This window comes from Amblyomma americanum, chromosome 1 (assembly GCF_052857255.1).
Source record: "Amblyomma americanum isolate KBUSLIRL-KWMA chromosome 1, ASM5285725v1, whole genome shotgun sequence".
Taxonomy (NCBI): domain Eukaryota; kingdom Metazoa; phylum Arthropoda; class Arachnida; order Ixodida; family Ixodidae; genus Amblyomma; species Amblyomma americanum.
Window position 1 is genome coordinate 532,738,568 of NC_135497.1, and position 70,132 is coordinate 532,808,699.

Genomic DNA, 70,132 nt, shown 5'->3' on the forward strand with positions numbered 1-70,132 from the left:
AAATGAGGGGCCCGTTTGACAAACCTATGAAGGGAGCCAACAGTCACCGAAACCAAGGTGCATAGGGGAATGTTTTTTTTTATGTGTTGTGCTTATCAGTGGGATATTGTAGTACTTAGATTAATAAATCGTTTAAAGAATATACTTTTAAAGCAGCAGAAAAAATAACCAAGCCGCCGGTGGGATCCTTACCAACGACCTCCAAATATCACGTTCGGTGCTCTTACCAACTGAGCTACGGCGACGGCTGTCCAATCTGCTGCTCTCGTGGGTAATTATGTTCATTGGGTGTAAGCGAACCTTGAGAGTGTTCACCAGCGCCACCCTCGACCATAGCGGCGGACGTAGCACGTCCTGTAATACCGCGAGCGCGACGTGGAACGTCACCTAACGGCGAGGGCGGAAACTGTGCGAGAGCCCTCATAAGCTACTTATGGCATCAAGACTGCCAGAACCGAGACCCTCGTTAAGCTATTAGCAGGTAAGTTAAAGGAAATGAGGGGCCCGTTTGACAAACCTATGAAGGGAGCCAAGTCACCGAAACCGAGGTGCATAGGGGAATGTTTTTTATGTGTTGTGCTTATCAGTGGGATATTGTAGTACTTAGATTATTAAATAGCTTAAAGAAAATACTTATAAAGCAAAAGAAAAAAACAACCATGCCGCCGGTGGGATCCGAACCCACGACCTCCGAATATCGCGTCCGGTGCTCTTACCAACTGAGCTACAGCGACGGCTCTCCTATCTGCTGCTCAAGTGGGTATTTATGTTCATTGGTTGTAAGAGAACCTTGAGAGTGTTCACCAGCGCCAACCTCCACCATAGAGGCGAACGTAGCACGTCCTGTAATACCGCGAGCGTCACGTGGAACGTCATCTAACGGCGAGGGCGGAAACTGTGCGAGAGCCCTCTTAAGCTACCTATGGCATCAAGACTGCCAGAACCGAGACCCTCGTTAAGCTATTAGCAGGTAAGTTAAAGCAAATGAGGGGCCCGTTTGACAAACCTATGAAGGGAGCCAACAGTCACCGAAACCGAGGTGCATAGGGGAATATTTTTATGTGTTGTGCTTATCAGTGGGATATTATAGTACTTAAATTAAAAAATCGTTTAAAAATACTTATAAAGCAGCAGAAAAAACAACCATGCCGCCGGTGGGATCCGATCCCACGACCTCCCAATATCGCGTCCGGTGCTCTTACCAACTGATCTACGGCGACGGCTGTCCAATCTGCTGCTCTCGTGGGTATTTATGTTCATTGTGTGTAAGCGAACCTTGAGAGTGTTCACCAGCGCTACCCTCGACCATAGCGGCGGATGTAGCACGTCCTGTAATACCGCGAGAGTGACGTGGAACGTCATCTAACGGCGAGGGCGGAAACTGTGCGAGAGCCCTCTTAAGCTACCTATGACATGAAGACTGCCAGAACCGAGACCCTCGTTAAGCTATAAGCAGGTAAGTTAAAGGAAATGAGGGGCCCGTTTGACAAACCTATTAAGGGAGCCAACAGTCACCGAAACCAAGGTGCATAGGGGAATGTTTATTTATGTGTTTTGCTTATCAGTGGGATATTGTAGTACTTAGATTAAAAAATCGCTTAAATAAAATTACTTATAAAGCAGCAGAAAAAACAACCATGCCGCCGGTGGGATCCGAACCCACGACCGCAGAATATCGCGTCCGGTGCTCTTACCAACTGAACTACGGCAACGGCTGTTCAATCTGCTTCTCTCGTGGGCATTTATGTTCATTGGGTGTAAGCGAACCTTGAGAGTGTTCACCAGCGCCACCCTCGACCATAGCGGCGGACGTAGCACGTCCTGTAAACCGCGAGCGCGACGTGGAACGTCACCTCACGGCGAGGGCGGAAACTGTGCGAGAGCCCTCATAAGCTACCTATGGCATCAAGACTGCCAGAACCGAGACCCTCGCTAAACTATTAGCAGGTTAATTAAAGGAAATGAGGGGCCCGTTTGACAAACCTATGAAGGGAGCCAACAGTCACCGAAACCAAGGTGCATAGGGGAATGTTTTTTATGCGTTGTGCTGATCAGTGGGATATTATAGTACTTATATTAGTAAATCGCTTAAAGAAAATTACTTATAAAGCGCCTGAAAAACAACCATGCCGCCGGTGGGATCCTAACCAACGACCTCCAAATATCACGTTCGGTGCTCTTACCAACTGAGCTACGGCGACGGCTGTCGAATCTGCTGCTTTCGTGGGTATTTATGTTCATTGGGTGTAAGCGAACCTTGAGAGTGTTCACCAGCGCCACCCTCGACCATAGTGGCGGACGTAGCACGTCCTGTAATACAGCGAGCGTGACGTGGAACGTCATTTAAGGACGAGTGCGGAAAATGTGCGAGAGCCCTCTTAAGCTACCTATGGCATGAAGACTGCCAAAACCGAGACCCTCGTTAAGCTATTAGCAGGTAAGTTAAAGGAAATGAGGGGCCCGTTTGACAAACCTATGAAGGGAGCCAACAGTCACCGAAACCAAGGTGCATAGGGGAATGTTTTTTTTATGTGTTGTGCTTATCAGTGGGATATTGTAGTACTTAGATTAATAAATCGTTTAAAGAATATACTTATAAAGCAGCAGAAAAAACAACCAAGCCGCCAGTGGGATCCGAACCTACGACCGCCGAATATCGCGTCCGGTGCTCTTACCAACTGAACTACGGCAGCGGCTGTCCAATCTGCTTCTCTCGTGGGCATTTATGTTCATTGGGTGTAAGCGAACCTTGAGAGTGTTCACCAGCGCCACCCTCGACCATAGCGGCGGACGTAGCACGTCCTGTAATCCGCGAGCGTGATGTGGAACGTAATCTAACGGCGAGGGCGGAAACTGTGCGAGAGCCCTCTTAAGCTACCTATGGCATCAAGACTCCCAGAACCCAGACACTCGTTAAGCTATTAGCAGGTAAGTTAAAGGAAATGAGGGGCCCGTTTGACAAACCTAGGAAGGGAGCCAACAGTCACCGAAACCAAGGTGCATAGGGGAATGTTTTTATGTGTTGTGCTTATCAGTGGGATATTATAGTACTTAGATTAATAAATTGCTTAAAGAAAATTACTTTAAAGCAACAGAAAAAACAACCATGCCGCCGGTGGGATCCGAACCCATGACCTCCGAATATCGCGTCCGGTGCTCCTACCAACTGAGCTACGGCGACGGCTGTCCAATCTGCTGCTCTCGTGGGTATTTATGTTCATTGGGTGTAAGCGAACCTTGAGAGTGTTCATCAGCGCCACCCTCGACCATAGCGGCAGACGTAGCACGTCCTGTAATACCGAGAGCGTGACGTGGAACGTCACCTAACGGCGAGGGCGGAAACTGTGCGAGAGCCCTCATAAGCTACCTATGGCATCAAGACTGCCAGAACCGAGACCCTCGCTAAACTATTAGCAGGTTAATTAAAGGAAATGAGGGGCCCGTTTGACAAACCTATGAAGGGAGCCAACAGTCACCGAAACCAATGTGCATAGGGGAATGTTTTTTATGTGTTGTGCTTACCGGTGGGATATTATAGTACTTGGAATAATAAATCGCTTAAAGAAAATTACTTATAAAGCAACAGAAAAAACAACCATGTCGCCGGTGGGATCCGAACCCACGACCTCCGAATATCGCGTCCGGTGCTCTTACCAACTGAGCTACGGCGACGGCTGTCCAATCTGCTGCTCTGGAGGGTATTTATGTTCATTGGGTGTAAGCGAACCTTGAGATTGTTCACCAGCGCCACCCTCGACCATAGCGGCGGGCGTAGCACGTCCTGTAATACCGCGAGCGTGACGTGGAACGTCATCCAACGGCGAGGGCGGAAACAGTGCGAGAGCCCTCTTGAGCTACCTATGGCATCAAGACTGCCAGAACCGAGACCCTCGTTAAGCTATTAGCAGGTAAGTTAAACGAAATGAGGGGCCCGTTTGACAAACCTATGAAGGGAGCCAACAGTCACCGAAACCAAGGTGCATAGGGGAATGTTTTTTATGTGTTGTGCTTATCAGTGGGATATTGTAGTATTTAGATTAATAAATCGCTTAAAGAAAAATACTTATAAAGCAGCAGCAAAAACAACCATGCCGCCGGTGGGATCCGAACCCACGACCGCCGAATATCGCGTCCGGTGCTCTTACCAACTGAGCTACGGCGACGGCTGTCCAATGTGCTGCTCTCGTGGGTATTTATGTTCATTGGGTGTAAGCGAACCTTGAGAGTGTTCACCAGCGCCACCCTCGACCATAGCGGCGGACGTAGCACGTTCTGCAATACTGCGAGCGTGACGTGGAACGTCATCAAAGGAGGAGGGCGGAAACTGGGCGAGAGCCCTCTTAAGCTACCTATGCCATCAAGACTGCCAGAACCGAGACCCTCGTTAAGCTTTTAGAAGGTCAGTTAAAGGAAATGAGGGGCCCGTTTGACAAACCTATGAAGGGAGCCAACAGTCACCGAAACCAAGGTGCATAGGGGAATGTTTCTTTATGCGTTGTGCTGATCAGTGGGATATAATAGTTCTTATATTAGTAAATCGCTTAAAGAAAATTACTTATAAAGCGCCTGAAAAACAACCATGCCGCCGGTGGGATCCTTACCAACGACCTCCAAATATCACGTTCGGTGCTCTTACCAACTGAGCTACGGCGACGGCTGTCCAATCTGCTGCTTTCGTGGGTATTTATGTTCATTGGGTGTAAGCGAACCTTGAGAGTGTTCACCAGCGCCACCCTCGACCTTAGCGGCGGACGTAGCACGTCCTGTAAACCGCGAGCGTGATGTGGAACGTAATCTAACGGCGAGGGCGGAAACTGTGCGAGAGCCCTCTTAAGCTACCTATGGCATGAAGACTGCCAAAACCGAGACCCTCGTTAAGCTATTAGCAGGTAAGTTAAAGGAAATGAGGGGCCCGTTTGACAAACCTATGAAGGGAGCCAACAGTCACCGAAACCAAGGTGCATAGGGGAATTTTTTTTTTATGTGTTGTGCTTATCAGTGGGATATTGTAGTACTTTGATTAATAAATCGTTTAAAGAATATACTTATAAAGCAGCAGAAAAAACAACCAAGCCGCCAGTGGGATCCGAACCTACGACCGCCGAATATCGCGTCCGGTGCTCTTACCAACTGAGCTACGGCGACGGCTGTCCAATCTGCTGCTCTCGTGGGTATTTATGTTTATTGTGTGTAAGCGAACCTTGAGAGTGTTCACCAGCGCCACCCTCGACCATAGCGGCGAATGTAGCACGTCCTGTAATACCGCGAGAGTGACGTGGAACGTCATCTAACGGCGAGGGCGGAAACTGTGCGAGAGCCCTCTTAAGCTACCTATGACATCAAGACTGCCAGAACCGAGACCCTCGTTAAGCTATAAGCAGGTAAGTTAAAGGAAATGAGGGGCCCGTTTGACAAACCTATTAAGGGAGCCAACAGTCACCGAAACCAAGGTGCATAGGGCAATGTTTATTTATGTGTTTTGCTTATCAGTGGGATATTGTAGTACTTAGATTAAAAAATCGCTTAAAGAAAATTACTTATAAAGCAGCAGAAAAAACAACCATGCCGCCGGTGGGATCCGAACCCACGACCGCAGAATATCGCGTCCGGTGCTCTTACCAACTGAACTACGGCAACGGCTGTCCAATCTGCTGCTCTCGTGGGTATTTATGTTCATTGGGTGTAAGCGAACCTTGAGAGTGTTCACCAGCGCCACCCTCGACCATAGCGGCGGACGTAGCACGTCCTGTAAACCGCGAGCGTGATGTGGAACGTAATCTAACGGCGAGGGCGGAAACTGTGCGAGAGCCCTCTTAAGCTACCTATGGCATGAAGACTGCCAAAACCGAGACCCTCGTTAAGCTATTAGCAGGTAAGTTAAAGGAAATGAGGGGCCCGTTTGACAAACCTATGAAGGGAGCCAACAGTCACCGAAACCAAGGTGCATAGGGGAATGTTTTTTTATGTGTTGTGCTTATCAGTGGGATATTGTAGTACTTAGATTAATAAATCGTTTAAAGAATATACTTATAAAGCAGCAGAAAAACAACCAAGCCACCAGTGGGATCCGAACCTACGACCGCCGAATATCGCGTCCGGTGCTCTTACCAACTGAGCTACGGCAACGGCTCTCCAATCTGCTGCTCTCGTGGGTAATTATGTTCATTGGGTGTAAGCGAACCTTGAGAGCGTTCACCAGCGCCACCCTCGACCATAGCGGCGGACGTAGCACGTCCTGTAATACCGCGAGCGCGACGTGGAACGTCACCTCACGGCGAGGGCGGAAACTGTGCGAGAGCCCTCTTAAGCTACCTATGGCATCAAAACTGCCAGAACCGAGACCCTCGCTAAGCTATTAGCAGGTATGTTAAAGGAAATGAGGGGCCCGTTTGACAAACCTATGAAGGGAGCCAACAGTCACCGAAACCAAGGTGCATAGGAGAATGTTTTTTTATGTGTTGTGCTTACCGGTGGGATATTATAGTACTTAAATTAATAAATCGCTTAAAGAAAATTACTTTAAAGCAAAAGAAAAAACAACCATGCCGCCGGTGGGATCCGAACCCACGACCGCCGAATATCGCGTCCGGTGCTCTTACCAACTGAGCTACGGCGACGGCTGTCCAATGTTCTGCTCTCGTGGGTATTTATGTTCATTGGGTGTAAGCGAACCTTGAGAGTGTTCACCAGCGCCACCCTCGACCATAGCGGCGGACGTAGCACGTTCTGCAATACTGCGAGCGTGAAGTGGAACGTCATCAAAGGAGGAGGGCGGAAACTGTGCGAGAGCCCTCTTAAGCTACCTATGGCATCAAGACTGCCAGAACCGAGACCCTCGTTAAGCTATTAGCAGGTAAGTTAAAGGAAAGGAGGGGCCCGTTTGACAAACCTATGAAGGGAGCCAACAGTCACCGAAACCAAGGTGCACAGGGGAATGTTTTTTATGCGTTGTGCTGATCAGTGGGATATTATAGTACATATATTAGTAAATCGCTTAAAGAAAATTACTTATAAAGCGCCTGAAAAACAACCATGCCGCCGGTGGGATCCTAACCAACGACCTCCAAATATCACGTTCGGTGCTCTTACCAACTGAGCTACGGCGACGGCTGTCGAATCTCCTGCTTTCGTGGGTATTTATGTTCATTGGGTGTAAGCGAACCTTGAGAGTGTTCACCAGCGCCACCCTCGACCTTAGCGGCGGACGTAGCACGTCCTGTAATACAGCGAGCACGAGTGCGGAAAATGTGCGAGAGCCCTCTTAAGCTACCTATGGCATGAAGACTGCCAAAACCGAGACCCTCGTTAAGCTATTAGCAGGTAAGTTAAAGGAAATGAGGGGCCCGTTTGACAAACCTATGAAGGGAGCCAACAGTCACCGAAACCAAGGTGCATAGGGGAATGTTTTTTTTGTGTTGTGCTTATCAGTGGGATATTGTAGTACTTAGATTAATAAATCGTTTAAAGAATATACTTATAAAGCAGCAGAAAAAACAACCAAGCCGCCAGTGGGATCCGAACCTACGACCGCCGAATATCGCGTCCGGTGCTCTTACCAACTGAACTACGGCAACGGCTGTCCAATCTGCTTCTCTTGTGGGCATTTATGTTCATTGGGTGTAAGCGAACCTTGAGAGTGTTCACCAGCGCCACCCTCGACCATAGCGGCGGACGTAGCACGTCCTGTAAACCGCGAGCGTGATGTGGAACGTAATCTAACGGCGAGGGCGGAAACTGTGCGAGAGCCCTCTTAAGCTACCTATGGCATTAAGACTCCCAGAACCCAGACCCTCGTTAAGCTATTAGCAGGTAAGTTAAAGGAAATGAGGGGCCCGTTTGACAAACCTATGAAGGGAGCCAACAGTCACCGAAACCAAGGTGCATAGGGGAATGTTTTTATGTGTTGTGCTTATCAGTGGGATATTATAGTACTTAGATTAATAAATCGCTTAAAGAAAATTACTTTAAAGCAACAGAAAAAACAACCATGCCGCCGGTGGGATCCGAACTCACGACCTCCCAATATCGCGTCCGGTGCTCATACCAACTGAGCTACGGCGACGGCTGTCCAATCTGCTGCTCTCGTGGGTATTTATGTTCATTGGGTGTAAGAGAACTTTGAGAGTGTTCACCAGCGCCACCCTCGACCATAGCGGCGGACGTAGCACGTCCTGTAATACCGCGAGCGTGACGTGGAACGTCATCTAACGGCGAGGGCGGAAACAGTGCGAGAGCCCTCTTAAGCTACCTATGGCATCAAGACTGCCAGAACCGAGACCCTCGTTAAGCTATTAGCAGGTAAGTTAAACGAAATGAGGGGCCCGTTTGACAAACCTATGAAGGGAGCCAACAATCACCGAAACCAAGGTGCATAGGGGATTGTTTTTTATGTGTTGTGCTTATCAGTGGGATATTGTAGTACTTATATTAATAAATACCTTAACGAAAATACTTATAAAGCAGCAGCAAAAACAACCATGCCGCCGGTGGGATCCGAACCCACGACCGCCGAATATCGCGTCCGGTGCTCTTACCAACTGAGCTACGGCGACGGCTGTCCAATGTGCTGCTCTCGTGGGTATTTATGTTCATTGCGTGTAAGCGAACCTTGAGAGTGTTCACCAGCGCCACCCTCGACCATAGCGGCGGACGTAGCACGTTCTGCAATACTGCGAGCGTGACGTGGAACGTCATCAAAGGAGGAGGGCGGAAACTGTGCGAGAGCCCTCCTAAGCTACCTATGCCATCAAGACTGCCAGAACCGAGACCCTCGTTAAGGTTTTAGAAGGTCAGTTAAAGGAAATGAGGGGCCCGTTTGACAAACCTATGAAGGGAGCCAACAGTCACCGAAACCAAGGTGCATAGGGGAATGTTTCTTTATGCGTTGTGCTGATCAGTGGGATATTATAGTTCTTATATTAGTAAATCGCTTAAAGAAAATTACTTATAAAGCGCCTGAAAAACAACCATGCCGCCGGTGGGATCCGAACCCACGACCGCAGAATATCGCGTCCGGTGCTCTTACCAACTGAACTACGACAACGGCTGTCCAATCTGCTTCTCTCGTGGGCATTTATGTTCATTGGGTGTAAGCAAACCTTGAGAGTGTTCACCAGCGCCACCCTCGACCATAGCGGCGGACGTAGCACGTCCTGTAAACCGCGAGCGTGATGTGGAACGTAATCTAACGGCGAGGGCGGAAACTGTGCGAGAGCCCTCTTAAGCTACCTATGGCATCAAGACTCCCAGAACCCAGACCCTCGTTAAGCTATTAGCAGGTAAGTTAAAGGAAATGAGGGGCCCGTTTGACAAACCTATGAAGGGAGCCAACAGTCACCGAAACCAAGGTGCATAGGGGAATGTTTTTTTATGTGTTGTGCTTATCAGTGGGATATTGTAGTACTTAGATTAATAAATCGTTTAAAGAATATACTTATAAAGCAGCAGAAAAAACAACCAAGCCGCCAGTGGGATCCGAACCTACGACCGCCGAATATCGCGTCCGGTGCTCTTACCAACTGAGCTACGGCAACGGCTCTCCAATCTGCTGCTCTCGTGGGTAATTATGTTCATTGGGTGTAAGCGAACCTTGAGAGTGTTCACCAGCGCCACCCTCGACCATAGCGGCGGACGTAGCACGTCCTGTAATACCGCGAGCGCGACGTGGAACGTCACCTAACGGCGAGGGCGGAAACTGTGCGATAGCCCTCATACGCTACCTATGGCATCAAAACTGCCAGAACCGAGACCCTCGCTAAGCTATTAGCAGGTATGTAAAGGAAATGAGGGGCCCGTTTGACAAACCTATGAAGGGAGCCAACAGTCACCGAAACCAAGGTGCATAGGGGAATGTTTTTTTATGTGTTGTGCTTCCCAGTGGGATATTATAGTACTTAGATTAATAAATCGCTTAAAGAAAATTACTTTAAAGCAACAGAAAAAACAACCATGCCGCCGGTGGGATCCGAACCCACGACCTCCGAATATCGCGTCCGGTGCTCTTACCAACTGAGCTACGGCGACGGCTGTCCAATCTGCTGCTCTCGTGGGTATTTATGTTCATTGGGTGTAAGGGAACCTTGAGAGTGTTCACCAGCGCCACCCTCGACCTTAGCGGCGGACGTAGCACGTCCTGTAATACAGCGAGCGTGACGTGGAACGTCACCTAACGGCGAGGGCGGAAACTGTGCGAGAGCCCTCTTAAGCTACCTATGGCGTCAAGACTGCCAGAAGCGAGACCCTCGTTAAGCTATTAGCAGGTAAGAGAAAGGAAATGAGGGGCCCGTTTGACAAACCTATGAAGGGAGCCAACAGTCACCGAAACCAAGGTGCATAGGGGAATGTTTTTTTATGTGTTGTGCTTATCAGTGGGATATTGTAGTACTTAGATTAATAAATCGCTTAAAGAAAATTACTTATAAAGCAGCAGAAAAACAACCATGCCGCCGGTGGGATCAGAACCCACAACCTCCGAATATCGCGCTCGGTGCTCTTACCAACTGAGCTACGGCGACGGCTGTCCAATCTGCTGCTCTTGTAGGTATTTATGTTCATTGGGTGTAAGAGAACCTTGAGAGTGTTCACCAGCGCCACCCTCAACCATAGCGGCGGACGTAGCACGTCCTGTAATACCGCGAGCGTGACGTGGAACGTCATCTAACGGCGAGGGCGGAAACTGTGCGAGAGCCTCTTAAGCTACCTATGGCATCAAGACTGCCAGAACCGAGACCCTCGTTAAGCTATTAGCAGGTAAGTTAAAGGAAATGAGGGGCCCGTTTGACAAACCTATGAAGGGAGCCAACAGTCACCGAAACCAAGGTGCATAGGGGAATGTTTTTTATATGTTGTGCTTATCAGTGGGATATTGTAGTACTTAGATTATTAAATCGCTTAAAGAAAATTACTTATAAAGCAGCAGAAAAAACAACCATGCCGCCGGTGGGATCCGAACCCACAACCTCCGAATATCGCGCTCGGTGCTCTTACCAACTGAGCTACGGTGACGGCTGTCCAATCTGCTGCTCTCGTGGGTATTTATGTTCATTGGGTGTAAGCGCACATTGAGAGTGTTCACCAGCGCCACCCTCGACCATAGCGGCGGACGTAGCACGTCCTGTAATACCGCGAGCGTGACGTGGAACGTCATCTAACGGCGAGAACGGAAACTGTGCGAGAGCCGTCTTAAGCTACCTATGGCATCAAAACTGCCAGAACCGAGACCCTCGCTAAGCTATTAGCAGGTATGTTAAAGGAAATGAGGGGCCCGTTTGACAAACCTATGAAGGCAGCCAACAGTCACCGAAACCAAGGTGCATAGGGGAATGTTTTTTTATGTGTTGTGCTTACCGGTGGGATATTATAGTACTTAGATTAATAAATCGCTTAAAGAAAATTACTTTAAAGCAAAAGAAAAAACAACCATGCCGCCGGTGGGATCCGAACCCACGACCGCCGAATATCGCGTCCGGTGCTCTTACCAACTGAGCTACGGCGACGGCTGTCCAATGTTCTGCTCTCGTGGGTATTTATGTTCATTGGGTGTAAGCGAACCTTGAGAGTGTTCACCAGCGCCACCCTCGACCATAGCGGCGGACGTAGCACGTTCTGCAATACTGCGAGCGTGAAGTGGAACGTCATCAAAAGGAGGAGGGCGGAAACTGTGCGAGAGCCCTCTTAAGCTACCTATGGCATCAAGACTGCCAGAACCGAGACCCTCGTTAAGCTATTAGCAGGTAAGTTAAAGGAAAGGAGGGGCCCGTTTGACAAACCTATGAAGGGAGCCAACAGTCACCGAAACCAAGGTGCACAGGGGAATGTTTTTTATGCGTTGTGCTGATCAGTGGGATATTATAGTACATATATTAGTAAATCGCTTAAAGAAAATTACTTATAAAGCGCCTGAAAAACAACCATGCCGCCGGTGGGATCCTAACCAACGACCTCCAAATATCACGTTCGGTGCTCTTACCAACTGAGCTACGGCGACGGCTGTCGAATCTGCTGCTTTCGTGGGTATTTATGTTCATTGGGTGTAAGCGAACCTTGAGAGTGTTCACCAGCGCCACCCTCGACCTTAGCGGCGGACGTAGCACGTCCTGTAATACAGCGAGCACGAGTGCGGAAAATGTGCGAGAGCCCTCTTAAGCTACCTATGGCATGAAGACTGCCAAAACCGAGACCCTCGTTAAGCTATTAGCAGGTAAGTTAAAGGAAATGAGGGGCCCGTTTGACAAACCTATGAAGGGAGCCAACAGTCACCGAAACCAAGGTGCATAGGGGAATGTTTTTTTTGTGTTGTGCTTATCAGTGGGATATTGTAGTACTTAGATTAATAAATCGTTTAAAGAATATACTTATAAAGCAGCAGAAAAAACAACCAAGCCGCCAGTGGGATCCGAACCTACGACCGCCGAATATCGCGTCCGGTGCTCTTACCAACTGAACTACGGCAACGGCTGTCCAATCTGCTTCTCTCGTGGGCATTTATGTTCATTGGGTGTAAGCGAACCTTGAGAGTGTTCACCAGCGCCACCCTCGACCATAGCGGCGGACGTAGCACGTCCTGTAAACCGCGAGCGTGATGTGGAACGTAATCTAACGGCGAGGGCGGAAACTGTGCGAGAGCCCTCTTAAGCTACCTATGGCATTAAGACTCCCAGAACCCAGACCCTCGTTAAGCTATTAGCAGGTAAGTTAAAGGAAATGAGGGGCCCGTTTGACAAACCTATGAAGGGAGCCAACAGTCACCGAAACCAAGGTGCATAGGGGAATGTTTTTATGTGTTGTGCTTATCAGTGGGATATTATAGTACTTAGATTAATAAATCGCTTAAAGAAAATTACTTTAAAGCAACAGAAAAAACAACCATGCCGCCGGTGGGATCCGAACTCACGACCTCCCAATATCGCGTCCGGTGCTCATACCAACTGAGCTACGGCGACGGCTGTCCAATGTGCTGCTCTCGTGGGTATTTATGTTCATTGCGTGTAAGCGAACCTTGAGAGTGTTCACCAGCGCCACCCTCGACCATAGCGGCGGACGTAGTACGTTCTGCAATACTGCGAGCGTGACGTGGAACGTCATCAAAGGAGGAGGGCGGAAACTGTGCGAGAGCCCTCTTAAGCTACCTATGCCATCAAGACTGCCAGAACCGAGACCCTCGTTAAGGTTTTAGAAGGTCAGTTAAAGGAAATGAGGGGCCCGTTTGACAAACCTATGAAGGGAGCCAACAGTCACCGAAACCAAGGTGCATAGGGGAATGTTTCTTTATGCGTTGTGCTGATCAGTGGGATATTATAGTTCTTATATTAGTAAATCGCTTAAAGAAAATTACTTATAAAGCGCCTGAAAAACAACCATGCCGCCGGTGGGATCCGAACCCACGACCGCAGAATATCGCGTCCGGTGCTCTTACCAACTGAACTACGACAACGGCTGTCCAATCTGCTTCTCTCGTGGGCATTTATGTTCATTGGGTGTAAGCGAACCTTGAGAGTGTTCACCAGCGCCACCCTCGACCATAGCGGCGGACGTAGCACGTCCTGTAAACCGCGAGCGTGATGTGGAACGTAATCTAACGGCGAGGGCGGAAACTGTGCGAGAGCCCTCTTAAGCTACCTATGGCATCAAGACTCCCAGAACCCAGACCCTCGTTAAGCTATTAGCAGGTAAGTTAAAGGAAATGAGGGGCCCGTTTGACAAACCTATGAAGGGAGCCAACAGTCACCGAAACCAAGGTGCATAGGGGAATGTTTTTTTTATGTGTTGTGCTTATCAGTGGGATATTGTAGTACTTAGATTAATAAATCGTTTAAAGAATATACTTATAAAGCAGCAGAAAAAACAACCAAGCCGCCAGTGGGATCCGAACCTACGACCGCCGAATATCGCGTCCGGTGCTCTTACCAACTGAGCTACGGCAACGGCTCTCCAATCTGCTGCTCTCGTGGGTAATTATGTTCATTGGGTGTAAGCGAACCTTGAGAGTGTTCACCAGCGCCACCCTCGACCATAGCGGCGGACGTAGCACGTCCTGTAATACCGCGAGCGCGACGTGGAACGTCACCTAACGGCGAGGGCGGAAACTGTGCGAGAGCCCTCATACGCTACCTATGGCATCAAAACTGCCAGAACCGAGACCCTCGCTAAGCTATTAGCAGGTATGTAAAGGAAATGAGGGGCCCGTTTGACAAACCTATGAAGGGAGCCAACAGTCACCGAAACCAAGGTGCATAGGGGAATGTTTTTTTATGTGTTGTGCTTACCAGTGGGATATTATAGTACTTAGATTAATAAATCGCTTAAAGAAAATTACTTTAAAGCAACAGAAAAAACAACCATGCCGCCGGTGGGATCCGAACCCACGACCTCCGAATATCGCGTCCGGTGCTCTTACCAACTGAGCTACGGCGACGGCTGTCCAATCTGCTGCTCTCGTGGGTATTTATGTTCATTGGGTGTAAGGGAACCTTGAGAGTGTTCACCAGCGCCACCCTCGACCTTAGCGGCGGACGTAGCACGTCCTGTAATACAGCGAGCGTGACGTGGAACGTCACCTAACGGCGAGGGCGGAAACTGTGCGAGAGCCCTCTTAAGCTACCTATGGCGTCAAGACTGCCAGAAGCGAGACCCTCGTTAAGCTATTAGCAGGTAAGAGAAAGGAAATGAGGGGCCCGTTTGACAAACCTATGAAGGGAGCCAACAGTCACCGAAACCAAGGTGCATAGGGGAATGTTTTTTATGTGTTGTGCTTATCAGTGGGATATTGTAGTACTTAGATTAATAAATCGCTTAAAGAAAATTACTTATAAAGCAGCAGAAAAACAACCATGCCGCCGGTGGGATCAGAACCCACAACCTCCGAATATCGCGCTCGGTGCTCTTACCAACTGAGCTACGGCGACGGCTGTCCAATCTGCTGCTCTTGTAGGTATTTATGTTCATTGGGTGTAAGAGAACCTTGAGAGTGTTCACCAGCGCCACCCTCAACCATAGCGGCGGACGTAGCACGTCCTGTAATACCGCGAGCGTGACGTGGAACGTCATCTAACGGCGAGGGCGGAAACTGTGCGAGAGCCCTCTTAAGCTACCTATGGCATCAAGACTGCCAGAACCGAGACCCTCGTTAAGCTATTAGCAGGTAAGTTAAAGGAAATGAGGGGCCCGTTTGACAAACCTATGAAGGGAGCCAACAGTCACCGAAACCAAGGTGCATAGGGGAATGTTTTTTTATATGTTGTGCTTATCAGTGGGATATTGTAGTACTTAGATTAATAAATCGCTTAAAGAAAATTACTTATAAAGCAGCAGAAAAAACAACCATGCCGCCGGTGGGATCCGAACCCACAACCTCCGAATATCGCGCTCGGTGCTCTTACCAACTGAGCTACGGTGACGGCTGTCCAATCTGCTGCTCTCGTGGGTATTTATGTTCATTGGGTGTAAGCGCACATTGAGAGTGTTCACCAGCGCCACCCTCGACCATAGCGGCGGACGTAGCACGTCCTGTAATACCGCGAGCGTGACGTGGAACGTCATCTAACGGCGAGAACGGAAACTGTGCGAGAGCCCTCTTAAGCTACCTATGGCATCAAGACTGCCAGAACCAAAACCCTCGTTAAGCTATTAGCAGGTAAGTTAAAGGAAATGAGGGGCCCGTTTGACAAACCTATGAAGGGAGCCAACAGTCACCGAAACCAAGGTGCATAGGGGAATATTTTTTATGCGTTGTGCTGATCAGTGGGATATTATAGTACTTATATTAGTAAATCGCTTAAAGAAAATTACTTATAAAGCACCTGAAAAAACAACCATGCCGCCGGTGGGATCCTAACCAACGACCTCCAAATATCACATTCGGTGCTCTTACCAACTGAGCTACGGCGACGGCTGTTCAATCTGCTGCTCTCGTGGGTATTTATGTTCATTGGGTGTAAGCGAACCTTGAGAGTGTTCACCAGCGCCGCCCTCGGCCTTAGCGGCGGACATAGCACGTCCTGTATTACAGTGAGCGTGACGTGCAACGTCATCTAAGAACGAGGGCGGAAACTGTGCGAGAGCCCTCGTAAGCTACCTATGCCATCAAGACTGCCAGAACCAAGATCCTGGTTAAGCTATTAGCAGATAAGTTAAAGGAAATGAAGGGCCCGTTTGACAAACCTATGAAGGGTGCCAACAGTCACCGAAACCAAGGTGCATAGGGGAATGTTTTTTTTGTGTTTGGCTTATCAGTGGGATCATATAGTACTTAAAATAATAAATCGCTCAAAGAAAATTACTTATAAAGCAGCAGAAGAAACAACCATGCCGCCGGTGGGATCCGAACCCATGACCTCCGAATATCGCGTCCGGTGCTCCTACCAACTGAGCTACGGCGACGGCTGTCCAATCTGCTGCTCTGGAGGGTATTTATGTTCATTGGGTGTAAGCGAACCTTGAGAGTGTTCACCAGTGCCACCCTCGACCTTAGCGGCGGACGTAGCACGTCCTGTAAACCGCGAGCGTGATGTGGAACGGAATCTAACGGCGAGGGCGGAAACTGTGCGAGAGCCCTCTTAAGCCTCCTATGGCATCAAGACTCCCAGAACCCAGACCCTCGTTAAGCTATTAGCAGGTAAGTTAAAAGAAATGAGGGGCCCGTTTGACAAACCTATGAAGGGAGACAACAGTCACCGAAACCAAGGTGCATAGGGGAATGTTTTTATGTGTTGTGCTTATCAGTGGGATATTATAGTACTTAGAATAATAAATCGCTTAAAGAAACTTACTTATAAAGCAGCAGAAAAACAACCATGCCGCCGGTGGGATCCGAACCCACGACCTCCGAATATTGCGTTCGGTGCTCTTACCAACTGAGCTACGGCGACGGCTGTCCAATCTGCTGCTCTCGTGGGTATTTATGTTCATTGGGTGTAAGCGAACCTTGAGAGTGTTCACCAGTGCCACCCTCGACCTTAGCGGCGGACGTAGCACGTCCTGTAACACCGCGAGCGTGACGTGGAACGTCATCTAAGGACGAGAGCGGAAACTGTGCGAGAGCCCTCTTAATCTACCTATGGCATCAAGACTGCCAGAACCGAGACCCTCGCTAAGCTATTAGCAGGTAAGTTAAAGGAAAAGAGGGGCCCGTTTGACAAACCTATGAAGGGAGCCAACAGTCACCGAAACAAGGTGCATAGGGGAATGTTTTTTATGTGTTGTGCTTACCAGTGGGATATTATAGTACTTAGATTAATAAATCGCTTAAAGAAAATAACTTATAATGCAACAAAAAAAACAACCATGCCGCCGGTGGGATCCGAACCCACGACCTCCGAATATCGCGTCCGGTGCTCTTACCAACTGAGCTACGGCGACGGCTGTCCAATCTGCTGCTCTCGTGGGAATTTATGTTCATTTGGTGTAAGCGAACCTTTAGAGTGTTCACCAGCGAGACCCTCGACCTATAGCGGCGGACGTAGCACGTTCTGCAATACTGCAAGCGTGACGTGGAACGTCATCAAAGGACGAGGGCGGAAACTGTGCGAGAGCCCTCTTAAGCTACCTATGGCATCAGGACTGCCAGAACCGAGACCCTCGTTAAGCTATTAGCAGGTAAGTTAAAGGAAAGGAGGGGCCCGTTTGACAAACCTATGAAGGTAGCCAACAGTCACCGAAGCCAAGGTGCATAGGGGAATGTTTTTTATGCGTTGTGCTGATCAGTGGGATATTATAGTACTTATATTAGTAAATCGCTTAAAGAAAATTACTTATAAAGCGCCTGAAAAACAACCATGCCGCCGGTGGGATCCTAACCAACGACCTCCAAATATCACGTTCGGTGCTCTTACCAACTGAGCTACGGCGACGGCTGTCGAATCTGCTGCTTTCGTGGGGATTTATGTTCATTGGGTGTAAGCGAACCTTGAGAGTGTTCACCAGCGCCACCCTCGCCCTTAGCCGCGGACGTAGCACGTCCTGTAATACAGCGAGCGTGACGTGGAACGTCATCTAAGGACGAGTGCGGAAAATGTGCGAGAGCCCTCTTAAGCTACCTATGGCATGAAGACTGCCAAAACCGAGACCCTCGTTAAGCTATTAGCAGGTAAGTTAAAAGAAATGAGGGGCCCGTTTGACAAACCTATGAAGGGAGCCAACAGTCACCGAAACCAAGGTGCATAGGGGAATGTTTTTTTTATGTGTTGTGCTTATCAGTGGGATATTGTAGTACTTAGATTAATAAATCGTTTAAAGAATATACTTTTAAAGCAGCAGAAAAAACAATCAAGCCGCCAGTGGGATCCGAACCTACGACCCCCGAATATCGCGTCCGGTGCTCTTACCAACTGAGCTACGGCAACGGCTCTCCAATCTGCTGCTCTCGTGGGTAATTATGTTCATTGGGTGTAAGCGAACCTTGAGAGTGTTCACCAGCGCCACCCTCGACCATAGCGGCGGACGTAGCACGTCCTGTAATACCGCGAGCGTGACGTGGAACGTCACCTAACGGCGAGGGCGGAAACTGTGCGAGAGCCCTCATAAACTACCTATGGCATCAAAACTGCCAGAACAGAGACCCTCGCTAAGCCATTAGCAGGTATGTTAAAGGAAATGAGGGGCCCGTTTGACAAACCTATGAAGGGAGCCAACAGTCACCGAAACCAAGGTGCATAGGGGAATGTTTTTTATGTGTCGTGCTTACCAGTGGGATAATATAGTACTTAGATTAATAAATCGCTTAAAGAAAATTACTTATAAAGCAGCAGAAAAAATAACCATGCCGCCGGTAGGATCCGAAGCCACGACCGCAGAATATCGCTTCCGGTGCTCTTACCAACTGAGCTACGGCGACGGCTGTCCAATCTGCTGCTCTCGTGGGAATTTATGTTCATTGGGAGTAAGCGAACCTTTAGAGTGTTCACCAGCGCCACCCTCGACCTATAGCGGCGGACGTAGCACGTTCTGCAATACTGCGAGCGTGACGTGGAACGTCATCAAAGGACGAGGGCGGAAACTGTGCGAGAGCCCTCTTAAGCTACCTATGGCATCAGGACTGCCAGAACCGAGACCCTCGTTAAGCTATTAGCAGGTAAGTTAAAGGAAAGGAGGGGCCCGTTTGACAAACCTATGAAGGGAGCCAACAGTCACCGAAACCAAGGTGCATAGGGGAATGTTTTTTTTTATGTGTTGTGCTTATCAGTGGGATATTGTAGTACTTAGATTAATAAATCGCTTAAAGAAAATTACTTATAAAGCAGCAGAAAAACAACCATGCCGCCGGTGGGATCAGAACCCACAACCTCAGAATATCGCGCTCGGTGCTCTTACCAACTGAGCTACGGCGACGGCTGTCCAATCTGCTGCTCTCGTGGGTATTTATGTTCATTGGGTGTAAGAGAACCTTGAGAGTGTTCACCAGCGCCACCCTCGACCATAGCGGCGGACGTAGCACGTCCTGTAATACCGCGAGCGTGACGTGGAACGTCATCTAAAGACGAGGGCGTAAACTGTGCGAGAGCCCTCTTAAGCTACCTATGGCATCAAGACTGCCAGAACGGAGACCCTCGTTAAGCTATTAGCAGGTAAGTTAAAGGAAATGAGGGGCCCGTTTGACAAACCTATGAAGGGAGCCAACAGTCACCGAAACCGAGGTGCATAGGGGAATGTTTTTTATGTGTTGTGCTTATCAGTGGAATATTGTAGTACCTAGATTTATAAATAGCTTAAAGAAAATACTTATAAAGCAAAAAAAAACAACCATGCCGCCGGTGGGATCCGAACCCACGACCTCCGAATATCGCGTCCGGTGCTCTTACCAACTGAGCTACAGCGACGGCTGTCCTATCTGATGCTCAAGTGGGTATTTATGTTCATTGGTTGTAAGCGAACCTTGAGAGTGTTCACCAGCGCCAACCTCCACCATAGAGGCGAACGTAGCACGTCCTGTAATACCGCGAGCGTCACGTGGAACGTCATCTAACGGCGAGGGCGGAAACTGTGCGAGAGCCCTCTTAAGCTACCTATGGCATCAAGACTGCCAGAACCAAGACCCTCGTTAAGCTATTAGCAGGTAAGTTAAAGCAAATGAGGGGCCCTTTTGACAAACCTATGAAGGGAGCCAATAGTCACCGAAACCAAGGTGCATAGGGGAATTTTTTTTTATGTGTTGTGCTTACCAGTGGGATATTATAGTACTTAGATTAATAAATCGCTTAAAGAAAATTACTTATAAAGCAACAGAAAAAACAACCATGCCACCGGTCGGATCCGAACCCACGACCTCCGAATATCGCGTCCGGTGCTCTTACCAACTGAGCTACAGCGACGGCTGTCCTATCTGCTGCTCACGTGAGTATTTATGTTCATTGGTTGTAAGCGAACCTTGAGAGTGTTCACCAGCGCCACCCTCGACCATAGCGGCGAATGTAGCACGTCCTGTAATACCGCGAGCGTGACGTGGAACGTCATCTAACGGCGAGGGCGGAAGCTGTGCGAGAGCCCTCTTAAGCTACCTATGGCATCAAGACTGCCAGAACCGAGACCTTCGTTAAGCTATAAGCAGGTAAGTTAAAGGAAATGAGGGGCCCGTTTGACAAACCTATTAAGGGAGCCAACAGTCACCGAAACCAAGGTGCATAGGGGAATGTTTATTTATGTGTTTTGCTTATCAGTGGGATATTGTAGTACTTAGATTAAAAAATCGCTTAAAGAAAATTACTTATAAAGCAGCAGAAAAAACAACCATGCCGCCGGTAGGATCCGAACCCACGACCTCCGAATATCGCGTCCGGTGCTCTTACCAACTGAGCTACGGCGACGGCTGTCCAATCTGCTGCTCTCGTGGGAATTTATGTTCATTTGGTGTAAGCGAACCTTTAGAGTGTTCACCAGCGAGACCCTCGACCTATAGCGGCAAACGTAGCACGTTCTGCAATACTGCGAGCGTGACGTGGAACGTCATCAAAGGACGAGGGCGGAAACTGTGCGAGAGCCCTCTTAAGCTACCTATGGCATCAGGACTGCCAGAACCGAGACCCTCGTTAAGCTATTAGCAGGTAAGTTAAAGGAAAGGAGGGGCCCGTTTGACAAACCTATGAAGGGAGCCCACAGTCACCGAAGCCAAGGTGCATAGGGGAATGTTTTTTATGCGTTGTGCTGATCAGTCGGATATTATAGTACTTATATTAGTAAATCGCTTAAAGAAAATTACTTATAAAGCGCCTGAAAAACAACCATGCCGCCGGTGGGATTCTAACCAACGACCTCCAAATATCACGTTCGGTGCTCTTACCAACTGAGCTACGGCGACGGCTGTCGAATCTGCTGCTTTCGTGGGGATTTATGTTCATTGGGTGTAAGCGAACCTTGAGAGTGTTCACCAGCGCCACCCTCGCCCTTAGCCGCGGACGTAGCACGTCCTGTAATACAGCGAGCGTGACGTGGAACGTCATCTAAGGACGAGTGCGGAAAATGTGCGAGAGCCCTCTTAAGCTACCTATGGCATGAAGACTGCCAAAACCGAGACCCTCGTTAAGCTATTAGCAGGTAAGTTAAAAGAAATGAGGGGCCCGTTTGACAAACCTATGAAGGGAGCCAACAGTCACCGAAACCAAGGTGCATAGGGGAATGTTTTTTTTATGTGTTGTGCTTATCAGTGGGATATTGTAGTACTTAGATTAATAAATCGTTTAAAGAATATACTTTTAAAGCAGCAGAAAAAACAATCAAGCCGCCAGTGGGATCCGAACCTACGACCCCCGAATATCGCGTCCGGTGCTCTTACCAACTGAGCTACGGCAACGGCTCTCCAATCTGCTGGTCTCGTGGGTAATTATGTTCATTGGGTGTAAGCGAACCTTGAGAGTGTTCACCAGCGCCACCCTCGACCATAGCGGCGGACGTAGCACGTCCTGTAATACCGCGAGCGTGACGTGGAACGTCACCTAACGGCGAGGGCGGAAACTGTGCGAGAGCCCTCTTAAGCTACCTATGGCGTCAAGACTGCCAGAACCAAGACCCTCGTTAAGCTATTAGCAGGTAAGTTAAAGGAAATGAGGGGCCCGTTTGACAAACCTATGAAGGGAGCCAACAGTCACCGAAACCAAGGTGCATAGGGGAATGTTTTTTTATGTGTTGTGCTTATCAGTGGGATATTGTAGTACTTAGATTAATAAATCGCTTAAAGAAAATTACTTATAAACCAGCAGAAAAACAACCATGCCGCCGGTGGGATCAGAACCCACAACCTCAGAATATCGCGCTCGGTGCTCTTACCAACTGAGCTATTGCGACGGCTGTCCAATCTGCTGCTCTCGTGGGTATTTATGTTCATTGGGTGTAAGAGAACCTTGAGAGTGTTCACCAGCGCCACCCTCGACCATAGCGGCGGACGTAGCACGTCCTGTAATACCGCGAGCGTGACGTGGAACGTCATCTAAAGACGAGGGCGTAAACTGTGCGAGAGCCCTCTTAAGCTACCTATGGCATCAAGACTGCCAGAACGGAGACCCTCGTTAAGCTATTAGCAGGTAAGTTAAAGGAAATGAGGGGCCCGTTTGACAAACCTATGAAGGGAGCCAACAGTCACCGAAACCGAGGTGCATAGGGGAATGTTTTTTATGTGTTGTGCTTATCAGTGGAATATTGTAGTACCTAGATTTATAAATAGCTTAAAGAAAATACTTATAAAGCAAAGAAAACAACCATGCCGCCGGTGGGATCCGAACCCACGACCTCCGAATATCGCGTCCGGTGCTCTTACCAACTGAGCTACAGCGACGGCTGTCCTATCTGATGCTCAAGTGGGTATTTATGTTCATTGGTTGTAAGCGAATTTTGAGAGTGTTCACCAGCGCCAACCTCCACCATAGAGGCGAACGTAGCACGTCCTGTAATACCGCGAGCGTCACGTGGAACGTCATCTAACGGCGAGGGCGGAAACTGTGCGAGAGCCCTCTTAAGCTACCTATGGCATCAAGACTGCCAGAACCAAGACCCTCGTTAAGCTATTAGCAGGTAAGTTAAAGCAAATGAGGGGCCCTTTTGACAAGCCTATGAAGGGAGCCAATAGTCACCGAAACCAAGGTGCATAGGGGAATTTTTTTTTATGTGTTGTGCTTACCAGTGGGATATTATAGTACTTAGATTAATAAATCGCTTAAAGAAAATTACTTATAAAGCAACAGAAAAAACAACCATGCCACCGGTCGGATCCGAACCCACGACCTCCGAATATCGCGTCCGGTGCTCTTACCAACTGAGCTACAGCGACGGCTGTCCTATCTGCTGCTCACGTGGGTATTTATGTTCATTGGTTGTAAGCGAACCTTGAGAGTGTTCACCAGCGCCACCCTCGACCATAGCGGCGAACGTAGCACGTCCTGTAATACCGCGAGCGTGACGTGGAACGTCATCTAACGGCGAGGGCGGAAGCTGTGCGAGAGCCCTCTTAAGCTACCTATGGCATCAAGACTGCCAGAACCGAGACCTTCGTTAAGCTATAAGCAGGTAAGTTAAAGGAAATGAGGGGCCCGTTTGACAAACCTATTAAGGGAGCCAACAGTCACCGAAACCAAGGTGCATAGGGGAATGTTTATTTATGTGTTTTGCTTATCAGTGGGATATTGTAGTACTTAGATTAAAAAATCGCTTAAAGAAAATTACTTATAAAGCAGCAGAAAAAACAACCATGCCGCCGGTAGGATCCGAACCCACGACCGCAGAATATCGCGTCCGGTGCTCTTACCAACTGAACTACGGCAACGGCTGTCCAATCTGCTTCTCTCGTGGGCATTTATGTTCATTGGGTGTAAGCGAACCTTGAGAGTGTTCACCAGCGCCACCCTCGACCATAGCGGCGGACGTAGCACGTCCTGTAAACCGCGAGCGTGATGTGGAACGTAATCTAACGGCGAGGGCGGAAACTGTGCGAGAGCCCTCTTAAGCTACCTATGGCATCAAGACTCCCAGAACCCAGACCCTCGTTAAGCTATTAGCAGGTAAGTTAAAGGAAATGAGGGGCCCGTTTGACAAACCTATGAAGGGAGACAACAGTCACCGAAACCAAGGTGCATAGGGGAATGTTTTTATGTGTTGTGCTTATCAGTGGGATATTATAGTACTTAGAATAATAAATCGCTTAAAGAAAATTACTTATAAAGCAGCAGAAAAACAACCATGCCGCCGGTGGGATCCGAACCCACGACCTCCGAATATCGCGTTCGGTGCTCTTACCAACTGAGCTACGGCGACGGCTGTCCAATGTGCTGCTCTCGTGGGTATTTATGTTCATTGGGTGTAAGCGAACCTTGAGAGTGTTCACCAGCGCAACCCTCGACCTATAGCGGCGGACGTAGCACGTTCTGCAATACTGCGAGCGTGACGTGGAACGTCATCTAACGGCGAGGGCGGAAACTGTGCGAGAGCCCTCTTAAGCTACCTATGGCATCAAGACTGCCAGAACCGAGACCCTCGTTAAGCTATTAGCAGGTAAGTTAAAGCAAATGAGGGGCCCGTTTGACAAACCTATGAAGGGAGCCAACAGTCACCGAAACCGAGGTGCATAGGGGAATATTTTTTATGTGTTGTGCTTATCAGTGGGATATTATAGTACTTAAATTAAAAAATCGTTTAAAAATACTTATAAAGCAGCAGAAAAAACAACCATGTCGCCGGTGGGATCCGAACCCACGACCTCCGAATATCGCGTCCGGTGCTCTTACCAACTGAGCTACGGCGACGGCTGTCCAATCTGCTGCTCTCGTGGGTATTTATGTTCATTGTGTGTAAGCGAACCTTGAGAGTGTTCAGCAGCGCCACCCTCGACCATAGCGGCGGATGTAGCACGTCCTGTAATACCGCGAGAGTGACGTGGAACGTCATCTAACGGCGAGGGCGGAAACTGTGCGAGAGCCCTCTTAAGCTACCTATGACATCAAGACTGCCAGAACCGAGACCCTCGTTAAGCTATAAGCAGGTAAGTTAAAGGAAATGAGGGGCCCGTTTGACAAACCTATTAAGGGAGCCAACAGTCACCGAAACCAAGGTGCATAGGGCAATGTTTATTTATGTGTTTTGCTTATCAGTGGGATATTGTAGTACTTAGATTAAAAAATCGCTTAAAGAAAATTACTTATAAAGCAGCAGAAAAAACAACCATGCCGCCGGTGGGATCCGAACCCACGACCGCAGAATATCGCGTCCGGTGCTCTTACCAACTGAACTACGGCAACGGCTGTCCAATCTGCTGCTCTCGTGGGTATTTATGTTCATTGGGTGTAAGCGAACCTTGAGAGTGTTCACCAGCGCCACCCTCGACCATAGCGGCGGACGTAGCACGTCCTTTAAACCGCGAGCGTGATGTGGAACGTAATCTAACGGCGAGGGCGGAAACTGTGCGAGAGCCCTCTTAAGCTACGTATGGCATGAAGACTGCCAAAACCGAGACCCTCGTTAAGCTATTAGCAGGCAAGTTAAAGGAAATGAGGGGCCCGTTTGACAAACCTATGAAGGGAGCCAACAGTCACCGAAACCAAGGTGCATAGGGGAATGTTTTTTTATGTGTTTTGCTTATCAGTGGGATATTGTAGTACTTAGATTATTAAATCGTTTAAAGAATATACTTATAAAGCAGCAGAAAAAACAACCAAGCCGCCAGTGGGATCCGAACCCACGACCTCCCAATATCGCGTCCGGTGCTCATACCAACTGAGCTACGGCGACAGCTGTCCAATCTGCTGCTCTCGTGGGTATTTATGTTCATTGGGTGTAAGAGAACTTTGAGAGTGTTCACCAGCGCCACCCTCGACCATAGCGGCGGACGTAGCACGTCCTGTAATACCGCGAGCGTGACGTGGAACGTCATCTAACGGCGAGGGCGGAAACAGTGCGAGAGCCCTCTTAAGCTACCTATGGCATCAAGACTGCCAGAACCGAGACCCTCGTTAAGCTATTAGCAGGTAAGTTAAACGAAATGAGGGGCCCGTTTGACAAACCTATGAAGGGAGCCAACAATCACCGAAACCAAGGTGCATAGGGGATTGTTTTTTATGTGTTGTGCTTATCAGTGGGATATTGTAGTACTTATATTAATAAATACCTTAAAGAAAATACTTATAAAGCAGCAGCAAAAACAACCATGCCGCCGGTGGGATCCGAACCCACGACCGCCGAATATCGCGTCCGGTGCTCTTACCAACTGAGCTACGGCGACGGCTGTCCAATGTGCTGCTCTCGTGGGTATTTATGTTCATTGCGTGTAAGCGAACCTTGAGAGTGTTCACCAGCGCCACCCTCGACCATAGCGGCGGACGTAGCACGTTCTGCAATACTGCGAGCGTGACGTGGAACGTCATCAAAGGAGGAGGGCGGAAACTGTGCGAGAGCCCTCTTAAGCTACCTATGCCATCAAGACTGCCAGAACCGAGACCCTCGTTAAGGTTTTAGAAGGTCATTTAAAGGAAATGAGGGGCCCGTTTGACAAACCTATGAAGGGAGCCAACAGTCACCGAATCCAAGGTGCATAGGGGAATGTTTCTTTATGCGTTGTGCTGATCAGTGGGATATTATAGTTCTTATATTAGTAAATCGCTTAAAGAAAATTACTTATAAAGCGCCTGAAAAACAACCATGCCGCCGGTGGGATCCGAACCCACGACCGCAGAATATCGCGTCCGGTGCTCTTACCAACTGAACTACGACAACGGCTGTCCAATCTGCTTCTCTCGTGGGCATTTATGTTCATTGGGTGTAAGCGAACCTTGAGAGTGTTCACCAGCGCCACCCTCGACCATAGCGGCGGACGTAGCACGTCCTGTAAACCGCGAGCGTGATGTGGAACGTAATCTAACGGCGAGGGCGGAAACTGTGCGAGAGCCCTCTTAAGCTACCTATGGCATCAAGACTCCCAGAACCCAGACCCTCGTTAAGCTATTAGCAGGTAAGTTAAAGGAAATGAGGGGCCCGTTTGACAAACCTATGAAGGGAGCCAACAGTCACCGAAACCAAGGTGCATAGGGGAATGTTTTTATGTGTTGTGCTTATCAGTGGGATATTATAGTACTTAGAATAATAAATCGCTTAAAGAAAATTACTTATAAAGCAGCAGAAAAACAACCATGCCGCCGGTGGGATCCGAGCCCACGTCCTCCGAATATCGCGTTCGGTGCTCTTACCAACTGAGCTACGGCGACGGCTGTCCAATCTGCTGCTCTCGTGGGTATTTATGTTCATTGGGTGTAAGCGAACCTTGAGAGTGTTCACCAGTGCCACCCTCGACCTTAGCGGCGGACGTGCACGTCCTGTAATACCGCGAGCGTGACGTGGAACGTCATCTAAGGACGAGGGCGGAAACTGTGCGAGAGCCCTCTTAATCTACCTATGGCATCAAGACTGCCAGAACCGAGACCCTCGCTAAGCTGTTAGCAGGTAAGTTAAAGGAAATGAGGGGCCCGTTTGACAAACCTATGAAGGGAGCCAACAGTCACCGAAACAAGGTGCATAGGGGAATGTTTTTTTATGTGTTGTGCTTACCAGTGGGATATTATAGTACTTAGATTATTAAATCGCTTAAAGAAAATTACTTATAATTCAACAAAAAAAACAACCATGCCGCCGGTGGGATCCGAACCCACGACCTCCGAATATCGCATCCGGTGCTCTTACCAACTGAGCTACGGCGACGGCTGTCCAATCTGCTGCTCTCGTGGGAATTTATGTTCATTGGGTGTAAGCGAGCCTTTAGAGTGTTCACCAGCGCCACCCTCTACATAGCGGCGGACGTAGCACGTCCTGTAATACCGCGAGCGTGACGTGGAACGTCATCTAAGGACGAGTGCGGAAAATGTGCGAGAGCCCTCTTAAGCTACCTATGGCATCAAGACTGCCAGAACCGAGACCCTCGCTAAACTATTAGCAGGTTAATTAAAGGAAGTGAGGGGCCCGTTTGACAAACCTATGAAGGGAGCCAACAGTCACCGAAACCAAGGTGCATAGGGGAATGTTTTTTTTTATGTGTTGTGCTTATCAGTGGGATAGTGTAGTACTTAGATTAATAAATCGTTTAAAGAATATACTTATAAAGCAGCAGAAAAAACAACCAAGCCGCCAGTGGGATACGAACCTACGACCGCCGAATATCGCGTCCGGTGCTCTTACCAACTGAGCTACGGCAACGGCTCTCCAATCTGCTGCTCTCGTGGGTAATTATGTTCATTGGGTGTAAGCGAACCTTGAGAGTGTTCACCAGCGCCACCCTCGACCATAGCGGCGGACGTAGCACGTCCTGTAATACCGCGAGCGCGACGTGGAACGTCACCTAACGACGAGGGCGGAAACTGTGCGAGAGCCCTCATACGCTACCTATGGCATCAAAACTGCCAGAACCGAGACCCTCGCTAAGCTATTAGCAGGTATGTAAAGGAAATGAGGGGCCCGTTTGACAAACCTATGAAGGGAGCCAACAGTCACCGAAACCAAGGTGCATAGGGGAATGTTTTTTTATGTGTTGTGCTTACCAGTGGGATATTATAGTACTTAGATTAATAAATCGCTTAAAGAAAATTACTTTAAAGCAACAGAAAAAACAACCATGCCGCCGGTGGGATCCGAACCCACGACCTCCGAATATCGCGTCCGGTGCTCTTACCAACTGAGCTACGGCGACGGCTGTCCAATCTGCTGCTCTCGTGGGTATTTATGTTCATTGGGTGTAAGGGAACCTTGAGAGTGTTCACCAGCGCCACCCTCGACCTTAGCGGCGGACGTAGCACGTCCTGTAATACAGCGAGCGTGACGTGGAACGTCACCTAACGGCGAGGGCGGAAACTGTGCGAGAGCCTTCTTAAGCTACCTATGGCGTCAAGACTGCCAGAAGCGAGACCCTCGTTAAGCTATTAGCAGGTAAGAGAAAGGAAATGAGGGGCCCGTTTGACAAACCTATGAAGCGAGCCAACAGTCACCGAAACCAAGGTGCATAGGGGAATGTTTTTTTTATGTTTTGTGTTTATCAGTGGGATATTGTAGTACTTAGATTAATAAATCGCTTAAAGAAAATTACTTATAAAGCAGCAGAAAAAACAACCATGCCGCCGGTGGGATCAGAACCCACAACCTCCGAATATCGCGCTCGGTGCTCTTACCAACTGAGCTACGGCGACGGCTGTCCAATCTGCTGCTCTCGTAGGTATTTATGTTCATTGGGTGTAAGAGAACCTTGAGAGTGTTCACCAGCGCCACCCTCGACCATAGCGGCGGACGTAGCACGTCCTGTAATACCGCGAGCGTGACGTGGAACGTCATCTAACGGCGAGGGCGGAAACTGTGCGAGAGCCCTCTTAAGCTACCTATGCCATCAAGACTGCCAGAACCAAGATCCTGGTTAAGCTATTAGCAGATAAGTTAAAGGAAATGAAGGGCCCGTTTGACAAACCTATGAAGGGTGCCAACAGTCACCGAAACCAAGGTGCATAGGGGAATGTTTTTTTTGTGTTTGGCTTATCAGTGGGATCATATAGTACTTAAAATAATAAATCGCTCAAAGAAAATTACTTATAAAGCAGCAGAAGAAACAACCATGCCGCCGGTGGGATCCGAACCCATGACCTCCGAATATCGCGTCCGTTGCTCCTACCAACTGAGCTACGGCGACGGCTATCCAATCTGCTGCTCTGGAGGGTATTCATGTTCATTGGGTGTAAGCGAACCTTGAGAGTGTTCACCAGTGCCACCCTCGACCTTAGCGGCGGACGTAGCACGTCCTGTAATACCGCGAGCGTGACGTGGAACGTCATCTAAGGACGAGGGCGGAAACTGTGCGAGAGCCCTCTTAATCTACCTATGGCATCAAGACTGCCAGAACCGAGACCCTCGCTAAGCTATTAGCAGGTAAGTTAAAGGAAAAGAGGGGCCCGTTTGACAAACCTATGAAGGGAGCCAACAGTCACCGAAACAAGGTGCATAAGGGAATGTTTTTTATGTGTTGTGCTTACCAGTGGGATATTATAGTACTTAGATTAATAAATCGCTTAAAGAAAATTACTTATAAAGCAGCAAAAAAAAACAACCATGCAGCCGGTGGGATCCGAACCCACGACCTCCGAATATCGCGTTCGGTGCTCTTACCAACTGAGCTACGGCGACGGCTGTTCAATCTGCTGCTCTCGTGGGTATTTATGTTCATTGGGTGTAAGCGAACCTTGAGAGTGTTCACCAGCGCCGCCCTCGACCTTAGCGGCGGACATAGCACGTCCTGTAATACAGTGAGCGTGACGTGGAACGTCATCTAAGAACGAGGGCGGAAACTGTGCGAGAGCCCTCGTAAGCTACCTATGCCATCAAGACTGCCAGAACCAAGATCCTGGTTAAGCTATTAGCAGATAAGTTAAAGGAAATGAAGGGCCCGTTTGACAAACCTATGAAGGGTGCCAACAGTCACCGAAACCAAGGTGCATAGGGGAATGTTTTTTTTGTGTTTGGCTTATCAGTGGGATCATATAGTACTTAAAATAATAAATCGCTTAAAAATACTTATAAAGCAGCAGAAAAAACAACCATGCCGCCGGTGGGATCCGATCCCACGACCTCCCAATATCGCGTCCGGTGCTCTTACCAACTGAGCTACGGCGACGGCTGTCCAATCTGCTGCTCTCGTGGGTATTTATGTTCATTGGGTGTAAGCGAACCTTGAGAGTGTTCACCAGCGCCACCCTCGACCATAGCGGCGGATGTAGCACGTCCTGTAATACCGCGAGCGTGACGTGGAACGTCACCTAACGGCGAGGGCGGAAACTGTGCGAGAGCCCTCTTAATCTACCTATGACATCAAGACTGCCAGAACCGAGACCCTCGTTAAGCTATAAGCAGGTAAGTTAAAGGAAATGAGGGGCCCGTTTGACAAACCTATTAAGGGAGCCAACAGTCACCGAAACCAAGGTGCATAGGGGAATGTTTATTTATGTGTTTTGCTTATCAGTGGGATATTGTAGTACTTAGATTAAAAAATCGCTTAAAGAAAATTACTTATAAAGCAGCAGAAAAAACAACCATGCCGCCGGTAGGATCCGAACCCACGACCGCAGAATATCGCGTCCGGTGCTCTTACCAACTGAACTACGGCAACGGCTGTCCAATCTGCTTCTCTCGTGGGCATTTATGTTCATTGGGTGTAAGCGAACCTTGAGAGTGTTCACCAGCGCCACCCTCGACCATAGCGGCGGACGTAGCACGTCCTGTAAACCGCGAGCGTGATGTGGAACGTAATCTAACGGCGAGGGCGGAAACTGTGCGAGAGCCCTCTTAAGCTACCTATGGCATCAAGAATCCCAGAACCCAGACCCTCGTTAAGCTATTAGCAGGTAAGTTAAAGGAAATGAGGGGCCCGTTTGACAAACCTATGAAGGGAGACAACAGTCACCGAAACCAAGGTGCATAGGGGAATGTTTTTATGTGTTGTGCTTATCAGTGGGATATTATAGTACTTAGAATAAAAAATCGCTTAAAGAAAATTACTTATAAAGCAGCAGAAAAACAACCATGCCGCCGGTGGGATCCGAACCCACGACCTCCGAATATCGCGTTCGGTGCTCTTACCATCTGAGCTACGGCGACAGCTGTCCAATCTGCTGCTCTCGTGGGTATTTATGTTCATTGGGTGTAAGCGAACCTTGAGAGTGTTCACCAGTGCCACCCTCGACCTTAGCGGCGGACGTAGCACGTCCTGTAATACCGCGAGCGTGACGTGGAACGTTATCTAAGGACGAGGGCGGAAACTGTGCGAGAGCCCTCTTAATCTACCTATGGCATCAAGACTGCCAGAACCGAGACCCTCGCTAAGCTATTAGCAGGTAAGTTAAAGGAAATGAGGGGCCCGTTTGACAAACCTATGAAGGGAGCCAACAGTCACCGAAACCAAGGTGCATAGGGGAATGTTTATTTATGTGTTGTGCTTATCAGTGGGATATTGTAGTACTTAGATTAAAATATCGCCTAAAGAAAATTACTTATAAAGCAGCAGAAAAAACAACCATGCCGCCGGTGGGATCCGAACCCACGACCGCCGAATATCACGTCCGGTGCTCTTACCAACTGAGCTACGGCGACGGCTGTCCAATGTGCTGCTCTCGTGGGTATTTATGTTCATTGGGTGTAAGCGAACCTTGAGAGTGTTCACCAGCGCCACCCTCGACCTATAGCGGCGGACGTAGCACGTTCTGCAATACTGCGAGCGTGACGTGGAACGTCATCAAAGGACGAGGGCGGAAACTGTGCGAGAGCCCTCTTAAGCTACCTATGGCATCAAGACTGCCAGAACCGAGACCCTCGTTAAGCTATTAGCAGGTAAGTTAAAGGAAAGGAGGGGCCCGTTTGACAAACCTATGAAGGGAGCCAACAGTCACCGAAACCAAGGTGCATAGGGGAATGTTTTTTATGCGTTGTGCTGATCAGTGGGATATTATAGCCCTTATATTAGTAAATCGCTTAAAGAAAATTACTTATAAAGCGCCTGAAAAACAACCATGCCGCCGGTGGGATCCTAACCAACGACCTCCAAATATCACGTTCGGTGCTCTTACCAACTGAGCTACGGCGACGGCTGTCGAATCTGCTGCTTTCGTGGGTATTTATGTTCATTGGGTGTAAGCGAACCTTGAGAGTGTTCACCAGCGCCACCCTCGACCTTAGCGGCGGACGTAGCACGTCCTGTAATACCGCGAGCGTCACGTGGAACGTCATCTAAAGACGAGGGCGTAAACTGTGCGAGAGCCCTCTTAAGCTACCTATGGCATCAAGACTGCCAGAACGGAGACCCTCGTTAAGCTATTAGCAGGTAAGTTAAAAGAAATGAGGGGCCCGTTTGACAAACCTATGAAGGGAGCCAACAGTCACCGAAACCAAGGTGCATAGGGGAATGTTTTTTTTATGTGTTGTGCTTATCAGTGGGATATTGTAGTACTTAGATTAATAAATCGTTTAAAGAATATACTTATAAAGCAGCAGAAAAAACAATCAAGCCGCATGTGGGATCCGAATCTACGACCGCCGAATATCGCGTCCGGTGCTCTTACCAACTGAGATACGGCAACGGCTCTCCAATCTGCTGCTCTCGTGGGTAATTATGTTCATTGGGTGTAAGCGAACATTGAGAGTGTTCACCAGCGCCCCCCTCTACCATAGCGGCGGACGTAGCACGTCCTGTAATGCCGCGAGCGTGACGTGGAACGTCACCTAACGGCGAGGGCGGAAACTGTGCGAGAGCCCTCATAAGCTACCTATGGCATCAAAACTGCCAGAACCGAGACCCTCGCTAAGCTATTAGCAGGTATGTTAAAGGAAATGAAGGGCCCGTTTGACAAACCTATGAAGGGAGCCAACAGTCACCGAAACCAAGGTGCATAGGGGAATGTTTTTTATGTGTTGTGCTTACCAGTGGGATATTATAGTACTTAGATTAATAAATCGCTTAAAAAAAATTACTTTAAAGCAACAGAAAAAACAACCATGCCGCCGGTGGGATCCGAACCAACGACCTCCGAATATCGCGTCCGGTGCTCTTACCAACTGAGCTACGGCGACGGCTGTCCAATCTGCTGCTCTCGTGGGTATTTATGTTCATTGGGTGTAAGCGAACCTTGAGAGTGTTCACCAGCGCCAACCTCCACCATAGAGGCGAACGTCGCACGTCCTGTAATACCGCGAGCGTCACGTGGAACGTCATCTAACGGCGAGGGCGGAAACTGTGCGAGAGCCCTCTTAAGCTACCTATGGCATCAAGACTGCCAGAACCGAGACCCTCGTTAAGCTATTAGCAGGTAAGTTAAAGCAAATGAGGGGCCCGTTTGACAAACCTATGAAGGGAGCCAACAGTCACCGAAACCGAGGTGCATAGGGGAATATTTTTTATGTGTTGTGCTTATCAGTGGGATATTATAGTACTTAAATTAAAAAATCATTTAAAAATACTTATAAAGCAGCAGAAAAAACAACCATGTCGCCGGTGGGATCCGAACCCACGACCTCCGAATATCGCGTCCGGTGCTCTTACCAACTGAGCTACGGCGACGGCTGTCCAATCTGCTGCTCTCGTGGGAATTTATGTTCATTGGGTGTAAGCGAGCCTTTAGAGTGTTCACCAGCGCCACCCTCTACATAGCGGCGGACGTAGCACGTCCTGTAATACCGCGAGCGTGACGTGGAACGTCATCTAAGGACGAGTGCGGAAAATGTGCGAGAGCCCTCTTAAGCTACCTATGGCATCAAGACTGCCAGAACCGAGACCCTCGCTAAACTATTAGCAGGTTAATTAAAGGAAGTGAGGGGCCCGTTTGACAAACCTATGAAGGGAGCCAACAGTCACCGAAACCAAGGTGCATAGGGGAATGTTTTTTTTTATGTGTTGTGCTTATCAGTGGGATAGTGTAGTACTTAGATTAATAAATCGTTTAATGAATATACTTATAAAGCAGCAGAAAAAACAACCAAGCCGCCAGTGGGATACGAACCTACGACCGCCGAATATCGCGTCCGGTGCTCTTACCAACTGAGCTACGGCAACGGCTCTCCAATCTGCTGCTCTCGTGGGTAATTATGTTCATTGGGTGTAAGCGAACCTTGAGAGTGTTCACCAGCGCCACCCTCGACCATAGCGGCGGACGTAGCACGTCCTGTATTACCGCGAGCGCGACGTGGAACGTCACCTAACGACGAGGGCGGAAACTGTGCGAGAGCCCTCATACGCTACCTATGGCATCAAAACTGCCAGAACCGAGACCCTCGCTAAGCTATTAGCAGGTATGTAAAGGAAATGAGGGGCCCGTTTGACAAACCTATGAAGGGAGCCAACAGTCACCGAAACCAAGGTGCATAGGGGAATGTTTTTTTATGTGTTGTGCTTACCAGTGGGATATTATAGTACTTAGATTAATAAATCGCTTAAAGGAAATTACTTTAAAGCAACAGAAAAAACAACCATGCCGCCGGTGGGATCCGAACCCACGACCTCCGAATATCGCGTCCGGTGCTCTTACCAACTGAGCTACGGCGACGGCTGTCCAATCTGCTGCTCTCGTGGGTATTTATGTTCATTGGGTGTAAGGGAACCTTGAGAGTGTTCACCAGCGCCACCCTCGACCTTAGCGGCGGACGTAGCACGTCCTGTAATACAGCGAGCGTGACGTGGAACGTCACCTAACGGCGAGGGCGGAAACTGTGCGAGAGCCTTCTTAAGCTACCTATGGCGTCAAGACTGCCAGAAGCGAGACCCTCGTTAAGCTATTAGCAGGTAAGAGAAAGGAAATGAGGGGCCCGTTTGACAAACCTATGAAGCGAGCCAACAGTCACCGAAACCAAGGTGCATAGGGGAATGTTTTTTTATGTTTTGTGTTTATCAGTGGGATATTGTAGTACTTAGATTAATAAATCGCTTAAAGAAAATTACTTATAAAGCAGCAGAAAAAACAACCATGCCGCCGGTGGGATCAGAACCCACAACCTCCGAATATCGCGCTCGGTGCTCTTACCAACTGAGCTACGGCGACGGCTGTCCAATCTGCTGCTCTCGTAGGTATTTATGTTCATTGGGTGTAAGAGAACCTTGAGAGTGTTCACCAGCGCCACCCTCGACCATAGCGGCGGACGTAGCACGTCCTGTAATACCGCGAGCGTGACGTGGAACGTCATCTAACGGCGAGGGCGGAAACTGTGCGAGAGCCCTCTTAAGCTACCTATGCCATCAAGACTGCCAGAACCAAGATCCTGGTTAAGCTATTAGCAGATAAGTTAAAGGAAATGAAGGGCCCGTTTGACAAACCTATGAAGGGTGCCAACAGTCACCGAAACCAAGGTGCATAGGGGAATGTTTTTTTTGTGTTTGGCTTATCAGTGGGATCATATAGTACTTAAAATAATAAATCGCTCAAAGAAAATTACTTATAAAGCAGCAGAAGAAACAACCATGCCGCCGGTGGGATCCGAACCCATGACCTCCGAATATCGCGTCCGTTGCTCCTACCAACTGAGCTACGGCGACGGCTGTCCAATCTGCTGCTCTGGAGGGTATTCATGTTCATTGGGTGTAAGCGAACCTTGAGAGTGTTCACCAGTGCCACCCTCGACCTTAGCGGCGGACGTAGCACGTCCTGTAATACCGCGAGCGTGACGTGGAACGTCATCTAAGGACGAGGGCGGAAACTGTGCGAGAGCCCTCTTAATCTACCTATGGCATCAAGACTGCCAGAACCGAGACCCTCGCTAAGCTATTAGCAGGTAAGTTAAAGGAAAAGAGGGGCCCGTTTGACAAACCTATGAAGGGAGCCAACAGTCACCGAAACAAGGTGCATAAGGGAATGTTTTTTATGTGTTGTGCTTACCAGTGGGATATTATAGTACTTAGATTAATAAATCGCTTAAAGAAAATTACTTATAAAGCAGCAAAAAAAAACAACCATGCAGCCGGTGGGATCCGAACCCACGACCTCCGAATATCGCGTTCGGTGCTCTTACCAACTGAGCTACGGCGACGGCTGTTCAATCTGCTGCTCTCGTGGGTATTTATGTTCATTGGGTGTAAGCGAACCTTGAGAGTGTTCACCAGCGCCGCCCTCGACCTTAGCGGCGGACATAGCACGTCCTGTAATACAGTGAGCGTGACGTGGAACGTCATCTAAGAACGAGGGCGGAAACTGTGCGAGAGCCCTCGTAAGCTACCTATGCCATCAAGACTGCCAGAACCAAGATCCTGGTTAAGCTATTAGCAGATAAGTTAAAGGAAATGAAGGGCCCGTTTGACAAACCTATGAAGGGTGCCAACAGTCACCGAAACCAAGGTGCATAGGGGAATGTTTTTTTTGTGTTTGGCTTATCAGTGGGATCATATAGTACTTAAAATAATAAATCGCTTAAAAATACTTATAAAGCAGCAGAAAAAACAACCATGCCGCCGGTGGGATCCGATCCCACGACCTCCCAATATCGCGTCCGGTGCTCTTACCAACTGAGCTACGGCGACGGCTGTCCAATCTGCTGCTCTCGTGGGTATTTATGTTCATTGGGTGTAAGCGAACCTTGAGAGTGTTCACCAGCGCCACCCTCGACCATAGCGGCGGATGTAGCACGTCCTGTAATACCGCGAGCGTGACGTGGAACGTCACCTAACGGCGAGGGCGGAAACTGTGCGAGAGCCCTCTTAATCTACCTATGACATCAAGACTGCCAGAACCGAGACCCTCGTTAAGCTATAAGCAGGTAAGTTAAAGGAAATGAGGGGCCCGTTTGACAAACCTATTAAGGGAGCCAACAGTCACCGAAACCAAGGTGCATAGGGGAATGTTTATTTATGTGTTTTGCTTATCAGTGGGATATTGTAGTACTTAGATTAAAAAATCGCTTAAAGAAAATTACTTATAAAGCAGCAGAAAAAACAACCATGCCGCCGGTAGGATCCGAACCCACGACCGCAGAATATCGCGTCCGGTGCTCTTACCAACTGAACTACGGCAACGGCTGTCCAATCTGCTTCTCTCGTGGGCATTTATGTTCATTGGGTGTAAGCGAACCTTGAGAGTGTTCACCAGCGCCACCCTCGACCATAGCGGCGGACGTAGCACGTCCTGTAAACCGCGAGCGTGATGTGGAACGTAATCTAACGGCGAGGGCGGAAACTGTGCGAGAGCCCTCTTAAGCTACCTATGGCATCAAGAATCCCAGAACCCAGACCCTCGTTAAGCTATTAGCAGGTAAGTTAAAGGAAATGAGGGGCCCGTTTGACAAACCTATGAAGGGAGACAACAGTCACCGAAACCAAGGTGCATAGGGGAATGTTTTTATGTGTTGTGCTTATCAGTGGGATATTATAGTACTTAGAATAAAAAATCGCTTAAAGAAAATTACTTATAAAGCAGCAGAAAAACAACCATGCCGCCGGTGGGATCCGAACCCACGACCTCCGAATATCGCGTTCGGTGCTCTTACCATCTGAGCTACGGCGACAGCTGTCCAATCTGCTGCTCTCGTGGGTATTTATGTTCATTGGGTGTAAGCGAACCTTGAGAGTGTTCACCAGTGCCACCCTCGACCTTAGCGGCGGACGTAGCACGTCCTGTAATACCGCGAGCGTGACGTGGAACGTCATCTAAGGACGAGGGCGGAAACTGTGCGAGAGCCCTCTTAATCTACCTATGGCATCAAGACTGCCAGAACCGAGACCCTCGCTAAGCTATTAGCAGGTAAGTTAAAGGAAATGAGGGGCCCGTTTGACAAACCTATGAAGGGAGCCAACAGTCACCGAAACCAAGGTGCATAGGGGAATGTTTATTTATGTGTTGTGCTTATCAGTGGGATATTGTAGTACTTAGATTAAAATATCGCCTAAAGAAAATTACTTATAAAGCAGCAGAAAAAACAACCATGCCGCCGGTGGGATCCGAACCCACGACCGCCGAATATCACGTCCGGTGCTCTTACCAACTGAGCTACGGCGACGGCTGTCCAATGTGCTGCTCTCGTGGGTATTTATGTTCATTGGGTGTAAGCGAACCTTGAGAGTGTTCACCAGCGCCACCCTCGACCTATAGCGGCGGACGTAGCACGTTCTGCAATACTGCGAGCGTGACGTGGAACGTCATCAAAGGACGAGGGCGGAAACTGTGCGAGAGCCCTCTTAAGCTACCTATGGCATCAAGACTGCCAGAACCGAGACCCTCGTTAAGCTATTAGCAGGTAAGTTAAAGGAAAGGAGGGGCCCGTTTGACAAACCTATGAAGGGAGCCAACAGTCACCGAAACCAAGGTGCATAGGGGAATGTTTTTTATGCGTTGTGCTGATCAGTGGGATATTATAGCCCTTATATTAGTAAATCGCTTAAAGAAAATTACTTATAAAGCGCCTGAAAAACAACCATGCCGCCGGTGGGATCCTAACCAACGACCTCCAAATATCACGTTCGGTGCTCTTACCAACTGAGCTACGGCGACGGCTGTCGAATCTGCTGCTTTCGTGGGTATTTATGTTCATTGGGTGTAAGCGAACCTTGAGAGTGTTCACCAGCGCCACCCTCGACCTTAGCGGCGGACGTAGCACGTCCTGTAATACCGCGAGCGTCACGTGGAACGTCATCTAAAGACGAGGGCGTAAACTGTGCGAGAGCCCTCTTAAGCTACCTATGGCATCAAGACTGCCAGAACGGAGACCCTCGTTAAGCTATTAGCAGGTAAGTTAAAAGAAATGAGGGGCCCGTTTGACAAACCTATGAAGGGAGCCAACAGTCACCGAAACCAAGGTGCATAGGGGAATGTTTTTTTTATGTGTTGTGCTTATCAGTGGGATATTGTAGTACTTAGATTAATAAATCGTTTAAAGAATATACTTATAAAGCAGCAGAAAAAACAATCAAGCCGCATGTGGGATCCGAATCTACGACCGCCGAATATCGCGTCCGGTGCTCTTACCAACTGAGATACGGCAACGGCTCTCCAATCTGCTGCTCTCGTGGGTAATTATGTTCATTGGGTGTAAGCGAACATTGAGAGTGTTCACCAGCGCCCCCCTCTACCATAGCGGCGGACGTAGCACGTCCTGTAATACCGCGAGCGTGACGTGGAACGTCACCTAACGGCGAGGGCGGAAACTGTGCGAGAGCCCTCATAAGCTACCTATGGCATCAAAACTGCCAGAACCGAGACCCTCGCTAAGCTATTAGCAGGTATGTTAAAGGAAATGAAGGGCCCGTTTGACAAACCTATGAAGGGAGCCAACAGTCACCGAAACCAAGGTGCATAGGGGAATGTTTTTTTATGTGTTGTGCTTACCAGTGGGATATTATAGTACTTAGATTAATAAATCGCTTAAAAAAAATTACTTTAAAGCAACAGAAAAAACAACCATGCCGCCGGTGGGATCCGAACCAACGACCTCCGAATATCGCGTCCGGTGCTCTTACCAACTGAGCTACGGCGACGGCTGTCCAATCTGCTGCTCTCGTGGGTATTTATGTTCATTGGGTGTAAGCGAACCTTGAGAGTGTTCACCAGCGCCAACCTCCACCATAGAGGCGAACGTCGCACGTCCTGTAATACCGCGAGCGTCACGTGGAACGTCATCTAACGGCGAGGGCGGAAACTGTGCGAGAGCCCTCTTAAGCTACCTATGGCATCAAGACTGCCAGAACCGAGACCCTCGTTAAGCTATTAGCAGGTAAGTTAAAGCAAATGAGGGGCCCGTTTGACAAACCTATGAAGGGAGCCAACAGTCACCGAAACCGAGGTGCATAGGGGAATATTTTTTATGTGTTGTGCTTATCAGTGGGATATTATAGTACTTAAATTAAAAAATCATTTAAAAATACTTATAAAGCAGCAGAAAAAACAACCATGTCGCCGGTGGGATCCGAACCCACGACCTCCGAATATCGCGTCCGGTGCTCTTACCAACTGAGCTACGGCGACGGCTGTCCAATCTGCTGCTCTCGTGGGTATTTATGTTCATTGTGTGTAAGCGAACCTTGAGAGTGTTCACCAGCGCCACCCTCGACCATAGCGGCGGATGTAGCACGTCCTGTAATACCGCGAGAGTGACGTGGAACGTCATCTAACGGCGAGGGCGGAAACTGTGCGAGAGCCCTCTTAAGCTACCTATGACATCAAGACTGCCAGAACCGAGACCCTCGTTAAGCTATAAGCAGGTAAGTTAAAGGAAATGAGGGGCCCGTTTGACAAACCTATTAAGGGATCCAACAGTCACCGAAACCAAGGTGCATAGGGCAATGTTTATTTATGTGTTTTGCTTATCAGTGGGATATTGTAGTACTTAGATTAAAAAATCGCTTAAAGAAAATTACTTATAAAGCAGCAGAAAAAACAATCATGCCGCCGGTGGGATCCGAACCCACGACCGCAGAATATCGCGTCCGGTGCTCTTACCAACTGAACTACGGCAACGGCTGTCCAATCTGCTGCTCTCGTGGGTATTTATGTTCATTGGGTGTAAGCGAACCTTGAGAGTGTTCACCAGCGCCACCCTCGACCATAGCGGCGGACGTAGCACGTCCTGTAAACCGCGAGCGTGATGTGGAACGTAATCTAACGGCGAGGGCGGAAACTGTGCGAGAGCCCTCTTAAGCTACCTATGGCATCAAAACTGCCAGAACCGAGACCCTCGCTAAGCTATTAGCAGGTATGTTAATGGAAATGAGGGGCCCGTTTGACAAACCTATGAAGGGAGCCAACAGTCACCGAAACCAAGGTGCATAGGGGAATGTTTTTTATGTGTTGTGCTTACCGGTGGGATATTATAGTACTTAAATTAATAAATCGCTTAAAGAAAATTACTTCAAAGCAAAAGAAAAAACAACCATGCCGCCGGTGGGATCCGAGCCCACGACCGCCGAATATCGCGACCGGTGCTCTTACCAACTGAGCTACGGCGACGGCTGTCCAATGTGCTGCTCTCGTGGGTATTTATGTTCATTGGGTGTAAGCGAACCTTGAGAGTGTTCACCAGCGCCACCCTCGACCTATAGCGGCGGACGTAGCACGTTCTGCAATACTGCGAGCGTGACGTGGAACGTCATCAAAGGACGAGGGCGGAAACTGTGCGAGTGCCCTCTTAAGCTACCTATGGCATCAAGACTGCCAGAACCGAGACCCTCGTTAAGCTATTAGCAGGTAAGTTAAAGGAAAGGAGGGGCCCGTTTGACAAACCTATGAAGGGAGCCAACAATCACCGAAACCAAGGTGCATAGGGGAATGTTTTTATGTGTTGTGCTTATCAGTGGGATATTATAGTACTTAGAATAATAAATCGCTTAAAGAAAATTACTTATAAAGCAGCAGAAAAAACAATCAAGCCGCCAGTGGGATCCGAACCTACGACCGCCGAATATCGCGTCCGGTGCTCTTACCAACTGAGCTACGGCAACGGCTCTCCAATCTGCTGCTCTCGTGGGTAATTATGTTCATTGGGTGTAAGCGAACCTTGAGAGTGTTCGCCAGCGCCACCCTCGACCATAGCGGCGGACGTAGCACGTCCTGTAATACCGCGAGCGTGACGTGGAACGTCACCTAACGGCGAGGGCGGAAACTGTGCGAGAGCCCTCATAAACTACCTATGGCATCAAAACTGCCAGAACCGAGACCCTCGCTAAGCTATTAGCAGGTATGTTAAAGGAAATGAGGGGCCCGTTTGACAAACCTCTGAAGGGAGCCAACAGTCACCGAAACCAAGGTGCATAGGGGAATGTTTTTTATGTGTTGCGCTTACCAGTGGGATAATATAGTACTTAGAATAATAAATCGCTTAAAGAAAATTACTTATAAAGCAGCAGAAAAAACAACCATGCCGGCGGTAGGATCCGAACCCACGACCGCAGAATATCACTTCCGGTGCTCTTACCAACTGAACTACGGCAACGGCTGTCCAATCTGCTTCTCTCGTGGGCATTTATGTTCATTGGGTGTAAGCGAACCTTGAGAGTGTTCACCAGCGCCACCCTCGACCATAGCGGCGGACGAGAACGTCCTGTAAACCGCGAGCGTGATGTGGAACGTAATCTAACGGCGAGGGCGGAAACTGTGCGAGAGCCCTCTTAAGCTACCTATGGCATCAAGACTCCCAGAACACAGACCCTCGTTAAGCTATTAGCAGGTAAGTTAAAAGAAATGATGGGCCCGTTTGACAAACCTATGAAGGGAGACAACAGTCACCGAAACCAAGGTGCATAGGGGAATGTTTTTATGTGTTGTGCTTATCAGTGGGATATTATAGTACTTATAATAATAAATCGCTTAAAGAAACTTACTTATGAAGCAGCAGAAAAACAACCATGCCGCCGGTGGGATCCGAACCCACGACCTCCGAATATTGCGTTCGGTGCTCTTACCAACTGAGCTACGGCGACGGCTGTCCAATCTGCTGCTCTCGTGGGTATTTATGTTCATTAGGTGTAAGCGAACCTTGAGAGTGTTCACCAGTGCCACCCTCGACCTTAGCGGCGGACGTAGCACGTCCTGTAATACCGCGAGCGTGACGTGGAACGTCATCTAAGGACGAGGGCGGAAACTGTGCGAGAGCCCTCTTAATCTACCTATGGCATCAAGACTGCCAGAACCGAGACCCTCGCTAAGCTATTAGCAGGTAAGTTAAAGGAAAAGAGGGGCCCGTTTGACAAACCTATGAAGGGAGCCAACAGTCACCGAAACAAGGTGCATAGGTGAATGTTTTTTATGTGTTGTGCTTACCAGTGGGATATTATAGTACTTAGATTATTAAATCGCTTAAAGAAAATTACTTATAATGCAACAGAAAAAACAACCATGCCGCCGGTGGGATCCGAACCCACGACCTCCGAATATCCCGTCCGGTGCTCTTACCAACTGAGCTACGGCGACGGCTGTCCAATCTGCTGCTCTCGTGGGAATTTATGTTCATTGGGTGTAAGCGAACCTTTAGAGTGTTCACCAGCGCCACCCTCGACCTATAGCGGCGGACGTAGCACGTTCTGCAATACTGCGAGCGTGACGTGGAACGTCATCAAAGGACGAGGGCGGAAACTGTGCGAGAGCCCTCTTAAGCTACCTATGGCATCAGGACTGCCAGAACCGAGACCCTCGTTAAGCTATTAGCAGGTAAGTTAAAGGAAAGGAGGGGCCCGTTTGACAAACCTATGAAGGGAGCCAACAGTCACCGAAACCAAGGTGCATAGGGGAATGATTTTTATGCGTTGTGCTGATCAGTGGGATATTATAGTACTTATATTAGTAAATCGCTTAAAGAAAATTACTTATAAAGCGCCTGAAAAACAACCATGCCGCCTGTGGGATCCGAACCCACGACCTCCGAATATCGCGTCCTGTGCTCTTACCAACTGAGCTACGGCGACGGCTGTCCAATCTGCTGCTCTCGAGGGTATTTATGTTCATTGGGTGTAAGCGAACCTTGAGAGTGTTCACCAGCGCCACCCTCGACCTTAGCGGCGGACGTAGCACGTCCTGTAATACAGCGAGCGTGACGTGGAACGTCACCTAACGGCGAGGGCGGAAACTGTGCGAGAGCCCTCTTAAGCTACCTATGGCGTCAAGACTGCCAGAACCAAGACCCTCGTTAAGCTATTAGCAGGTAAGTTAAAGGAAATGAGGGGCCCGTTTGACAAACCTATGAAGGGAGCCAACAGTCACCGAAACCAAGGTGCATAGGGGAATGTTTTTTTTTATGTGTTGTGCTTATCAGTGGGATATTGTAGTACTTAGATTAATAAATCGCTTAAAGAAAATTACTTATAAAGCAGCAGAAAAACAACCATGCCGCCGGTGGGATCAGAACCCACAACCTCAGAATATCGCGCTCGGTGCTCTTACCAACTGAGCTACGGCGACGGCTGTCCAATCTGCTGCTCTCGTGGGTATTTATGTTCATTGGGTGTAAGAGAACCTTGAGAGTGTTCACCAGCGCCACCCTCGACCATAGCGGCGGACGTAGCACGTCCTGTAATACCGCGAGCGTGACGTGGAACGTCATCTAAAGACGAGGGCGTAAACTGTGCGAGAGCCCTCTTAAGCTACCTATGGCATCAAGACTGCCAGAACGGAGACCCTCGTTAAGCTATTAGCAGGTAAGTTAAAGGAAATGAGGGGCCCGTTTGACAAACCTATGAAGGGAGCCAACAGTCACCGAAACCGAGGTGCATAGGGGAATGTTTTTTATGTGTTGTGCTTATCAGTGGAATATTGTAGTACCTAGATTTATAAATAGCTTAAAGAAAATACTTATAAAGCAAAAAAACAACCATGCCGCCGGTGGGATCCGAACCCACGACCTCCGAATATCGCGTCCGGTGCTCTTACCAACTGAGCTACAGCGACGGCTGTCCTATCTGATGCTCAAGTGGGTATTTATGTTCATAGGTTGTAAGCGAACCTTGAGAGTGTTCACCAGCGCCAACCTCAACCATAGAGGCGAACGTAGCACGTCCTGTAATACCGCGAGCGTCACGTGGAACGTCATCTAACGGCGAGGGCGGAAACTGTGCGAGAGCCCTCTTAAGCTACCTATGGCATCAAGACTGCCAGAACCAAGACCCTCGTTAAGCTATTAGCAGGTAAGTTAAAGCAAATGAGGGGCCCTTTTGACAAACCTATGAAGGCAGCCAATAGTCACCGAAACCAAGGTGCATAGGGGAATTTTTTTTTATGTGTTGTGCTTACCAGTGGGATATTATAGTACTTAGATTAATAAATCGGTTAAAGAAAATTACTTATAAAGCAGCAGAAAAAACAACCATGCCGCCGGTAGGATCCGAACCCACGACCGCAGAATATCGCGTCCGGTGCTCTTACCAACTGAACTACGGCAACGGCTGTCCAATCTGCTTCTCTCGTGGGCATTTATGTTCATTGGGTGTAAGCGAACATTGAGAGTGTTCACCAGCGCCACCCTCGACCATAGCGGCGGACGTAGCACGTCCTGTAAACCGCGAGCGTGATGTGGAACGTAATCTAACGGCGAGGGCGGAAACTGTGCGAGAGCCCTCTTAAGCTACCTATGGCATCAAGACTCCCAGAGCCCAGACCCTCGTTAAGCTATTAGCAGGTAAGTTAAAGGAAATGAGGGGCCCGTTTGACAAACCTATGAAGGGAGACAACAGTCACCGAAACCAAGGTGCATAGGGGAATGTTTTTATGTGTTGTGCTTATCAGTGGGATATTATAGTACTTAGAATAATAAATCGCTTAAAGAAAATTACTTATAAAGCAGCAGAAAAACAACCATGCCGCCGGTGGGATCCGAACCCACGACCTCCGAATATCGCGTTCGGTGCTCTTACCAACTGAGCTACGGCGACGGCTGTCCAATCTGCTGCTCTCGTGGGTATTTATGTTCATTGGGTGCAAGCGAACCTTGAGAGTGTTCACCAGTGCCACCCTCGACCTTAGCGGCGGATGTAGCACGTCCTGTAATACCGCGAGCGTGACGTGGAACGTCATCTAAGGACGAGGGCGGAAACTGTGCGAGAGCCCTCTTAATCTACCTATGGCATCAAGACTGCCAGAACCGAGACCCTCGCTAAGCTATTAGCAGGGAAGTTAAAGGAAATGAGGGGCCCGTTTGACAAACCTATGAAGGGAGCCAACAGTCACCGAAACCAAGGTGCATAGGGGAACGTTTATTTATGTGTTGTGCTTATCAGTGGGATATTGTAGTACTTAGATTAAAATATCGCTTAAAGAAAATTACTTATAAAGCAGCAGAAAAAACAACCATGCCGCCGGTGGGATCCGAACCCACGACCGCCGAATATCACGTCCGGTGCTCTTACCAACTGAGCTACGGCGACGGCTGTCCAATGTGCTGCTCTCGTGGGTATTTATGTTCATTGGGTGTAAGCGAACCTTGAGAGTGTTCACCAGCGCCACCCTCGACCTATAGCGGCGGACGTAGCACGTTCTGCAATACTGCGAGCGTGACGTGGAACGTCATCAAAGGACGAGGGCGGAAACTGTGCGAGAGCCCTCTTAAGCTACCTATGGCATCAAGACTGCCAGAACTGAGACCCTCGTTAAGCTATTAGCAGGTAAGTTAAAGGAAAGGAGGGGCCCGTTTGACAAACCTATGAAGGGAGCCAACAGTCACCGAAACCAAGGTGCATAGGGGAATGTTTTTTATGCGTTGTGCTGATCAGTGGGATATTATAGCCCTTATATTAGTAAATCGCTTAAAGAAAATTACTTATAAAGCGCCTGAAAAACAACCATGCCGCCGGTGGGATCCTAACCAACGACCTCCAAATATCACGTTCGGTGCTCTTACCAACTGAGCTACGGCGACGGCTGTCGAATCTGCTGCTTTCGTGGGTATTTATGTTCATTGGGTGTAAGCGAACCTTAAAAGTGTTCACCAGCGCCACCCTCGACCTATAGCGGCGGACGTAGCACGTTCTGCAATACTGCGAGCGTGACGTGGAACGTCATCAAAGGACGAGGGCGGAAACTGTGCGAGAGCCCTCTTAAGCTACCTATGGCATCAGGACTGCCAGAACCGAGACCCTCGTTAAGCTATTAGCAGGTAAGTTAAAGGAAAGGAGGGGCCCGTTTGACAAACCTATGAAGGGAGCCAACAGTCACCGAAACCAAGGTGCATAGGGGAATGATTTTTATGCGTTGTGCTGATCAGTGGGATATTATAGTACTTATATTAGTAAATCGCTTAAAGAAAATTACTTATAAAGCGCCTGAAAAACAACCATGCCGCCTGTGGGATCCGAACCCACGACCTCCGAATATCGCGTCCTGTGCTCTTACCAACTGAGCTACGGCGACGGCTGTCCAATCTGCTGCTCTCGAGGGTATTTATGTTCATTGGGTGTAAGCGAACCTTGAGAGTGTTCACCAGCGCCACCCTCGACCTTAGCGGCGGACGTAGCACGTCCTGTAATACAGCGAGCGTGACGTGGAACGTCACCTAACGGCGAGGGCGGAAACTGTGCGAGAGCCCTCTTAAGCTACCTATGGCGTCAAGACTGCCAGAACCAAGACCCTCGTTAAGCTATTAGCAGGTAAGTTAAAGGAAATGAGGGGCCCGTTTGACAAACCTATGAAGGGAGCCAACAGTCACCGAAACCGAGGTGCATAGGGGAATGTTTTTTATGTGTTGTGCTTATCAGTGGAATATTGTAGTACCTAGATTTATAAATAGCTTAAAGAAAATACTTATAAAGCAAAAAAACAACCATGCCGCCGGTGGGATCCGAACCCACGACCTCCGAATATCGCGTCCGGTGCTCTTACCAACTGAGCTACAGCGACGGCTGTCCTATCTGATGCTCAAGTGGGTATTTATGTTCATTGGTTGTAAGCGAACCTTGAGAGTGTTCACCAGCGCCAACCTCAACCATAGAGGCGAACGTAGCACGTCCTGTAATACCGCGAGCGTCACGTGGAACGTCATCTAACGGCGAGGGCGGAAACTGTGCGAGAGCCCTCTTAAGCTACCTATGGCATCAAGACTGCCAGAACCAAGACCCTCGTTAAGCTATTAGCAGGTAAGTTAAAGCAAATGAGGGGCCCTTTTGACAAACCTATGAAGGCAGCCAATAGTCACCGAAACCAAGGTGCATAGGGGAATTTTTTTTTATGTGTTGTGCTTACCAGTGGGATATTATAGTACTTAGATTAATAAATCGGTTAAAGAAAATTACTTATAAAGCAGCAGAAAAAACAACCATGCCGCCGGTAGGATCCGAACCCACGACCGCAGAATATCGCGTCCGGTGCTCTTACCAACTGAACTACGGCAACGGCTGTCCAATCTGCTTCTCTCGTGGGCATTTATGTTCATTGGGTGTAAGCGAACATTGAGAGTGTTCACCAGCGCCACCCTCGACCATAGCGGCGGACGTAGCACGTCCTGTAAACCGCGAGCGTGATGTGGAACGTAATCTAACGGCGAGGGCGGAAACTGTGCGAGAGCCCTCTTAAGCTACCTATGGCATCAAGACTCCCAGAGCCCAGACCCTCGTTAAGCTATTAGCAGGTAAGTTAAAGGAAATGAGGGGCCGTTTGACAAACCTATGAAGGGAGACAACAGTCACCGAAACCAAGGTGCATAGGGGAATGTTTTTATGTGTTGTGCTTATCAGTGGGATATTATAGTACTTAGAATAATAAATCGCTTAAAGAAAATTACTTATAAAGCAGCAGAAAAACAACCATGCCGCCGGTGGGATCCGAACCCACGACCTCCGAATATCGCGTTCGGTGCTCTTACCAACTGAGCTACGGCGACGGCTGTCCAATCTGCTGCTCTCGTGGGTATTTATGTTCATTGGGTGCAAGCGAACCTTGAGAGTGTTCACCAGTGCCACCCTCGACCTTAGCGGCGGATGTAGCACGTCCTGTAATACCGCGAGCGTGACGTGGAACGTCATCTAAGGACGAGGGCGGAAACTGTGCGAGAGCCCTCTTAATCTACCTATGGCATCAAGACTGCCAGAACCGAGACCCTCGCTAAGCTATTAGCAGGGAAGTTAAAGGAAATGAGGGGCCCGTTTGACAAACCTATGAAGGGAGCCAACAGTCACCGAAACCAAGGTGCATAGGGGAACGTTTATTTATGTGTTGTGCTTATCAGTGGGATATTGTAGTACTTAGATTAAAATATCGCTTAAAGAAAATTACTTATAAAGCAGCAGAAAAAACAACCATGCCGCCGGTGGGATCCGAACCCACGACCGCCGAATATCACGTCCGGTGCTCTTACCAACTGAGCTACGGCGACGGCTGTCCAATGTGCTGCTCTCGTGGGTATTTATGTTCATTGGGTGTAAGCGAACCTTGAGAGTGTTCACCAGCGCCACCCTCGACCTATAGCGGCGGACGTAGCACGTTCTGCAATACTGCGAGCGTGACGTGGAACGTCATCAAAGGACGAGGGCGGAAACTGTGCGAGAGCCCTCTTAAGCTACCTATGGCATCAAGACTGCCAGAACTGAGACCCTCGTTAAGCTATTAGCAGGTAAGTTAAAGGAAAGGAGGGGCCCGTTTGACAAACCTATGAAGGGAGCCAACAGTCACCGAAACCAAGGTGCATAGGGGAATGTTTTTTATGCGTTGTGCTGATCAGTGGGATATTATAGCCCTTATATTAGTAAATCGCTTAAAGAAAATTACTTATAAAGCGCCTGAAAAACAACCATGCCGCCGGTGGGATCCTAACCAACGACCTCCAAATATCACGTTCGGTGCTCTTACCAACTGAGCTACGGCGACGGCTGTCGAATCTGCTGCTTTCGTGGGTATTTATGTTCATTGGGTGTAAGCGAACCTTAAAAGTGTTCACCAGCGCCACCCTCGACCTTAGCGGCGGACGTAGCACGTCCTGTAATACAGCGAGCGTGACGTGGAACGTCATCTAAGGACGAGTGCGGAAAATGTGCGAGAGCCCTCTTAAGCTACCTATGGCATGAAGACTGCCAAAACCGAGACCCTCGTTAAGCTATTAGCAGGTAAGTTAAAAGAAATGAGGGGCCCGTTTGACAAACCTATGAAGGGAGCCAACAGTCACCGAAACCAAGGTGCATAGGGGAATGTTTTTTTATGTGTTGTGCTTATCAGTGGGATATTGTAGTACTTAGATTAATAAATCGTTTAAAGAATATACTTATAAAGCAGCAGAAAAAACAATCAAGCCGCCAGTGGGATCCGAATCTACGACCGCCGAATATCGCGTCCGGTGCTCTTACCAACTGAGCTACGGCAACGGCTCTCCAATCTGCTGCTCTCGTGGGTAATTATGTTCATTGGGTGTAAGCGAACCTTGAGAGTGTTCACCAGCGCCCCCCTCGACCATAGCGGCGGACGTAGCACGTCCTGTAATACCGCGAGCGTGACGTGGAACGTCACCTAACGGCGAGGGCGGAAACTGTGCGAGAGCCCTCATAAGCTACCTATGGCATCAAAACTGCCAGAACCGAGACCCTCCCTAAGCTATTAGCAGGTATGTTAAAGGAAATGAAGGGCCCGTTTGACAAACCTATGAAGGGAGCCAACAGTCACCGAAACCAAGGTGCATAGGGGAATGTTTTTTTATGTGTTGTGCTTACCAGTGGGATATTATAGTACTTAGATTAATAAATCGCTTAAAAAAATTACTTTAAAGCAACAGAAAAAACAACCATGCCGCCGGTGGGATCCGAACCAACGACCTCCGAATATCGCGTCCGGTGCTCTTACCAACTGAGCTACGGCGACGGCTGTCCAATCTGCTGCTCTCGTGGGTGTTTATGTTCATTGGGTGTAAGCGAACCTTGAGAGTGTTCACCAGCGCCACCCTCGACCTTAGCGGCGGACGTAGCACGTCCTGTAATACAGCGAGCGTGACGTGGAACGTCACCTAACGGCGAGGGCGGAAACTGTGCGAGAGCCCTCTTAAGCTACCTATGGTGTCAAGACTGCCAGAACCAAGACCCTCGTTAAGCTATTAGCAGGTAAGTTGAAGGAAATGAGGGGCCCGTTTGACAAACCTATGAAGGGAGCCAACAGTCACCGAAACCAAGGTGCATAGGGGAATGTTTTTTTTATGTATTGTGCTTATCAGTGGGATATTGTGGTACTTAGATTAATAAATCGCTTAAAGAAAATTACTTATAAAGCAGCAGAAAAAACAACCATGCCGCCGGTGGGATCAGAACCCACAACCTCCGAATATCGCGCTCGGTGCTCTTACCAACTGAGCTACGGCGACGGCTGTCCAATCTGCTGCTCTCGTGGGTATTTATGTTCATTGGGTGTAAGAGAACCTTGAGAGTGTTCACCAGCGCCACCCTCGACCATAGCGGCGGACGTAGCACATCCTGTAATACCGCGAGCGTGACGTGGAACGTCATCTAACGGCGAGGGCGGAAACTGTGCGAGAGCCCTCTTAAGCTAGCTATGGCATCAAGACTGCCAGAACCGAGACCCTCGTTAAGCTATTAGCAGGTAAGTTAAAAGAAATGAGGGGCCCGTTTGACAAACCTATGAAGGGAGCCAACAGTCACCGAAACCAAGGTGCATACGGGAATGTTTTTTATGTGTTGTGCTTATCAGTGGGATATTGTAGTACTTATATTAATAAATACCTTAAAGGAAATACTTATAAAGCAGCAGCAAAAACAACCATGCCCCCGGTGGGATCCGAACCCACGACCGCCGAATATCGCGTCCGGTGCTCTTACCAACTGAGCTACGGCGACGGCTGTCCAATCTGCTGCTCTCGTGGGTATTTATGTTCATTGGGTGTAAGCGAACCTTGAGAGTGTTCACCAGCGCCACTCTCGACCTTAGCGGCGGACGTAGCACGTCCTGTAAACCGCGAGCGTGATGTGGAACGTAATCTAACGGCGAGGGCGGAAACTGTGCGAGAGCCCTCTTAAGCTACCTATGGCATCAAGACTCCCAGAACCCAGACCCTCGTTAAGCTATTAGCAGGTAAGTTAAAAGAAATGAGGGGCCCGTTTGACAAACCTATGAAGGGAGACAACAGTCACCGAAACCAAGGTGCATAGGGGAATGTTTTTATGTGTTGTGCTTATCAGTGGGATATTATAGTACTTAGAATAATAAATCGCTTAAAGAAACTTACTTATAAAGCAGCAGAAAAACAACCATGCCGCCGGTGGGATCCGAACCCACGACCTCCGAATATTGCGTTCGGTGCTCTTACCAACTGAGCTACGGCGACGGCTGTCCAATCTGCTGCTCTCGTGGGTATTTATGTTCATTGGGTGTAAGCGAACCTTGAGAGTGTTCACCAGCGCCACCCTCGACCTTAGCGGCGGACGTAGCACGTCCTGTAATACCGCGAGCGTGACGTGGAACGTCATCTAACGGCGAGGGCGGAAACTGTGCGAGAGCCCTCTTAAGCTACCTATGGCATGCATCAAGACTGCCAGAACCGAGACCCTCGTTAAGCTATTAGCAGGTAAGTTAAAGGAAATGAGGGACCCGTTTGACAAACCTATGAAGGGAGCCAACAGTCACCGAAACCAAGGTGCATAGGGGAATGTTTTTTTAAATGTTGTGCTTATCAGTGGGATATTGTAGTACTTAGATTAATAAATCGCTTAAAGAAAATTACTTATAAAGCAGCAGAAAAAACAACCATGCCGCCGGTGGGATCCGAACCCACAACCTCCGAATATCGCGCTCGGTGCTCTTACCAACTGAGCTACGGTGACGGCTGTCCAATCTGCTGCTCTCGTGGGTATTTATGTTCATTGGGTGTAAGCGCACATTGAGAGTGTTCACCAGCGCCACCCTCGACCATAGCGGCGGACGTAGCACGTCCTGTAATACCGCGAGCGTGACGTGGAACGTCATCTAACGGCGAGGGCGGAAACTGTGCGAGAGCCCTCTTAAGCTACCTATGGCATCAAGACTGCCAGAACCAAAACCCTCGTTAAGCTATTAGCAGGTAAGTTAAAGGAAATGAGGGGCCCGTTTGACAAACCTATGAAGGGAGCCAACAGTCTCCGAAACCAAGGTGCATAGGGGAATATTTTTTATGCGTTGTGCTGATCAGTGGGATATTATAGTACTTATATTAGTAAATCGCTTAAAGAAAATTACTTATGAAGCACCTGAAAAAACAACCATGCCGCCGGTGGGATCCTAACCAACGACCTCCAAATATCACATTCGGTGCTCTTACCAACTGAGCTACGGCGACGGCTCTTCAATCTGCTGCTCTCGTGGTTATTTATGTTCATTGGGTGTAAGCGAACCTTGAGAGTGTTCACCAGCGCCGCCCTCGACCTTAGCGGCGGACATAGCACGTCCTGTAATACAGTGAGCGTGACGTGGAACGTCATCTAAGAACGAGGGCGGAAACTGTGCGAGAGCCCTCGTAAGCTACCTATGCCATCAAGACTGCCAGAACCAAGATCCTGGTTAAGCTATTAGCAGATAAGTTAAAGGAAATGAAGGGCCCGTTTGACAAACCTATGAAGGGTGCCAACAGTCACCGAAACCAAGGTGCATAGGGGAATGTTTTTTTTGTGTTTGGCTTATCAGTGGGATCATATAGTACTTAAAATAATAAATCGCTCAAAGAAAATTACTTATAAAGCAGCAGAAGAAACAACCATGCCGCCGGTGGGATCCGAACCCATGACCTCCGAATATCGCGTCCGGTGCTCCTACCAACTGAGCTACGGCGACGGCTGTCCAATCTGCTGCTCTGGAGGGTATTTATGTTCATTGGGTGTAAGCGAACCTTGAGAGTGTTCACCAGTGCCACCCTCGACCTTAGCGGCGGACGTAGCACGTCCTCTAATACCGCGAGCGTGACGTGGAACGTCATCTAAGGACGAGGGCGGAAACTGTGCGAGAGCCCTCTTAATCTACCTATGGCATCAAGACTGCCAGAACCGAGACCCTCGCTAAGCTATTAGCAGGTAAGTTAAAGGAAAAGAGGGGCCCGTTTGACAAACCTATGAAGGGAGCCAACAGTCACCGAAACAAGGTGCATAAGGGAATGTTTTTTATGTGTTGTGCTTACCAGTGGGATATTATAGTACTTAGATTAATAAATCGCTTAAAGAAAATTACTTATAAAGCAGCAAAAAAAACAACCATGCAGCCGGTGGGATCCGAACCCACGACCTCCGAATATCGCGTTCGGTGCTCTTACCAACTGAGCTACGACGACGGCTGTCCAATCTGCTGCTCTCGTGGGTATTTATGTTCATTGGGTGTAAGCGAACCTTGAGAGTGTTCACCAGCGCCACCCTCGACCTTAGCGGCGGACGTAGCACGTCCTGTAAACCGCGAGCGTGATGTGGAACGTAATCTAACGGCGAGGGCGGAAACTGTGCGAGAGCCCTCTTAAGCTACCTATGGCATCAAGACTCCCAGAACCCAGACGCTCGTTAAGCTATTAGCAGGTAAGTTAAAAGAAATGAGGGGCCCGTTTGACAAACCTATGAAGGGAGACAACAGTCACCGAAACCAAGGTGCATAGGGGAATGTTTTTATGTGTTGTGCTTATCAGTGGGATATTATAGTACTTAGAATAATAAATCGCTTAAAGAAACTTACTTATAAAGCAGCAGAAAAACAACCATGCCGCCGGTGGGATCCGAACCCACGACCACCGAATATTGCGTTCGGTGCTCTTACCAGCTGAGCTACGGCGACGGCTGTCCAATCTGCTGCTCTCGTGGGTATTTATGTTCATTGGGTGTAAGCGAACCTTGAGAGTGTTCACCAGTGCCACCCTCGACCTTAGCGGCGGACGTAGCACGTCCTGTAATACCGCGAGCGTGACGTGGAACGTCATCTAAGGACGAGAGCGGAAACTGTGCGAGAGCCCTCTTAATCTACCTATGGCATCAAGACTGCCAGAACCGAGACCCTCGCTAAGCTATTAGCAGGTAAGTTAAAGGAAAAGAGGGGCCCGTTTGACAAACCTATGAAGGGAGCCAACAGTCACCGAAACAAGGTGCATAGGGGAATGTTTTTTATGTGTTGTGCTTACCAGTGGGATATTATAGTACTTAGATTAATAAATCGCTTAAAGAAAATTACTTATAATGCAACAAAAAAAACAACCATGCCGCCGGTGGGATCCGAACCCACGACCTCCGAATATCGCGTCCGGTGCTCTTACCAACTGAGCTACGGCGACGGCTGTCCAATCTGCTGCTCTCGTGGGAATTTATGTTCATTTGGTGTAAGCGAACCTTTAGAGTGTTCACCAGCGCCACCCTCGACCTATAGCGGCGGACGTAGCACGTTCTGCAATACTGCGAGCGTGACGTGGAACGTCATCAAAGGACGAGGGCGGAAACTGTGCGAGAGCCCTCTTAAGCTACCTATGGCATCAGGACTGCCAGAACCGAGACCCTCGTTAAGCTATTAGCAGGTAAGTTAAAGGAAAGGAGGGGCCCGTTTGACAAACCTATGAAGGGAGCCAACAGTCACCGAAGCCAAGGTGCATAGGGGAATGTTTTTTATGCGTTGTGCTGATCAGTGGGATATTATAGTACTTATATTAGTAAATTGCTTAAAGAAAATTTCTTATAAAGCGCCTGAAAAACAACCATGCCGCCGGTGGGATCCTAACCAACGACCTCCAAATATCACGTTCGGTGCTCTTACCAACTGAGCTACGGCGACGGCTGTCGAATCTGCTGCTTTCGTGGGGATTTATGTTCATTGGGTGTAAGCGAACCTTGAGAGTGTTCACCAGCGCCACCCTCGCCCTTAGCCGCGGACGTAGCACGTCCTGTAATACAGCGAGCGTGACGTGGAACGTCATCTAAGGACGAGTGCGGAAAATGTGCGAGAGCCCTCTTAAGCTACCTATGGCATGAAGACTGCCAAAACCGAGACCCTCGTTAAGCTATTAGCAGGTAAGTTAAAGGAAAAGAGGGGCCCGTTTGACAAACCTATGAAGGGAGCCAACAGTCACCGAAACAAGGTGCATAGGGGAATGTTTTTTATGTGTTGTGCTTACCAGTGGGATATTATAGTACTTAGATTATTAAATCGCTTAAAGAAAATTACTTATAATGCAACAGAAAAAACAACCATGCCGCCGGTGGGATCCGAACCCACGACCTCCGAATATCCCGTCCGGTGCTCTTACCAACTGAGCTACGGCGACGGCTGTCCAATCTGCTGCTCTCGTGGGAATTTATGTTCATTGGGTGTAAGCGAACCTTTAGAGTGTTCACCAGCGCCACCCTCGACCTATAGCGGCGGACGTAGCACGTTCTGCAATACTGCGAGCGTGACGTGGAACGTCATCAAAGGACGAGGGCGGAAACTGTGCGAGAGCCCTCTTAAGCTACCTATGGCGTCAAGACTGCCAGAACCAAGACCCTCGTTAAGCTATTAGCAGGTAAGTTAAAGGAAATGAGGGGCCCGTTTGACAAACCTATGAAGGGAGCCAACAGTCACCGAAGCCAAGGTGCATAGGGGAATGTTTTTTATGCGTTGTGCTGATCAGTGGGATATTATAGTACTTATATTAGTAAATTGCTTAAAGAAAATTACTTATAAAGCGCCTGAAAAACAACCATGCCGCCGGTGGGTTCCTAACCAACGACCTCCAAATATCACGTTCGGTGCTCTTACCAACTGAGCTACGGCGACGGCTGTCGAATCTGCTGCTTTCGTGGGGATTTATGTTCATTGGGTGTAAGCGAACCTTGAGAGTGTTCACCAGCGCCACCCTCGCCCTTAGCCGCGGACGTAGCACGTCCTGTAATACAGCGAGCGTGACGTGGAACGTCATCTAAGGACGAGTGCGGAAAATGTGCGAGAGCCCTCTTAAGCTACCCATGGCATGAAGACTGCCAAAACCGAGACCCTCGTTAAGCTATTAGCAGGTATGTTAAAGGAAATGAGGGGCCCGTTTGACAAACCTCTGAAGGGAGCCAACAGTCACCGAAACCAAGGTGCATAGGGGAATGTTTTTTATGTGTTGTGCTTACCAGTGGGATAATATAGTACTTAGATTAATAAATCGCTTAAAGAAAATTACTTATAAAGCAGCAGAAAAAACAACCATGCCGGCGGTAGGATCCGAACCCACGACCGCAGAATATCGCTTCCGGTGCTCTTACCAACTGAACTACGGCAACGGCTGTCCAATCTGCTTCTCTCGTGGGCATTTATGTTCATTGGGTGTAAGCGAACCTTGAGAGTGTTCACCAGCGCCACCCTCGACCATAGCGGCGGACGAGAACGTCCTGTAAACCGCGAGCGTGATGTGGAACGTAATCTAACGGCGAGGGCGGAAACTGTGCGAGAGCCCTCTTAAGCTACCTATGGCATCAAGACTCCCAGAACCCAGACCCTCGTTAAGCTATTAGCAGGTAAGTTAAGAGAAATGATGGGCCCGTTTGACAAACCTATGAAGGGAGACAACAGTCACCGAAACCAAGGTGCATAGGGGAATGTTTTTATGTGTTGTGCTTATCAGTGGGATATTATAGTACTTATAATAATAAATCGCTTAAAGAAACTTACTTATGAAGCAGCAGAAAAACAACCATGCCGCCGGTGGGATCCGAACCCACGACCTCCGAATATTGCGTTCGGTGCTCTTACCAACTGAGCTACGGCGACTGCTGTCCAATCTGCTGCTCTCGTGGGTATTTATGTTCATTAGGTGTAAGCGAACCTTGAGAGTGTTCACCAGTGCCACCCTCGACCTTAGCGGCGGACGTAGCACGTCCTGTAATACCGCGAGCGTGACGTGGAACGTCATCTAAGGACGAGGGCGGAAACTGTGCGAGAGCCCACTTAATCTACCTATGGCATCAAGACTGCCAGAACCGAGACCCTCGCTAAGCTATTAGCAGGTAAGTTAAAGGAAAAGAGGGGCCCGTTTGACAAACCTATGAAGGGAGCCAACAGTCACCGAAACAAGGTGCATAGGGGAATGTTTTTTATGTGTTGTGCTTACCAGTGGGATATTATAGTACTTAGATTATTAAATCGCTTAAAGAAAATTACTTATAATGCAACAGAAAAAACAACCATGCCGCCGGTGGGATCCGAACCCACGACCTCCGAATATCCCGTCCGGTGCTCTTACCAACTGAGCTACGGCGACGGCTGTCCAATCTGCTGCTCTCGTGGGAATTTATGTTCATTGGGTGTAAGCGAACCTTTAGAGTGTTCACCAGCGCCACCCTCGACCTATAGCGGCGGACGTAGCACGTTCTGCAATACTGCGAGCGTGACGTGGAACGTCATCAAAGGACGAGGGCGGAAACTGTGCGAGAGCCCTCTTAAGCTACCTATGGCATCAGGACTGCCAGAACCGAGACCCTCGTTAAGCTATTAGCAGGTAAGTTAAAGGAAAGGAGGGGCCCGTTTGACAAACCTATGAAGGGAGCCAACAGTCACCGAAACCAAGGTGCATAGGGGAATGTTTTTTTTTATGTGTTGTGCTTATCAGTGGGATATTGTAGTACTTAGATTAATAAATCGCTTAAAGAAAATTACTTATAAAGCAGCAGAAAAACAACCATGCCGCCGGTGGGATCAGAACCCACAACCTCAGAATATCGCGCTCGGTGCTCTTACCAACTGAGCTACGGCGACGGCTGTCCAATCTGCTGCTCTCGTGGGTATTTATGTTCATTGGGTGTAAGAGAACCTTGAGAGTGTTCACCAGCGCCACCCTCGACCATAGCGGCGGACGTAGCACGTCCTGTAATACCGCGAGCGTGACGTGGAACGTCATCTAAAGACGAGGGCGTAAACTGTGCGAGAGCCCTCTTAAGCTACCTATGGCATCAAGACTGCCAGAACGGAGACCCTCGTTAAGCTATTAGCAGGTAAGTTAAAGGAAATGAGGGGCCCGTTTGACAAACCTATGAAGGGAGCCAACAGTCACCGAAACCGAGGTGCATAGGGGAATGTTTTTTATGTGTTGTGCTTATCAGTGGAATATTGTAGTACCTAGATTTATAAATAGCTTAAAGAAAATACTTATAAAGCAAAAAAACAACCATGCCGCCGGTGGGATCCGAGCCCACGACCTCCGAATATCGCGTCCGGTGCTCTTACCAACTGAGCTACAGCGACGGCTGTCCTATCTGATGCTCAAGTGGGTATTTATGTTCATTGGTTGTAAGCGAACCTTGAGAGTGTTCACCAGCGCCAACCTCAACCATAGAGGCGAACGTAGCACGTCCTGTAATACCGCGAGCGTCACGTGGAACGTCATCTAACGGCGAGGGCGGAAACTGTGCGAGAGCCCTCTTAAGCTACCTATGGCATCAAGACTGCCAGAACCAAGACCCTCGTTAAGCTATTAGCAGGTAAGTTAAAGCAAATGAGGGGCCCTTTTGACAAACCTATGAAGGCAGCCAATAGTCACCGAAACCAAGGTGCATAGGGGAATTTTTTTTATGTGTTGTGCTTACCAGTGGGATATTATAGTACTTAGATTAATAAATCGCTTAAAGAAAATTACTTATAAAGCAACAGAAAAAACAACCATGCCACCGGTCGGATCCGAACCCACGACCTCCGAATATCGCGTCCGGTGCTCTTACCAACTGAGCTACGGCGACGGCTGTCCAATCTGCTGCTCTCGTGGGTATTTATGTTCATTGGGTGTAAGCGAACCTTGAGAGTGTTCACCAGCGCCACCCTCGACCATAGAGGCGGATGTAGCACGTCCTGTAATACCGCGAGAGTGACGTGGAACGTCATCTAACGGCGAGGGCGGAAACTGTGCGAGAGCCCTCTTAAGCTACCTATGACATCAAGACTGCCAGAACCGAGACCCTCGTTAAGCTATAAGCAGGTAACTTAAAGGAAATGAGGGGCCCGTTTGACAAACCTATTAAGGGAGCCAACAGTCACCGAAACCAAGGTGCATAGGGGAATGTTTATTTATGTGTTTTGCTTATCAGTGGGATATTGTAGTAATTAGATTAAAAAATCGCTTAAAGAAAATTACTTATAAAGCAGCAGAAAAAACAACCATGCCGCCGGTAGGATCCGAACCCACGACCGCAGAATATCGCGTCCGGTGCTCTTACCAACTGAACTACGGCAACGGCTGTCCAATCTGCTTCTCTCGTGGGCATTTATGTTCATTGGGTGTAAGCGAACCTTGAGAGTGTTCACCAGCGCCACCCTCGACCATAGCGGCGGACGTAGCACGTCCTGTAAACCGCGAGCGTGATGTGGAACGTAATCTAACGGCGAGGGCGGAAACTGTGCGAGAGCCCTCTTAAGCTACCTATGGCATCAAGACTCCCAGAGCCCAGACCCTCGTTAAGCTATTAGCAGGTAAGTTAAAGGAAATGAGGGGCCCTTTTGACAAACCTATGAAGGGAGACAACAGTCACCGAAACCAAGGTGCATAGGGGAATGTTTTTATGTGTTGTGCTTATCAGTGGGATATTATAGTACTTAGAATAATAAATTGCTTAAAGAAAATTACTTATAAAGCAGCAGAAAAACAACCATGCCGCCGGTGGGATCCGAACCCACGACCTCCGAATATCGCGTTCGGTGCTCTTACCAACTGAGCTACGGCGACGGCTGTCCAATCTGCTGCTCTCGTGGGTATTTATGTTCATTGGGTGCAAGCGAACCTTGAGAGTGTTCACCAGTGCCACCCTCGACCTTAGCGGTGGACGTAGCACGTCCTGTAATACCGCGAGCGTGACGTGGAACGTCATCTAAGGACGAGGGCGGAAACTGTGCGAGAGCCCTCTTAATCTACCTATGGCATCAAGACTGCCAGAACCGAGACCCTCGCTAAGCTATTAGCAGGGAAGTTAAAGGAAATGAGGGGCCCGTTTGACAAACCTATGAAGGGAGCCAACAGTCACCGAAACCAAGGTGCATAGGGGAATGTTTATTTATGTGTTGTGCTTATCAGTGGGATATTGTAGTACTTAGATTAAAATATCGCTTAAAGAAAATTACTTATAAAGCAGCAGAAAAAACAACCATGCCGCCGGTGGGATCCGAACCCACGACCGCCGAATATCACGTCCGGTGCTCTTACCAACTGAGCTACGGCGACGGCTGTCCAATGTGCTGCTCTCGTGGGTATTTATGTTCATTGGGTGTAAGCGAACCTTGAGAGTGTTCACCAGCGCCACCCTCGACCTATAGCGGCGGACGTAGCACGTTCTGCAATACTGCGAGCGTGACGTGGAACGTCATCAAAGGACGAGGGCGGAAACTGTGCGAGAGCCCTCTTAAGCTACCTATGGCATCAAGACTGCCAGAACTGAGACCCTCGTTAAGCTATTAGCAGGTAAGTTAAAGGAAAGGAGGGGCCCGTTTGACAAACCTATGAAGGGAGCCAACAGTCACCGAAACCAAGGTGCATAGGGGAATGTTTTTTATGCGTTGTGCTGATCAGTGGGATATTATAGCCCTTATATTAGTAAATCGCTTAAAGAAAATTACTTATAAAGCGCCTGAAAAACAACCATGCCGCCGGTGGGATCCTAACCAACGACCTCCAAATATCACGTTCGGTGCTCTTACCAACTGAGCTACGGCGACGGCTGTCGAATCTGCTGCTTTCGTGGGTATTTATGTTCATTGCGTGTAAGCGAACCTTAAAAGTGTTCACCAGCGCCACCCTCGACCTTAGCGGCGGACGTAGCACGTCCTGTAATACAGCGAGCGTGACGTGGAACGTCATCTAAGGACGAGTGCGGAAAATGTGCGAGAGCCCTCTTAAGCTACCTATGGCATGAAGACTGCCAAAACCGAGACCCTCGTTAAGCTATTAGCAGGTAAGTTAAAAGAAATGAGGGGCCCGTTTGACAAACCTATGAAGGGAGCCAACAGTCACCGAAACCAAGGTGCATAGGGGAATGTTTTTTTATGTGTTGTGCTTATCAGTGGGATATTGTAGTACTTAGATTAATAAATCGTTTAAAGAATATACTTATAAAGCAGCAGAAAAAACAATCAAGCCGCCAGTGGGATCCGAATCTACGACCGCCGAATATCGCGTCCGGTGCTCTTACCAACTGAGCTACGGCAACGGCTCTCCAATCTGCTGCTCTCGTGGGTAATTATGTTCATTGGGTGTAAGCGAACCTTGAGAGTGTTCACCAGCGCCCCCCTCGACCATAGCGGCGGACGTAGCACGTCCTGTAATACCGCGAGCGTGACGTGGAACGTCACCTAACGGCGAGGGCGGAAACTGTGCGAGAGCCCTCATAAGCTACCTATGGCATCAAAACTGCCAGAACCGAGACCCTCCCTAAGCTATTAGCAGGTATGTTAAAGGAAATGAAGGGCCCGTTTGACAAACCTATGAAGGGAGCCAACAGTCACCGAAACCAAGGTGCATAGGGGAATGTTTTTTTATGTGTTGTGCTTACCAGTGGGATATTATAGTACTTAGATTAATAAATCGCTTAAAAAAATTACTTTAAAGCAACAGAAAAAACAACCATGCCGCCGGTGGGATCCGAACCAACGACCTCCGAATATCGCGTCCGGTGCTCTTACCAACTGAGCTACGGCGACGGCTGTCCAATCTGCTGCTCTCGTGGGTATTTATGTTCATTGGGTGTAAGCGAACCTTGAGAGTGTTCACCAGCGCCACCCTCGACCTTAGCGGCGGACGTAGCACGTCCTGTAATACAGCGAGCGTGACGTGGAACGTCACCTAACGGCGAGGGCGGAAACTGTGCGAGAGCCCTCTTAAGCTACCTATGGTGTCAAGACTGCCAGAACCAAGACCCTCGTTAAGCTATTAGCAGGTAAGTTAAAGGAAATGAGGGGCCCGTTTGACAAACCTATGAAGGGAGCCAACAGTCACCGAAACCAAGGTGCATAGGGGAATGTTTTTTATGTGTTGTGCTTACCAGTGGGATAATATAGTACTTAGATTAATAAATCGCTTAAAGAAAATTACTTATAAAGCAGCAGAAAAAACAACCATGCCGCCGGTAGGATCCGAACCCACGACCGCAGAATATCGCTTCCGGTGCTCTTACCAACTGAACTACGGCAACGGCTGTCCAATCTGCTTCTCTCGTGGGCATTTATGTTCATTGGGTGTAAGCGAACCTTGAGAGTGTTCACCAGCGCCACCCTCGACCATAGCGGCGGACGAGAACGTCCTGTAAACCGCGAGCGTGATGTGGAACGTAATCTAACGGCGAGGGCGGAAACTGTGCGAGAGCCCTCTTAAGCTACCTATGGCATCAAGACTCCCAGAACCCAGACCCTCGATAAGCTATTAGCAGGTAAGTTAAAAGAAATGATGGGCCCGTTTGAAAAAACCTATGAAGGGAGACAACAGTCACCGAAACCAAGGTGCATAGGGGAATGTTTTTATGTGTTGTGCTTATCAGTGGGATATTATAGTACTTAGAATAATAAATCGCTTAAAGAAACTTACTTATAAAGCAGCAGAAAAACAACCATGCCGCCGGTGGGATCCGAACCCACGACCACCGAATATTGCGTTCGGTGCTCTTACCAGCTGAGCTACGGCGACGGCTGTCCAATCTGCTGCTCTCGTGGGTATTTATGTTCATTGGGTGTAAGCGAACCTTGAGAGTGTTCACCAGTGCCACCCTCGACCTTAGCGGCGGACGTAGCACGTCCTGTAATACCGCGAGCGTGACGTGGAACGTCATCTAAGGACGAGAGCGGAAACTGTGCGAGAGCCCTCTTAATCTACCTATGGCATCAAGACTGCCAGAACCGAGACCCTCGCTAAGCTATTAGCAGGTAAGTTAAAGGAAAAGAGGGGCCCGTTTGACAAACCTATGAAGGGAGCCAACAGTCACCGAAACAAGGTGCATAGGGGAATGTTTTTTATGTGTTGTGCTTACCAGTGGGATATTATAGTACTTAGATTAATAAATCGCTTAAAGAAAATTACTTATAATGCAACAAAAAAAACAACCATGCCGCCGGTGGGATCCGAACCCACGACCTCCGAATATCGCGTCCGGTGCTCTTACCAACTGAGCTACGGCGACGGCTGTCCAATCTGCTGCTCTCGTGGGAATTTATGTTCATTTGGTGTAAGCGAACCTTTAGAGTGTTCACCAGCGCCACCCTCGACCTATAGCGGCGGACGTAGCACGTTCTGCAATACTGCGAGCGTGACGTGGAACGTCATCAAAGGACGAGGGCGGAAACTGTGCGAGAGCCCTCTTAAGCTACCTATGGCATCAGGACTGCCAGAACCGAGACCCTCGTTAAGCTATTAGCAGGTAAGTTAAAGGAAAGGAGGGGCCCGTTTGACAAACCTATGAAGGGAGCCAACAGTCACCGAAGCCAAGGTGCATAGGGGAATGTTTTTTATGCGTTGTGCTGATCAGTGGGATATTATAGTACTTATATTAGTAAATTGCTTAAAGAAAATTTCTTATAAAGCGCCTGAAAAACAACCATGCCGCCGGTGGGATCCTAACCAACGACCTCCAAATATCACGTTCGGTGCTCTTACCAACTGAGCTACGGCGACGGCTGTCGAATCTGCTGCTTTCGTGGGGATTTATGTTCATTGGGTGTAAGCGAACCTTGAGAGTGTTCACCAGCGCCACCCTCGCCCTTAGCCGCGGACGTAGCACGTCCTGTAATACAGCGAGCGTGACGTGGAACGTCATCTAAGGACGAGTGCGGAAAATGTGCGAGAGCCCTCTTAAGCTACCTATGGCATGAAGACTGCCAAAACCGAGACCCTCGTTAAGCTATTAGCAGGTAAGTTAAAGGAAAAGAGGGGCCCGTTTGACAAACCTATGAAGGGAGCCAACAGTCACCGAAACAAGGTGCATAGGGGAATGTTTTTTATGTGTTGTGCTTACCAGTGGGATATTATAGTACTTAGATTATTAAATCGCTTAAAGAAAATTACTTATAATGCAACAGAAAAAACAACCATGCCGCCGGTGGGATCCGAACCCACGACCTCCGAATATCCCGTCCGGTGCTCTTACCAACTGAGCTACGGCGACGGCTGTCCAATCTGCTGCTCTCGTGGGAATTTATGTTCATTGGGTGTAAGCGAACCTTTAGAGTGTTCACCAGCGCCACCCTCGACCTATAGCGGCGGACGTAGCACGTTCTGCAATACTGCGAGCGTGACGTGGAACGTCATCAAAGGACGAGGGCGGAAACTGTGCGAGAGCCCTCTTAAGCTACCTATGGCGTCAAGACTGCCAGAACCAAGACCCTCGTTAAGCTATTAGCAGGTAAGTTAAAGGAAATGAGGGGCCCGTTTGACAAACCTATGAAGGGAGCCAACAGTCACCGAAGCCAAGGTGTATAGGGGAATGTTTTTTATGCGTTGTGCTGATCAGTGGGATATTATAGTACTTATATTAGTAAATTGCTTAAAGAAAATTACTTATAAAGCGCCTGAAAAACAACCATGCCGCCGGTGGGTTCCTAACCAACGACCTCCAAATATCACGTTCGGTGCTCTTACCAACTGAGCTACGGCGACGGCTGTCGAATCTGCTGCTTTCGTGGGGATTTATGTTCATTGGGTGTAAGCGAACCTTGAGAGTGTTCACCAGCGCCACCCTCGCCCTTAGCCGCGGACGTAGCACGTCCTGTAATACAGCGAGCGTGACGTGGAACGTCATCTAAGGACGAGTGCGGAAAATGTGCGAGAGCCCTCTTAAGCTACCCATGGCATGAAGACTGCCAAAACCGAGACCCTCGTTAAGCTATTAGCAGGTAAGTTAAAAGAAATGAGGGGCCCGTTTGACAAACCTATGAAGGGAGCCAACAGTCACCGAAACCAAGGTGCATAGGGGAATGTTTTTTTTTATGTGTTGTGCTTATCAGTGGGATATTGTAGTACTTAGATTAATAAATCGTTTAAAGAATATACTTTTAAAGCAGCAGAAAAAACAATCAAGCCGCCAGTGGGATCCGAACCTACGACCGCCGAATATCGCGTCCGGTGCTCTTACCAACTGAGCTACGGCAACGGCTCTCCAATCTGCTGCTCTCGTGGGTAATTATGTTCATTGGGTGTAAGCGAACCTTGAGAGTGTTCGCCAGCGCCACCCTCGACCATAGCGGCGGACGTAGCACGTCCTGTAATACCGCGAGCGTGACGTGGAACGTCACCTAACGGCGAGGGCGGAAACTGTGCGAGAGCCCTCATAAACTACCTATGGCATCAAAACTGCCAGAACCGAGACCCTCGCTAAGCTATTAGCAGGTATGTTAAAGGAAATGAGGGGCCCGTTTGACAAACCTCTGAAGGGAGCCAACAGTCACCGAAACCAAGGTGCATAGGGGAATGTTTTTTATGTGTTGTGCTTACCAGTGGGATAATATAGTACTTAGATTAATAAATCGCTTAAAGAAAATTACTTATAAAGCAGCAGAAAAAACAACCATGCCGGCGGTAGGATCCGAACCCACGACCGCAGAATATCGCTTCCGGTGCTCTTACCAACTGAACTACGGCAACGGCTGTCCAATCTGCTTCTCTCGTGGGCATTTATGTTCATTGGGTGTAAGCGAACCTTGAGAGTGTTCACCAGCGCCACCCTCGACCATAGCGGCGGACGAGAACGTCCTGTAAACCGCGAGCGTGATGTGGAACGTAATCTAACGGCGAGGGCGGAAACTGTGCGAGAGCCCTCTTAAGCTACCTATGGCATCAAGACTCCCAGAACCCAGACCCTCGTTAAGCTATTAGCAGGTAAGTTAAAAGAAATGATGGGCCCGTTTGACAAACCTATGAAGGGAGACAACAGTCACCGAAACCAAGGTGCATAGGGGAATGTTTTTATGTGTTGTGCTTATCAGTGGGATATTATAGTACTTATAATAATAAATCGCTTAAAGAAACTTACTTATGAAGCAGCAGAAAAACAACCATGCCGCCGGTGGGATCCGAACCCACGACCTCCGAATATTGCGTTCGGTGCTCTTACCAACTGAGCTACGGCGACTGCTGTCCAATCTGCTGCTCTCGTGGGTATTTATGTTCATTAGGTGTAAGCGAACCTTGAGAGTGTTCACCAGTGCCACCCTCGACCTTAGCGGCGGACGTAGCACGTCCTGTAATACCGCGAGCGTGACGTGGAACGTCATCTAAGGACGAGGGCGGAAACTGTGCGAGAGCCCACTTAATCTACCTATGGCATCAAGACTGCCAGAACCGAGACCCTCGCTAAGCTATTAGCAGGTAAGTTAAAGGAAAAGAGGGGCCCGTTTGACAAACCTATGAAGGGAGCCAACAGTCACCGAAACAAGGTGCATAGGGGAATGTTTTTTATGTGTTGTGCTTACCAGTGGGATATTATAGTACTTAGATTATTAAATCGCTTAAAGAAAATTACTTATAATGCAACAGAAAAAACAACCATGCCGCCGGTGGGATCCGAACCCACGACCTCCGAATATCCCGTCCGGTGCTCTTACCAACTGAGCTACGGCGACGGCTGTCCAATCTGCTGCTCTCGTGGGAATTTATGTTCATTGGGTGTAAGCGAACCTTTAGAGTGTTCACCAGCGCCACCCTCGACCTATAGCGGCGGACGTAGCACGTTCTGCAATACTGCGAGCGTGACGTGGAACGTCATCAAAGGACGAGGGCGGAAACTGTGCGAGAGCCCTCTTAAGCTACCTATGGCATCAGGACTGCCAGAACCGAGACCCTCGTTAAGCTATTAGCAGGTAAGTTAAAGGAAAGGAGGGGCCCGTTTGACAAACCTATGAAGGGAGCCAACAGTCACCGAAACCAAGGTGCATAGGGGAATGTTTTTTATGCGTTGTGCTGATCAGTGGGATATTATAGTACTTATATTAGTAAATCGCTTAAAGAAAATTACTTAAAAAGCGCCTGAAAAACAACCATGCCGCCTGTGGGATCCGAACCCACGACCTCCGAATATCGCGTCCTGTGCTCTTACCAACTGAGCTACGGCGACGGCTGTCCAATCTGCTGCTCTCGAGGGTATTTATGTTCATTGGGTGTAAGCGAACCTTGAGAGTGTTCACCAGCGCCACCCTCGACCTTAGCGGCGGACGTAGCACGTCCTGTAATACAGCGAGCGTGACGTGGAACGTCACCTAACGGCGAGGGCGGAAACTGTGCGAGAGCCCTCTTAAGCTACCTATGGCGTCAAGACTGCCAGAACCAAGACCCTCGTTAAGCTATTAGCAGGTAAGTTAAAGGAAATGAGGGGCCCGTTTGACAAACCTATGAAGGGAGCCAACAGTCACCGAAACCAAGGTGCATAGGGGAATGTTTTTTTTTTATGTGTTGTGCTTATCAGTGGGATATTGTAGTACTTAGATTAATAAATCGCTTAAAGAAAATTACTTATAAAGCAGCAGAAAAACAACCATGCCGCCGGTGGGATCAGAACCCACAACCTCAGAATATCGCGCTCGGTGCTCTTACCAACTGAGCTACGGCGACGGCTGTCCAATCTGCTGCTCTCGTGGGTATTTATGTTCATTGGGTGTAAGAGAACCTTGAGAGTGTTCACCAGCGCCACCCTCGACCATAGCGGCGGACGTAGCACGTCCTGTAATACCGCGAGCGTGACGTGGAACGTCATCTAAAGACGAGGGCGTAAACTGTGCGAGAGCCCTCTTAAGCTACCTATGGCATCAAGACTGCCAGAACGGAGACCCTCGTTAAGCTATTAGCAGGTAAGTTAAAGGAAATGAGGGGCCCGTTTGACAAACCTATGAAGGGAGCCAACAGTCACCGAAACCGAGGTGCATAGGGGAATGTTTTTTATGTGTTGTGCTTATCAGTGGAATATTGTAGTACCTAGATTTATAAATAGCTTAAAGAAAATACTTATAAAGCAAAAAAACAACCATGCCGCCGGTGGGATCCGAGCCCACGACCTCCGAATATCGCGTCCGGTGCTCTTACCAACTGAGCTACAGCGACGGCTGTCCTATCTGATGCTCAAGTGGGTATTTATGTTCATTGGTTGTAAGCGAACCTTGAGAGTGTTCACCAGCGCCAACCTCAACCATAGAGGCGAACGTAGCACGTCCTGTAATACCGCGAGCGTCACGTGGAACGTCATCTAACGGCGAGGGCGGAAACTGTGCGAGAGCCCTCTTAAGCTACCTATGGCATCAAGACTGCCAGAACCAAGACCCTCGTTAAGCTATTAGCAGGTAAGTTAAAGCAAATGAGGGGCCCTTTTGACAAACCTATGAAGGCAGCCAATAGTCACCGAAACCAAGGTGCATAGGGGAATTTTTTTTTATGTGTTGTGCTTACCAGTGGGATATTATAGTACTTAGATTAATAAATCGCTTAAAGAAAATTACTTATAAAGCAACAGAAAAAACAACCATGCCACCGGTCGGATCCGAACCCACGACCTCCGAATATCGCGTCCGGTGCTCTTACCAACTGAGCTACGGCGACGGCTGTCCAATCTGCTGCTCTCGTGGGTATTTATGTTCATTGGGTGTAAGCGAACCTTGAGAGTGTTCACCAGCGCCACCCTCGACCATAGAGGCGGATGTAGCACGTCCTGTAATACCGCGAGAGTGACGTGGAACGTCATCTAACGGCGAGGGCGGAAACTGTGCGAGAGCCCTCTTAAGCTACCTATGACATCAAGACTGCCAGAACCGAGACCCTCGTTAAGCTATAAGCAGGTAACTTAATGGAAATGAGGGGCCCGTTTGACAAACCTATTAAGGGAGCCAACAGTCACCGAAACCAAGGTGCATAGGGGAATGTTTATTTATGTGTTTTGCTTATCAGTGGGATATTGTAGTACTTAGATTAAAAAATCGCTTAAAGAAAATTACTTATAAAGCAGCAGAAAAAACAACCATGCCGCCGGTAGGATCCGAACCCACGACCGCAGAATATCGCGTCCGGTGCTCTTACCAACTGAACTACGGCAACGGCTGTCCAATCTGCTTCTCTCGTGGGCATTTATGTTCATTGGGTGTAAGCGAAACTTGAGAGTGTTCACCAGCGCCACCCTCGACCATAGCGGCGGACGTAGCACGTCCTGTAAACCGCGAGCGTGATGTGGAACGTAATCTAACGGCGAGGGCGGAAACTGTGCGAGAGCCCTCTTAAGCTACCTATGGCATCAAGACTCCCAGAGCCCAGACCCTCGTTAAGCTATTAGCAGGTAAGTTAAAGGAAATGAGGGGCCCTTTTGACAAACCTATGAAGGGAGACAACAGTCACCGAAACC

At 48.8% G+C, this 70,132-nt stretch overlaps 21 non-coding genes across 21 annotated transcripts; all 21 read right to left on the reverse strand.

Annotated features, from left to right (window-relative positions):
• Positions 1-3,598: 3,598 nt before the first annotated feature.
• TRNAS-CGA (transfer RNA serine (anticodon CGA)) lies at positions 3,599-3,672 on the reverse strand. Its single transcript has one exon. It is a non-coding gene; the product is annotated as a tRNA-Ser (tRNA).
• Positions 3,673-16,791: 13,119 nt separating this feature from the next.
• TRNAL-CAA (transfer RNA leucine (anticodon CAA)) lies at positions 16,792-16,865 on the reverse strand. Its single transcript has one exon. It is a non-coding gene; the product is annotated as a tRNA-Leu (tRNA).
• A 7,777-nt stretch (positions 16,866-24,642) lies between these two features.
• Positions 24,643-24,716, reverse strand: TRNAS-CGA (transfer RNA serine (anticodon CGA)). Its single transcript has one exon. It is a non-coding gene; the product is annotated as a tRNA-Ser (tRNA).
• A 7,283-nt stretch (positions 24,717-31,999) lies between these two features.
• Positions 32,000-32,073, reverse strand: TRNAS-UGA (transfer RNA serine (anticodon UGA)). The gene has a single exon. It is a non-coding gene; the product is annotated as a tRNA-Ser (tRNA).
• Positions 32,074-33,959: 1,886 nt separating this feature from the next.
• Positions 33,960-34,033, reverse strand: TRNAS-CGA (transfer RNA serine (anticodon CGA)). The gene has a single exon. It is a non-coding gene; the product is annotated as a tRNA-Ser (tRNA).
• A 4,341-nt stretch (positions 34,034-38,374) lies between these two features.
• TRNAS-UGA (transfer RNA serine (anticodon UGA)) lies at positions 38,375-38,448 on the reverse strand. The gene has a single exon. It is a non-coding gene; the product is annotated as a tRNA-Ser (tRNA).
• Positions 38,449-40,335: 1,887 nt separating this feature from the next.
• On the reverse strand, positions 40,336-40,409 carry TRNAS-CGA (transfer RNA serine (anticodon CGA)). The gene has a single exon. It is a non-coding gene; the product is annotated as a tRNA-Ser (tRNA).
• Positions 40,410-42,785: 2,376 nt separating this feature from the next.
• Positions 42,786-42,859, reverse strand: TRNAL-CAA (transfer RNA leucine (anticodon CAA)). The gene has a single exon. It is a non-coding gene; the product is annotated as a tRNA-Leu (tRNA).
• Positions 42,860-43,275: 416 nt separating this feature from the next.
• TRNAS-GGA (transfer RNA serine (anticodon GGA)) lies at positions 43,276-43,349 on the reverse strand. The gene has a single exon. It is a non-coding gene; the product is annotated as a tRNA-Ser (tRNA).
• A 2,868-nt stretch (positions 43,350-46,217) lies between these two features.
• TRNAS-UGA (transfer RNA serine (anticodon UGA)) lies at positions 46,218-46,291 on the reverse strand. Its single transcript has one exon. It is a non-coding gene; the product is annotated as a tRNA-Ser (tRNA).
• A 2,865-nt stretch (positions 46,292-49,156) lies between these two features.
• TRNAS-UGA (transfer RNA serine (anticodon UGA)) lies at positions 49,157-49,230 on the reverse strand. The gene has a single exon. It is a non-coding gene; the product is annotated as a tRNA-Ser (tRNA).
• A 2,869-nt stretch (positions 49,231-52,099) lies between these two features.
• On the reverse strand, positions 52,100-52,173 carry TRNAL-CAA (transfer RNA leucine (anticodon CAA)). The gene has a single exon. It is a non-coding gene; the product is annotated as a tRNA-Leu (tRNA).
• Positions 52,174-54,555: 2,382 nt separating this feature from the next.
• Positions 54,556-54,629, reverse strand: TRNAL-CAA (transfer RNA leucine (anticodon CAA)). The gene has a single exon. It is a non-coding gene; the product is annotated as a tRNA-Leu (tRNA).
• Positions 54,630-56,026: 1,397 nt separating this feature from the next.
• Positions 56,027-56,100, reverse strand: TRNAS-GGA (transfer RNA serine (anticodon GGA)). Its single transcript has one exon. It is a non-coding gene; the product is annotated as a tRNA-Ser (tRNA).
• A 1,395-nt stretch (positions 56,101-57,495) lies between these two features.
• Positions 57,496-57,569, reverse strand: TRNAL-CAA (transfer RNA leucine (anticodon CAA)). Its single transcript has one exon. It is a non-coding gene; the product is annotated as a tRNA-Leu (tRNA).
• Positions 57,570-57,985: 416 nt separating this feature from the next.
• Positions 57,986-58,059, reverse strand: TRNAS-GGA (transfer RNA serine (anticodon GGA)). Its single transcript has one exon. It is a non-coding gene; the product is annotated as a tRNA-Ser (tRNA).
• Positions 58,060-60,928: 2,869 nt separating this feature from the next.
• Positions 60,929-61,002, reverse strand: TRNAS-UGA (transfer RNA serine (anticodon UGA)). Its single transcript has one exon. It is a non-coding gene; the product is annotated as a tRNA-Ser (tRNA).
• Positions 61,003-63,379: 2,377 nt separating this feature from the next.
• On the reverse strand, positions 63,380-63,453 carry TRNAL-CAA (transfer RNA leucine (anticodon CAA)). Its single transcript has one exon. It is a non-coding gene; the product is annotated as a tRNA-Leu (tRNA).
• A 1,397-nt stretch (positions 63,454-64,850) lies between these two features.
• Positions 64,851-64,924, reverse strand: TRNAS-GGA (transfer RNA serine (anticodon GGA)). Its single transcript has one exon. It is a non-coding gene; the product is annotated as a tRNA-Ser (tRNA).
• Positions 64,925-66,812: 1,888 nt separating this feature from the next.
• TRNAL-CAA (transfer RNA leucine (anticodon CAA)) lies at positions 66,813-66,886 on the reverse strand. The gene has a single exon. It is a non-coding gene; the product is annotated as a tRNA-Leu (tRNA).
• A 416-nt stretch (positions 66,887-67,302) lies between these two features.
• On the reverse strand, positions 67,303-67,376 carry TRNAS-GGA (transfer RNA serine (anticodon GGA)). Its single transcript has one exon. It is a non-coding gene; the product is annotated as a tRNA-Ser (tRNA).
• Positions 67,377-70,132: the final 2,756 nt, after the last annotated feature.